The following is a 62028-nucleotide window of genomic DNA, read 5'->3' as shown; positions in this document are numbered from 1 at the left end:
TTTCTGTTATCTGGAAGGCCGTTCAATATATACTACATTCAAAAGATTTTGGTCCAATATAGATTTTTGGGTGTTAAATAAATCCTGAATTACAGTGACAAACATTGCCACATTCCTTATGTTCATGAAGCATCTCTCTAATATGAATTCTCCAATGTACACTAAGATATTGCTTACTCCTGCAGGTCTTTCCACATTTATTACATTCATAAGAATCTTTCTCCAGTATGAATTCTCTGATGTACTAAAAGCTGTGTCTTATTCCTGAAGGCCATCTTACATTCATTACATTTATAAAGCTTCTCTCCAGTATGAATGCTCTGATAAAAAGTAAGTTCTATCTTACTCCTAAATGCCTTCCTGCATTTACTACATTCATAAGATTTCTTTCCAGTATGAATGCTCTGATGTACGGTGAATATCTTCTTATTCATGAAGGCCTTTCCACATTCACTATATACATAAAGTTTAGTTCCAGTAGGAATTCTTTGATGTTGAGTAAGTTCTGAATTGTAGTAGCAAGCCTTCACACATTCTTTACATTCATAAAGAATCTTTCCAGAATGAATTCTCTGATGTATACTAAGTAAGATTTGACTTCCTATCGAAGGCTTTCCCACATTCATTACATTTGTACAGTTTCTCTCTCATATGATTTATTTTATGGGTAATAAGCTCTGACTTGTGAGAGAAAGCCTTTCCACATTCCTTGCATTCATAAAGATTCTATTATGAATTCTCTGATGTCCAGTAAGTTGTGCCTTATTTCTGAAGACCTTCCCATATTTACCACATTCATAAGGTTTCTCTTCAGTATAAATACTCTGATGGAGGATTCTGAATTGTAGATGAAAGCCTTGTCACACTCCTTACATTCATAAATAATCATTCCAGTACGAATATTCAGATGCAGAGTAATAGTATCTTACTATTGACAGAATACTTTCAAGAATAGTTTCAAGAATTTGGTGTCCTCCTGAAATAAAATATAAAAAACAAAATTTGAAAACCAATAGTAATATCAGCAAAAATCCTGAGCTTCCAGGTCAAAGGAAAAAAATAATATAGCAATCAGTCAGAATGAAAAAATTCAAAGTACCAAGCAACCCGTTGTTAGGATCCTGTAAGATTCTCTTTTACAACTCTTACAATGGGAAAAAAAAATCTAAGAGGATAATATTACAAATGGTAAAAGGAAAAGGCTTACAATGTTACCCTATAAAACAGTAATCCCACGTGGGAAACCTGAATCTTTAACAAAAGAGGACTTTGTAGAATTTGTGATAAAAAGGCCAGACCTAGGAAAAATACCTGAATTATAAAAATAAGTAAAAAGTATAAGTTAGAAAGCCAAATGCTTTTAAATTTTTAAAATTATTTTTATTATTATTAAAGTCAAATACAGAATAAAAGTGAGAGGCTATAATAAAATTATCAGATGAATTCAAAAGACCAGGAGTTGCAACTGTGCAATCAAAGCAAAAATAAACATTCATAATGTAAACAAAGCAAGCATGTTATATTGAAGGGAACCAATTATGACAAACCAATATCAATATTAAATATTTAGTTCCATATATCTTACCATATAAGTTCATAAAGGAAAAAAAGTCATAATTAAAGGTGATAGTAAGAAAAGAACAGAAATCATATGTTTATATCAGAAGTCAAAGAAAAAGTTTTGACAAAACTCAAAAGCCGCTGGTATTTAAAACACTGGAAAACATAGGAATAGATGGATCTTTTCTTTAAGCAAGGAGTATGTATCAAAACCCAAAACTATCTGTAATAGGGACAAACTAGAAGCCTTCCCAATAAAGGGTAGAGATGAAGCAAGGCTGATCATTGTGAACACTTTTATTCAATTGTATACTAAAATGATAATTATAGTAATATATATATAATAATAAATATAGTAATATATAGTAATAAATATAGTAATAAAATAAGAATATAGAAATAAAATAAGAAAAAAAAGAAACTCAATAGAGCAAAAATTGAGCAAAACTATCATACTTTGCAAGTGATATGATGGTATATTTAAGGGAACCCTAGATAACAACTAAAAAACAATTTCAAATAATGAAGAACTTTTCCAAAATCACAATATATAAAATAAACTCACATCAGTATTTTTACATATTATTAAGAAGAAAAGAAAAGAAAAGAAAAGAAACTCAGCAGCAAGAGATAGAGAAATTCCATTTAAAATACCCATAGGGGACAGCTAGATGGTGGAGTGGACAGAGCACAGCCCTGGAGTCAGGAGGACCTGAGTTCAAGTCTAATTTCAGTTACTTGACACTTAACTAGCTATGTGACCCTGGGCAAGTCATTTAACTCCAATTGCCTTGCAAATTAAAATAAAATAACCACAGGCAGTATAAAATACAAGAGAGTCTACTTGCTAGACCAACTCAAAAATTATTCTAACATAATTATAAAGCACTTTCTAAACAAAGAGATTTAAACAGTCAGAGAAATGTTAATTACTCCTGGATAAACTAGTTTAGTAAGATAAAAATGAATTTAAAAAAACTCACAAGAATATAGCAACTTATTTGTGGTGGCAAAGAATAAAGATTTCAGCAGATATGAAGGAATCATTTTAAGATCCTAGGATTTGGGGTAATTCCAGGAATGTAACCCTTTCTGAAATAGTGAGTGAAACTGGACGGAATTCAGAGGATTAGGAAAGCAAAAGGTTAACTATAGGACTTGAGTGAGCCACACTGGATTCTAGCTGATTAAGTTTCTATTCAATTTTTGGCCTATCTAGTCTAATTGTTGCTTTATGAGAAAACTTTAATTGTGGTAACTGAGAAACTGGACTTCTCCCTGCTATTTAGAATCTCTTAACCAAGAACCTATATTATGCTGACCAGAAAGCTGGTCCCATCCAATGACTGATGTAAAGAGTTGCTCACAATTAATTGTACATCTCAAGTAATTCATGTCTTATCTCAAGACTGAAAAATCAGTTATTGTTTCTATATGTGTAGCACGCTGTCGTCTCTAGAAGCTGCCGGATCACTCTCTGGGAAGAGATCTGCTGTGTCTTCTACTCAAATCTCTCAGACAGATTCTTCTTCCTGTAACGAACCATTGTCTCCAGGCAGTTGCTGTTAACTCTTGTCCTTAGAAGTGACTTCCCTTCCTGCAGAGAGCCCCGTCAAGCCTGATGCAATGCAGAGTCTTTCTTCTTGAATCCTGGCTCTGAATCTCCTCCAGCTCTTATCCTTCTCCAGGCCGATCTGCTCTCTGCGCCCAGTGCTGTCTCTTTTATCCTCCCAGAGAATGGGTGGGGGATAATGCAAGGGCTTCTGGGAAGAACCACCCCAGCCAATGAGCTTGCCCCCTCTATCAAGTCAACCTGAGTTCTCACCTTGTAATTGTCCAGAAAACCTGAATTCTCACCTTGTCACTATCCAGACAACCTCAGTTCTCACTTAGTAATCCTAACATCTCCCCCTTTCTTTTGATTTAGAACATAGGACAGTCATGACCTTGAAACATAAATCCATCAATATGGGAAGTATTACAGATAATTACATAAATTACATAAGCACATAGTAACATAGTAACATAGCACATGCTAGAAGTATATAACATAATCATAATCAAATAATCATAAATTGAAAATTTATAAATGTCCATAAGTCCATTGTCCATTAGTCTCATCTTGTGTGAGGAAGTCCAATGATTCCTGCTGGTTTTTAAAGTTCTTTAACAGTCTTCTTATTATCCATGCTCTTTCAGTGTCAGATGTTTCTTAGATCTTCTCCTTTATTTTGAGGTTTTTCTCTTTTTCTGTCTCTCTCTGATGGACAAGGAGAATATGACTCGTTGGCACCCAGCTGATTCCTTCTCCTGCTGAAGAAATACAAGCAAACCCTCTCCCCCAGGCAGTTAACCTATCTGGTCCCTTCCATTCACCACTTTCTGGATCTCTCCACATCACCTGGCGATTATCTAAGGACAGTGGAGATGCTCTCACTGGACACTGCCCTTCTGGTGGGTTATAAAACCTGTCTGCTGGAGCTGTTAGGATTACTAAATGAGAACTGAGGTTGTCTGGATAGTGACAAGGTGAGAATTCAGGTTTTCTGGACAATTACAAGGTGAGAACTCAGGTTGACTTGATAGAGGGGGCAAGCTCATTGGCTGGGGTGGTTCTTCCCAGAAGCCCTTGCATTATCCCACGCCCATACTCTGGGAGGATAAAAGAGACAGCACTGGGCGCAGAGAGCAGATCGGCCTGGAGAAGGATAAGAGCTGGAGGAGATTCAGAGCCAGGATTCAAGAAGAGAGACTCTGCATTACATCAGGCCTGACAGGGCTCTCTACAGGAAGAAGAATCTAAGGACAAGAGTTAACAGCAACTGCCTGGAGACAACGGTTCACTACAGGAAGAAGAATCTATCTGAGAGATTTGAGTAGACACAGCAGATCTCTTCCCAGAGAGCGATCTGGCAGCTTCTGGAGACGACAGCTCGCTACAGGAGCCAGTGCATCTTTGTCAAAAATTAGAAAATTAATGGTATAGAGAACTAAATTTAGAAGTTCCCTAGGGCTACCTGTGGCTCCCCCTTTCTTTTGTTTTTGGAGGAGTGTCTTAATATCTCTGTTTCTTCTCTCTACTATTGCCTGCCCTTGAGGATTAAAGGGTATGCCCGTGGTGTGTAAAATCTTATACTGTGCACAAAAGTGTGTAAAATGTTTAGATGTATATGCAGGTCCATTGTCTGTTTTTATTGCTTGTGGCACACCCATAATTGCAAAAGCTTGTATAAGGAATTCAGTGACCACTCGGGCTGTCTCTTTTGCTGCTGCCATTGCAAATGTGAATCCTGAAAAGGTGTCTACCACTACATGGATAAAAGATAGACGACCAAAAGATTTATAATGGGTCACATCCATTTGCCAGATTTCATTGGGTCTCAAACCACGAGGATTCTTCCCTGGAGGGAGTGTTTACAAAAACTTGGGGGAAGAGGGATACTTTTTCTCTCCCCTCAATGTTTGTAAACAATTTTTTCTGATTTCAGACCATTACAGCTTCTTCACTCTCTCCTCAATTTGGAAAATATTATTTTAATTAGAAATTAGATTATGTAACAGTATGTTTCCTTTTCATTGACTGGTGTTATTTGAGATTTTGTTTTTAAAAATCTATCTCCCCCTGTATTTGAAGTCCAGGAAGTCTCAGATTGTGAGGAAGATCTGAGGTCCACTTTATTAGAGGAAACCATTTAATAAGTGCCATTGGAGGGGGGCAGCTAGGGGGCAGCTAGGGGGCGCAATGGATAGAGCACCAGCCTTGAATTCAGGAGGACTGGAGTTCAAATTTGGTCTCAGACACTTAACCCTTCCTGGCTGTGTAACCCTGGGCAAGCCACTTAACCCCAGCCCCAGGGGAAAAAAAAAATTTAAAAAAAAAAAAGTGCCATTGGCTCAGAACTCTGTCTCAGGCTTTTTTATTGTACATGGGATAATTTTAATCGCCATATTGATGAGATCAAACTATTGTTTTCTTGGCAGTTTCCTCTTTCACTCACCACAGATGAACATGAGTTGGAGAATGACTGAATAAGATGAGGGCTATGACTGCCAGAATGGCATTGCATACTAAGAAATGGACAACATTGTGACCAGCAATGGCAATATGATAAGCTGTGAAACACTTGGTTACTTTGGTCAATAGAGTGATACATAGAAATGCCAAAGGATTCAAGTTGAAACATGGAGAGAAAACTGATGAACTCTGAAGGTAGATAAAAGGTTTGATTTTTTATACTTTCTTTTATTTTAATGCCTTAAAAAAATGTCTTTTGCAATGTAGGTAATATGGAAATGCTTTTCATGTGTTGATATACATAATGGGTTATTTTATTGCTTCCCTAGCCAATATGTATGAGGAAGAGGAAGGAGGGAGAGAAAGAATCTGGAATTCTAAGTTTAAAAAGCAATGTTAACTTTTGTAGTAAGGGCCTGGAATAAGATTATTTCTACAGTATCTCCTAGCTCTAAATATGTAGCTCTCTGATGGCCAAAATTCTATAATACATATAATAAATGATATAACATTGTTATGTAACGTATAAGACTATATGACCTATCCCGTGCTTTTGGCACTTGGAGGGTGTTTCTGGGGAGCAGCAGTGGTCACTCATCTGCCCGGGCCTGGTGGTCAGCCCGGGGACTCATCTCCTCGGGGGCCCGGCAGAGGCCACTAGAGGCCGAGGTCCTGGGGAGGGAAGGAGGCCCATGAGAAGCCCCATTTCTCACTGAGGGGGGCGGGCAGAAGGAGACGGTCACTGGAGGGGACACTGTCCTCGGGACCATCTCCTTCAGAGCTCAGATTGGAAGAGGGACGAGAAGAGCTCCTAGGGAGGCTGCTAGCAGACAGGACGTCCCAGGGAGGGAGCCCCAGGACCAGACCTCGGACCGGACACGGAGTCCCGAAGTCAAGCAGGGAGGCGTTCCCAGGATCGATTGGGATCCGCCCCCTCCGTGCTCCACCTACGTTGCCCCACCTCATCCCCGCCTACAGCTTTGCGCAGGCGCTGTCTCCGACACAACACTCAAGTATTGCTTCCTTCGCGCCCCTTTGTTTGCTTCGCAGCCAGTCCCTGGGGCTCCCGGGTCCCCAGTTGGGATTTTGGCTGTCTCTAGCCTCGCGTTCGGGTACCGCTCACCCAGTCACGGGCGCTGAAAGCGTAGTAGATGCGACACGGCAGTGACTTTAGAAAGAAGAGCTCATCCTCAAACCCGGGGGTTGAAAAGTGCATGTTGGAGGAAGGAGGCCTTCTGGGATTCGTAGTCTCCAGACTGCTGCATGTTCTGCGCATGCGTGCAGCTCGCACTCCTCCAGGGCCTGGAATGAGAATCTGAACCTCCCTGACTGCCCCTCCTCCCTTGGGGCACTTCTGAACTAGAAACCCCTTCCACCCGCACTGTGCCACCTTTCAGACTCCTAGGGCTAGCAATGTAAAAGGAAACAAAACGATAAAAATAAAGTTAAATGAACACCCGCATCCCACTAATCTGCATTTAGAGTTCATCACTCGGGAGGGGGGGGGGTAGCATTTTTCATCATGTGGCCTTTGAAATTGTCTCGAGTCACTGTCGTGATTGGGGTTTGGGCTCCTGGGGGCTCGAATTCAAATACATGCTTACTAGCTGTGGGACCCTAGACAAGTCACTGATTCCTATTTGCCTCAGATCTCTAAAATGAGAGGAGAAGGAAATGGCAAAACCGCGCTATTTGCAAAGAAAACCCCAAGGAGAGTCACCAAGAATCAGAAATGGTGCAACAATAGCATTTCCTGATCACAGTAGGGAAAAGATGGATTCTAATTTTATTCTAATCTAATTCATAGATTCCATAAAGGAATGTTAGCGAGTCTCAGTAATGTACTCATCCAGTAATATACATTTAGTCAGTCTAGTCAATTTGGATAGGGGTTCGCTTCCACAGTTATTACACTATAATAAATAAAATATATGCACATATGTAATAGCATCTTGCTAGTTCATGAATAGAGATTGACCAGCTAAAACTGGCTCTTTGGTTAGGATTAAACAACATATGTGCCAGCAAAAAGAATCGTTAGTAAAGTATTAGGGAGTCATGGTTGAAAGAATTAAAGAAAATGTTCTTGTACCTGTAAAAGACTTTATTAAACCCAAACTGAGGTACTAGGCCTTAAAGGAGTCTAGCAATTAGATGGGCAGGCTTCTCCTTAGATTAGGTAGGAGGAAATGGTACAAGCAATCACAATCAATGATCTAATTAGTCATAAAATGGTCACCTGCTCTGATTTGACAAGAGATTGGTCCAGAGATACAAAAAGATTTTGAGAGATTTACCATGTAATTGAATCATACCCACCACACTGGATTTGGTCACCATGACAAGGAAAAACATTGGGTAGAAGTCCTTAAGTAAATTTCCTTTAGTTAAGCAAGTGAATTTAGAATCTGCAGCTCATAGCTCTAGGGCCTTATACAAAGAACTTTGATATGATTCTATTAAATTTATTAATTCTGATTAGAATAGAGTAGGGATCCAAATGAATTATTTCTCACAGGAAAAAGGCATATATACAGAAATAATTATCATAGCTCTTTAGTGGTGGCAGAGAACTGGAAATTGAAAGGAAGTCAATCAACTGGGGAAAGGGAGTTTCTGTAAATGATTGTGTAAACTCATATTGTGCTATTAAAAATGACAAGCAGGGTGTTCTCAGAAAAACTCACTTGAACTCATGTAAATTGAAATAAGGAGACAGAGAAGAACATTGTATACAGTAACAGCAATTTTTCAGGATGATTTACTATGAATAGCTTAGCTTTTCTCTGCAGTGCAATGATCCAAAAGAAATCTGGAAAACTTAAGGTTAAAGGTGCTATCCATTGATGAGGTCCTGAATTGTAAGTGAGGCTGGCAGAAAGATATTGGAGCATTGATAAAATTGTTCCCTGGGGAAGGCTGGGAGAAGGCTTTGGTGGAAATCAGTTTATTTCTGTGGTCCCACCCTCTGTGGAGGGCATCCAGTTAGAAATCCAAGTTATGTCAAACTCCTGAGGCCCACCCTTTGTAGAAGGTGGTGGGCAACCTCACCTTGCTCAGAAATCCCAGTCATGTCCCTATAAATCTGCTTATGACCCATGCTATTTCTGCTGCATTCCTTTGGGTCTTACTCTGTCTCATAGTGTCTTTTCCATTACTCCTCCCCTCTATGTCACATAGTGTCTCTCCTAATCTCACTATGCTATTTAATGTCTCTCTTAACCCCAGTTCTCCTTATAACTAACTCTTTTAGGGTGCTAAATTCCTTTAGGATTTAGCCTGACAGCTAAAGACATGCCCAAACTTCATGGGGTGTTCCCTTTCTACTGGCTAATTGGTGTTCCCCTAGGGAATTTGTCTTTTTGTCATTATTAAAACCCCTTTCTTGCTAACTATATGCTCTCCCACTCTATTTCATATTTATCATTCCTGATGTCTATTGATGTCTATTTTCTCTGTAACCTCTCCTCCTAAATAAAACTACCTTTTGTCAAAGAGAATGAACACTGTGAATTAAACCCCAATATTTGGTGCCTACCATCATCTGGTACCTAAGTAGCAACATTTGGTGCTACCATCAGCACATCATCTCCAGAAAAAGAACAGGTGGAGCCTGAATGAACATTGAAGATAATTTTTCTTTACTTCCTTATTTTTCTTGGGAATTGTGTGTGTGTGTGTGTGTGTGTGTGTGTGTGTGTGTGTGTGTGTGTGTTTCACAACATGATATACATGGAAATGTGTTTTTCATCATTACATATGCATAACCCATTGCCAATTATTTGTCTTCTCAAAGAGGGGAGAGGAGGAGAGGATTTGAATCTCAAATCAGAAAAAAAAAATGTTAAAATTATTTTTACATCCAACTGGGAAAAATAAAATAATCATGTTTTTAATAAAAAATAAATTAAACCATGATTCACATAGGAAAGTAAGAAAGGTTCTTCCTTATGCCTTCAAATTTTAATTACAGATATATTCATTGTTCACTAACCTGTTATAAAATTCACTTGCCCAACCAGAAGAATACTGACTAGGAGAAGTTTATCCTGTTTACTTAATCATAATGAGCAAACTCAGTTCGGGTGAGATATCTTGATAGGGTATGTGTAAAGGGCTAGAACTGAGCAGATGCATTTAATGGAGACAACCTAGCACTTGAGGCTAATTAATTACCAATTGGACAATTCTGTATTAACATGCTTGGAGGATGACCCTATTCAGCTCTGTGCAGGCTGGATCTGTGGGTGTGGACAGAGAAGGGGTAGGGAGATCAGAGGGTGGAGATTCTTTGTCTATGGAGAGAGAGAGAAAGGAGGTGTGGAGATTTCTATTCTAATCCCCTGACGGGTACCCCAAAAGACCAAGAATAAAGACTTTTGCTTATCCTGACTTCGGCTGATTCTAAGATATCCAGGATACTAACGCAGTCACTACAGGTATGGAAAGCCCTTCGACTTATTTTTGTAACTCCAGACCACCTGTATTGTCAGACAAAAAGAAGGTCCCACCTAATGATCATTTAGCCAGCAGAGAAGACCCCTATTTTTCTCGTCCTGTGCCTCCCCCTGTGTATGCATCAGTTCTGGTCCTCCTGGAAGCTCAAGAGCAATTCATCTTTTCAGTTAAGAGGGAACCAGCTTGATGAGGTAACCAAATAATTGAGGTAAATACCTAATGATGAGGTATATGCCTCAAAAGGATTAAGATTGGGATTAATTGAGGTCTAGTGGCAGGATTGGGGTACAGGGAGTCAAACGGGGCTCCCCTGCAATCCCTTAGGATTCGGCACAAGGATACAAAATTAAATCAGGTCTAGTGGCAGCGAGAGTCCCCTGTAAATGAATTTACAGGCCCGAAAACCTAGATGGGTAAAACAAGGTTTATTGTAAGGTTAAAGTCTAATTAGTAAAAGGAATTAGATAGAGGAAGATATATGCTGAAAGCAGCGGGACAGGGAGTCTCTGATGCAAAGCATCTTTCTGGCATCTTTCAACTCTCTGACAAAAGATGATTCTACCTTTGCTGTTTTTATCTGCTTGAAGAAGCATATGGGCAGAGCTCAGGTTGATTCCTGGAAGGCCAGATTTTTGGCGGGCTTTTCAAATAATGAAGAAACTGTTTTGGGGAAACCTGAGCAGATAGTTGGGGATTGGGTACAGATACTGATCTTGTAAATCAAAGGTCAATCCCAAAGGAAGATCAGACAAGGAATCTTAAAGGGGGCTACACCTGCATCAAGCTGACTGCAGGGAAAACAAAAGACAAGGTTTTGCTTTGACCTGGGTTTTGTTTTTGGAAAGCTCTGCTAAGGAAAGAAAAGGACTTCTGGTTGGAATGCAGGGCATGATGACAGCTGACCAGAGAGAGAAGGCAGAGCCACTCTATTCCGATTTTGTCAAGGAGACTCCCCTGCCAAGGAAAAGGTACATCAGGAGATCCTGGGAAAATTCAGCTGTACTTGGAGAGGGGCAAGTCTTTTGACCCTAACAGACTAAAGGCAAAGAAGGGCTGACATTTACTTGGAGCTTACTGTATTCTAGGCACTGTGCCAAGTACTTCACAACAATCCTGGGAAGCAGGTGCTCTTATTATCCCTGTTTTACACAAGTGGAAACCAAAGTGAAGTGACCAGGGTCACACAGTTAGCACATGCCTCAAAGCTGAATTTGAACTTGGGTCTTCCAGACTCCACACCCAGAAGTATCCACTCCACCTTCTAGTGACCCACACTTTATCTCCTTACTGAAAGAACTGACAGGATTGCTGAGCCATTGACTGTGACATATGCAAGCTCATGGATAGAGCACTGATAATGGAGAAAGACTTTGTGAATATAATAAATGTGGTTGACCTTCAAACTGAGGATACAATTTTCTCAATGTCAAATAATCTATTCTGGAGAGAAGCCAGTGAGTTATGAAGTGCATGTGGAAAGGCACTTTGATGACCCTACTCTGATGTCCATCAAAGAATTCACACTCGGTAAAATCTTTATGAATGTAAGGGCTATGGGAGGACTATCAGTAGTCCTCAAACTTTTTAAATAGGGGGCTGGTTCACTGTCCCTCAGACTGTTGGAGGGCCGGACTATAGTAAAAACAAAAGCTCACACTCTGTCTCTGCCCCTCAGCCTATTTGCCATAACCAGCGGGCCACATAAATGTCCTCAGCGGGCCATAGTTTGAGAACCACTGGTCCAGATTATGATTCAGAGCCCTCTGAGAAGATATAAGAGTTTTTATTTCACCCCCATTCCATGTGATATCCCTCCCTTCTACAGAACTCTGAGGGAAGAAAGATTAATGTTATCTTCCCATGGGCTATATGCTATTGAAAGAATATGGTGATTGAGACAGAGGATACTGAGTGGATGGTAGTATTTAAAAAGTCTTGGAATTAATTTTGATTCCTGGGAAGATAGCATGCAAGAGTTATATGGAGGACCTCTTGGCCCTCAGATCAGCCTGAAATATAATAAATACTTGTTGGCTCTGCTTGAAGAATGTATCATAATCTGAGCTGTATTCCTGATGTTACTGGAACCGTTTTTGCTCATATACATGAGGGTAATCACTAAACCATAAAAATTTGGAATTAAATTAATTTTGTAAAACCCTAGCAAGCTCCTATGACAGATATTGTCTCTATATGATTTCTGCCCACAGATATCAATGTGAAGGAATTTAGTGAAGTGCCAATAAACAGCAGGAATAACTATTACTTTTAACATAACCATGGGTCTTGTTATCTAATTAGTGACATATTAAAAAATGGGATTCTCTTTGAGGTCAAAAAATATGAACAGGGAGTTTTCAGAAGAAGAAATTAAAACTATCAAGAATCATAGGAAAAAATCTTCTGTATCACTGCTTAGAGAAATAGGTAAAAAATATGAACAGGGAGTTTTCAGAAGAAGAAATTAAAACTATCAAGAATCATAGGAAAAAAATCTTCTGTATCACTGCTTAGAGAAATAGGTCAAAAATATTAATAGGGAGTTTTCAGAAGAAGAAATTAAAACTATCAAGAATTATAGGAAAAAAATCTTCTGTATCATTGCTTAGAGAAATACAAAAAGAATTCTAAGATACCACCTCCATGTATCAGCTTGGGCTACATGATAGTTAAGGAAAATGATTGATTCTGGAGGGGATTTCACATTCTATTGAACAATTTTAAACTATGCTCAAAGGTTTATAAAGCTGCATTCTCTTTTACCAAGTTATAATGCTATTTGGCCTGTATTCTAAAGAGATCAAAGAAAAAGAAAAAGAACTTATGTGTACAAAAATATTTCTAGCAGCTCTTTTTATGACACCATAGTATTGAAAATTATACAGTTATTGTATTTAATCAGAAGGACAATTTATAGATGTCAACCCTCAAGTTTATTTTTCTCCTATGAAAGAATTTACTGGCAGCCCACTTCCTTTGTAACTCCTTTTAGGAACTAAAAAAAGCCCATTAAATAAGCATCACAATGGCTGGTTCTTTACAAATTTAGCCCCTTGGTATGGAGTCTTCCCTCTTGTCAACAGCAAGTTTTGCTAGGGAATTTAGGCCTCAAATTGCTAATTTCCCTTTGGAACTTAACCTGCCTGTCAGTTCAACTCCATGCCCCATTATTTAGTATTCTCTTCCTCTGGAAAGTATCCTTTCTTTGTTTGTTCTCCTTTTGTCTCTAAAGAGATATTAGCTTAAGACACTATCCCCTCCAGAAGAGAAATTTGCACTTCTGGCACTTTCCTACCCCTACCAACCAGCACCATACTTTCCTCCCTGATCTCTACTCAACAGAGAAGTGGGAATTTCTAGCCTCTGATTAGGGAAGACCTAATATGGCATGACCCCTAGTTCTCCTTTCCTCCCTGGCTCTATCTACCATGCTCTCTTTTTCTTCTTCAGTAAATGGAAGCTCTGAGAAAGAGGAAAGAGTGCCTAAAATCTAAAAGTCAGCCTGCAAGATGAATGCCAGCTGCTTTGTTCTTAAAATACCATCTCAGTCTAAAGAGCAGGGGATATATCTTCCTAATATTCTATAACCCTAAAAATTGTTGCCTTCAGAAAATCATATACTTAGCACCAAAAGATATCATAGAAACCTTCTATTTGCCCCCCTAAAAACAATTTAGGTTTCTTTTTTATGTTCATTTAAAAAATTGAGTTTTAAATTCTTTTTAAGAGATTAGGAGTCCTTCCTTAGTAAAAACCAGAGTGCAGACCAAGAAAAGAGTGCTCACACTGTTTCTTGATTCACACCATCTTAGAAGCACTGAAACCTTACAGACCCCCAGAACTATGAAAACAGAAGCATGAAAAAGCCATGCTTGGAATAGTGCCTCTCCATCTGGAGATGGAGATCTCCAGAGGAGCAGAGTCCTATTTTACATAAAGTTCAAAGTCAAGAAATAGCCTGAAAAGGTAAGCAGAAACAAAGAGCTTGACCATAAACAGCTACTATGGTGGCAGGGAATAGCAAGACAAATTTGGAAGACAATAATATCAAAATAATTACAAGTAAAACCTCAAGTAAATATATTAATTAAAGCTTATCTTCTTCTAAAGTGGATCTGCTGTAACTCCCTTCCTTCCTTAGCCAAAACCTTCCATATAAGCTACCCTACTTATTATTCCACCTCCTTTCTAGGAGAGAGGTTTAGGTCAAGGGCTCTGGGCGACATTACTAGGATACTACATAAACTAAAAATTGTGTGAACAGATTGGTGTGTGCACCTTGGAGTTCTCTTTCCTTAATTATAACGGGGTAATGGTGCTGCATGCCAGGAGACAGAGCTGTTGATTCCAAAGGTCGATATTCAGGTAGTATGTGGGATGGAATTGATGGGAGTGGCTGGCATCCCAGTGAAGGGATGCCTTTGCAGCAGGATGTATGGATCTATAGCACGTGCCATGACCCCTTTTGCTGTTTTTCTTGGCAAAGATACTGGGTGTTTTGTCATTTTATTCTCCAGTTCATATGACAGATGAGATTAAGGCAACAGGATAAAATGACTTGTCCAGGATCACCCAGCTAATCTTTGTATAAGGCTAAATTAGAACTCAGAAGGAGAATTCTTCCTCACTCCAGGGCTGGTGTGCCATAAAGCTGCTTGTTAACAATACCTGGATAGATTGTACCAGTGGAATCAACATGTTCTTTTGTACTTATTGGATTCATTAAGTGGTTCCCGGAGTTGGAGCACAACACCTGCTACCTGGGAGTGAATTCACTAGTGGCAATGTTTTCCATAGCTGCTGTTTTCTCTGCTAATTGAAGGCCTGTTTGGTGTGGAACACAATGAGTCTCATCTGTCAGAGATCTGCTTCTCTGTTCAGTGTTTTGAATGGGTATCAAAAATATGGGGGAATATTAGTTCACTTAAGTGGAGTCTTATTTCAAATCTTAGCTGTCCCGTTTTAAAGAAATGGGCTACTTGTTTCACATTTTTTTAAATAGCCTTTTATTTTTCAAAATATATGTAAAGGTAACTTTCAACATTCACCTTTGCAAAACCCTATCTTCCAAATTTTTCTCCTTCCTTTCCTCCCACCCCTTCCTTAGACAGCAAGCAATCCAATATAGGTTAAACATGTGCAATCCTTCTGTATATATTTGAACATTTATCACGCTGCAAAAAAAAAAAAAAACTCAGATCAAAAAGGAAAAAAAATGAGAAAAAATAAAAAGCAAGCAAACAACAAAACAAAAAAAGATGAAAAGGCTATGTTGTTATTTGCATTCAATCCCCATAGTTCTCTCTCTGGATGCAGATGGCTTTCTCCATCACAAGTCTATTGGTATTGGGGATATAGATAGAGCACCAGCCTTGAATTCAGAAGGACCAGAGTTCAAATCCGGCCTCAGACACTTAATGCTTCCTGGCTGTGTGACCCTGGGCAAGTCACTTAACCCCAGCCTCAGAAAAACAAAACAAAACAAAACAAAACAAAAAACAGGTCTATTGGTATTGGCCTGAATCTCCTCACTGTTGAAGAGTCCCATCCATTAATCAGAATTGATCATCACATTACCTTGTTGTTGCTGTGTACAATGTTCTCTTGGTTCTACTCACCTAGCAAAATTTCATGTAAGTCTCTCCAGGCCTTTCTGAATTCACCCACCTGATCATTTCTTAGAGAACAATAATATTCCATAATATTCATATACGCTGTATATTTTTACACATGTGGGTCCTTTCTCTTTTTTTATGCTCTCTTTGGGATACAGACCCAGCAGAGATATCGCTAGATCAGTATTCAGGGTATGCAGTTTTATACCCTTTTGGCATAATTCCAAATTGTTCTTCAGAATGTGGGATCTGTTTATAACTCCACCAGGCTTGTTGCACAATTTCAGGTGTCAAAGGCCTTGCCCTCTCCAAGTACAGCTGAATGTGCTCGGATCCCGAGACCTTGTCAGTTACTTGAGGAGTAAACAAAGGCTCTGCCTTCTCTCCCCGGTCAGTTGTCAATCATGCCCTGTTCTGCTCATGTCGCTTTACAGGAGTTCAAGTGTCTTTCCAGGGTTTGCTGCTCGTCGTTTCTTACAGCACAGCAGGAGTCCATACAGTCATTTACAGCAGCTCACCTACAGCTGAGGGACCTCCCCATTGCCAGTTCTCAGCCACCACTAAGAAGCTCCCACAAATTTTCGGGATGTATGTCTTTTCCTGTGAGAAATCATTCACTCGGACCCGAATTCTATTGCAATCAGTGCTGTTCAGTTCGATAGAATCATGTAAGATCTCGGTGCATCAGGCCTCAGAGCGAGCGCCCCGGGCACCCCCGGACAACTGCGGGGTTTCTGCCTCAGAGAGTTTCCCTCCTCGTCCGCAGACGGAGCTCTTTGACTGCCGAAGTAAACAGGCAGCCGGGCACGAATTAGATTTGGAGGAGCCCGATAGTTGCTCCGGGTCTGAGAGCCCACGACTAGTGACTCCCCGGGGGTGCTGGGACTGGGGAGACCACACACGAGATAACGAGAAGAGGGGGCGGGGCTCCATGCCACGAAGGGGCGGGGCAGGACCGCCTTCCAGACGGAGGAGGGGCCGGGCTCCGAAGCCTCTAAACTACGATTCCCAGAAGGCATTGTCAGCCTTCAGTGTGTTTTTCAGAGGATGAGCCGTCCTCTATGTCACTTCCGCCTGCTCTCTTTCGACCTTTCCCGTGTTGTTTAGTGGTTGCTTCCTGTTCTCCTGATCGATCTGGGACGGGGTGAGCGGGATGCGAAAGCGGGGGCGGGCGCAGCCGAGGCCGGTGGCGGGGATGCGGCGGTGTCGGAGCACTGGGGGCTTTTGGGGAAGCACGCAGAGAGTAGGGGAGCGAACGTAGACCTGTCCCGGATTACCTCGGCCTTTGGGCCGCTCCTGGGCAGCGATAGCTGTCACGGAGGGGCGGAGCTTGGAGACTGACCGCATTCAAAACCCCGCCCCTAAGGGGCCCCGGCTGCTGCTGACCCTTCGGGCCTCAGTCCTTGTGGCCGTGTAGATTGTGTTTGGGAAGGAAGGCCTGGTGTAGGTCTGGTGCTTGGGCCTGATGTCACGTGGGCTTCCTCTCCTCTTCCCAGCATTCTCCTGGGTACCCCCTCCTTCAGGAAGCTTTCTGCTGCTGGGGATGCCTTGGTGCTTTTCCCGGTCTCCTGCTTTGTCCCTAAGGAGATGTTGGCCTGAAGCCAATGTCCCCTCCGGAGGAGAAGTGACCGTGTCCTGGTGGCCCTGCCTCCCGGAGCCCCCCTCAGTGACAAGTGAGCTTTCTCATGGGCTTCCTTTCCTCCCCAGCACCTCCGCCTCTCGTGGCTGCTGCTGTGCCCCCGAGGAGGAGGAGGAGGCGGAGGAGGAGGCGGCGATGGCCCCCGGAATGACCGCCAGGCCCAGCCAGGTGAGTGACCACTGCTGTTGTCCTGAAATAACCATCTCAGCCTAAAAACCCCGGATTACATTTTTCTCATATGCTTTTGTCTTAGAAATTGGTGGCCACCGAAGAATCATAAATTTAAAGCTACAAGATACAGTGGAGATTATCTGTGTATCTTTTTCTACAAAAAAGTCACATTTTAAAGATTTGAGGTAGAAATGTTTTCCCCTCCATCCATCCTCTCTTCCATCTATTGAGAAGGCAAGCATTGGGATGTCCGTTATGCATGTGAGGTCATACATATTAGCTGGGATGGAGAAGAAAAGTTTAAAAAAAAAAAAAAAAAAAAGGAAAGTGAAAAATATTATGTTTCAATCTATACTTAGAAGTTTATCAGTTCTCTCAATATTTTATTATGAGTCCTTTGGGATGTTCATGAATCATTATATCCATCGGAGTATCTGTGTTTTTCCACAGTTAATCATTTTTACAATATTGCTATTACTGTGTACAGTGTTCTGGTGCTGCTTACTTCTTTTTTCTTCAGCTCACACCCTTTATCTTATGATGAAATATTATTTCATCAGTCATATTTCACATCTTCAATTGGTGGGCATCCATTCAATTTCTATTATCTACTTTTCACAGTTAAAAAAAAAAAGACACCGGTATAAATATTTTTGTACATTTATTGTACATTTCCCTTTGATTTCTTTGAAATACAGACCCAATAGTGGTGTTGCTATATATAGAAGGGTATCCACAATTTTATAGTTCCAAACTGTTCTCCAAGAATGATTTGTTGGATCAGTTTACCCCTTCAATAATGCATCATTGTCCTTATTTTTCCACATCCATTCCATCATTTATCTTTTCTGCCATAATAGATTTAAATTAGTATCTCTGAGTTGTTTTAATTTAAATTTGTCTAATATTAGTGATTTAGACCATTTTAAATTTATTTTTTGCTGAGGTGATTGAGGTAAGTGACTTGCTCAGGGTCACATAGCCAGGAAGTGTTAAATGTCTGAGGTCAAATTTGAACTCGGGTCTTCCTGACTTCAGGGCTGGTGCTCTGTCCACTATACCAGCTAGCTGCTCCCTAGAGCATTTTTTCAAATGGCTAGATAGAGTTTTGATTGTTTTTCTCCTGAAAAGTGCCTTTAACCATTTTTCAATTTGGAAATGTCTCTTATTTTTTATAACAGCAAGTAGGAAAAAGATTAGACATACTATTGCTTGAGCTTAGCAGTAAGAAGAAGAAGCCATGGGTGCACATTATTAAAAAAAAAAAAACACAACAAAAACACACATTTAAAATTGATTCATTGAATTCAGTAGCATCTCCCCAATAAACTATACTTAACAGTATTCTAGATTTCTCTTGGCCACTCTGCATTTTTATGATTAAACAACTTAAATATTTTTAGTAGATCTTCCATCTTTTTGGAACTGAAATAGTGAAATTTGAAAGAGATAATTCAGATACATATCTCTACTTTATTACTTTAATTATGAAAGTAACTTGTTTCCTCATTGTCTTTTCCTTTTGTCAGAAAAAAAAAAAAACAAAACAAATTTTGCCATTTCAGTCCCAAAGAGATGGAAGATCTATTAGAAGCAAATAAAAATTTAAAAAACAAACCTATAAAATCCTTAGCAGAAAAAAGATTGCAGATAGATCTGTCTTAACTGCCAGGTTTAAAATTGTAGAAAATATTTTTTACCTAGCTGTGAATAATTGTTTCACCAAACATTGTCTCAGAATAATAAGTAGACCACCAATGTGGTTGTTCTCCTAAACTTCACAGTTGTTAAGTCCTAAAACTTAGTACTAATCCTCAATCCCCTTCCTATGGGGAATTGCCTAGGAAATTTCTACTTTGCTTCTTTCCTCCAAGTTTTAATTAGGAGCTAATATCCCCATCAGAATGATCAGGGCTGATGTTTGAAACTGAAGTACACAATCCACTATATGCTCACTGTGGAGCTATGGTTTTCTTGGGAGAACATTCTCCTATAAGGAAGGCCCCAAAGGTAATGCATTTAATATGATTTACATTTTCTCTTATGGGCAACAATTTCCTCAAGAATTTTGTGAAAAGTCATTTCAGTTTCTAGTTTCATACACATTTTTCTCATTCCATTTCCCTTTCATTCTCCATTCTTCTTTTTAAATTTTACCAGAAGCTTTTTTATTTAAAAAGCTGTTGCTCAGCCTGACCTTGATGAATGTTTTATTTTACTCTTTCATAATTATTTCTCACCAAATAATGACAGAGTGGTTTTCCCATCCCTTCTCTCCGGATGTTTGTATTTTCCATATTGCTAAATGGCAATGCTGCAGATTTATTTTTAAAAACTACACTTAATAATGCATAGAAAATTATCTCCAGTTCATAGAGAGGAAAAAAAAATTGACAGCAGCTCAGTTCATCTGATTTGAGTACTGCAATTTTGCATTTAAAATGTGCAGACTTTTATCTAATATGTACTCACATATAGGTTGTGAAAAGTTTTCAAATGTAACTGATTAATCAGTACTTGTTTAACCATTGTCTTAATTTTTTTAATTGAAATGTATATTTCTATTCATATTTTTTAAATCAGGGAACTTTTAGAACAAACGTTTATTTTACTTAAGGTATTTTTCAGGTGAAGCTTCATAGTAATATAAACTAACTAGTTTAATAAATATTGTCTAATTTGAAAATTATGCATATTATAATTGATTTTATTTAAAAGATTCAATAGTGAAAATTGTATACCTAAGATCATGTACTATTAAAACTATTAATCAGAAAAATAAAATAAAATTGACTCCTTAGATTCATTAACAACATTAAGCATTTATTAAGCACCTACAAAGTGTTAGGCACTGGGGTAAGTGTTGAGAACACAAAACCAAAAATAATCTGCTCCCAAGGAACTTACAGTCTAATGGGAGAGGAATTCTTAAGTGCCTGCTATGCTTTAGGTGTTGTACTGGCTTACAAATTAAAAAAAAAAAAAAAAAAAACAAAACCCACCTGCAAAGCATTTGTATTTGAACTATCTTTTAAAAAAGTCAAGGTCTCCCACTGTATACAGGGTCATGTCCAATCATCCTGATCTTTATCTTAAACTGAACCCAAATGGCCTTGGAGGAAAAAGTGAGGCTGCTGTCTTTTTACAGTCCCACGTAAATGCAATTCACTTGTAAGCTATGATATCTTTCTGAAGTCATGGTCTTTTCAAAAACGATGGACAAACAACAGTTATTTAAACTTCATAACAGAGCAATACCTGGTAAACATGAATACTTCTGGTGTTTCAGGAATTGGTGACCTTCAAGGATGTGGCTGTAGAATTTACCTGGGAAGAATGGGTATATTTGACCATGTCACAGAAAAACTTATACAGGGAGGTGATGCTGGAGAACTATAGGAACTTGGCCTCTTTGGGTAAGAATGGCTATTCCTTTGAAGTCCTGGTGTATGCTATGACAGCTTCAAATTCTAACAGTTATTCTTTGGCATACAAAAGGAAGATATTCCTAATTCTTTTATAGTGAAAGGATAGAGTACTTGTTTGCACAGCAAAGAGCTTTGCCTGGAAATTGACTTTTCAATTTTTTTGTTATCCTTGAGAATGTACCTTCCCCTCTTTGTTGCTTCAAATGTAAGGTTTTTTGTTTAATCCCAGTGTGGGTTTCTTTATACATAAAGTATTTTCATTGTCTAAGTAGGAAGTCGAGTCAAATGAATTTTTCCCTTAGTCGTACTCTCTAAACCATTCCCCTGTAATATAGAATATCTTTCAGTGGTTGTTTGTACTTTCCTTGAGGTCTTCCTGCCATGTGTACTTTTTTCCCCTAAAGGGATTGCAAACTAATTTTAAATCTTTATTAATAAAGTTTTACCGATTCACTTCCTCTTCCACCCCAACTAAAAACAAAACAAAACCTTCCTTTCTCTCTGGTTTGCCCATTGAACTCTCCATGGTTTGGGAAAAAATATATATATATCAGACAAAATAAGCTATTATTACCAGTGCTTTAGATGGTATGAGAAAAAGTATCATACTTTTCTATGAATAGTTGGGAGTAATATTTAATCTCTCTGTTCTGTGACAGGATTTGCAGTTTCCAAACCAGATATCATCTACCAATTAGAAAGAAAGGAAGCAGCTTGGATATCAGAGGCAGATATTTCAAGAAACAGCTGTCAAGGTGAATATATAAAAACCAAGCAAATAGGTTGCTGCAAAATATTGCTTTGTTGGTCATTTTAGATTAAAACTCTTATAAAATGTTGAATGAGTTGGTTCTTATTAAAACTTCTCAGACCTGTTGAGAGAAGCTGAGATTTTAAACTTTCTTTTTTAGTTCAAGAAATTACTTTTTTATGCACCTCTTTACCCTTATGTGTTTTCACTCTCAAAGAAAGTTGTTGCCTCAGTAGATGACAGGATTTTTCCTTCTGTTCATCAGTGAACATTTTATGTTAAGGAGACATTCTGTCTTACTCCCATCAATTTATCCTCCCTGTTAAAATCTTAATAGTATGCCTTTTTTTGCATATGAATCTGAATCCCCTTCTAATATTTTCTTTTGTGTGATTTTGATGCTATTATAAAGTATTTATAAATTTTAAGTATTTAATCTTAAGTTCCCTTTCTTCAGTCCATCATGTAATATGTCATTCTCTTTACACTTTGAAAATACGTTTATGTGATAGGCTTGTTTAGCTGGAACTCAATCATTAGATCTACATTTAAAAAAGAATTGCTATTTCACAAAAAGATATGAATATTTTTGAGAAAAACAAAATAACATTTCCTTTCCTTTAAATAACATTTTGAGGGTATGACTAGTAGTAGGACTACTGGGTCAAAGGGTATGAAAAGTTTAGCTTAACTGAAATTGCTGTGGTTTTTTTTGTTGTTGTTTTTTCTGAGGCTGGGGTTAAGTGACTTGTCCAGGGTCACATAGCTAGGACGTGTTAAGTGTCTGAGATCAGATTTGAACTTGGTTCCTCCTGAATTCAAGGCTGGTGTTCTATCCACTGTGCCACCTAGCTGCCCTGCTGTGTTATTTTTCAAAAAAAAAGTCAGGAGAAGCTAAAATAAGTACCTATTTTAGTATAACTGACAGAATTTGTTATCCTTTTAAAGTATCTTTGTTAATCTGATGGCTATTTTGTGATACCTCCAAATTGTTTTTGTTTTCTTTGATTACCAGAATTTGAATATTTCAGGTAATTAGTAATTTCTCTTATGAAAAATGGCCATGTTATTACTCTTAAAGTAGACAAGTTAAATTTTTAGAGAAAATTTATGGCAACAATTATCTGTTATGACCCCTTTTCCTCATATTTCTTTACTCTGTTTGCTTTGTGCTTCTTTCTTCCTTATTCTAAACTCACCAAATCTTCTTTTTCTTTTTGCTCAGTCTTTTCCTTTCCTGTTTACATCTAGAATTGTAAGGACATATTTACAAGCTCTCAAAATCATCTACTTTTTGTAGATACTCTTCCCTTTCCTTATTCCATTTAAATATCAGCTATTTATCACAGAGCAAGGGCTTTTAAATTCCTCCAGATTATGTCATCATAAGTTAATTTATTTTTTACCTTTGGATTATCATATTTTCACATAATATAAACTATAATCTTTAATTAAAACCCATTGAGGCTAGCCCTCCCAAGTGAAAAGAAAGGGAATAGCTATAAATTTGGACAATTAAGGACCTTGGGAAAAGAAAGAAAAGGCAAGGTTAATGATGTCTTTATTCTTTTTTTTCAGAGAGCAAAGTAATTACTGGAAAGAAACCTTCTGAAGGTAGTGAATATGGGAAGGCTATTAGGAGTAAACAATGTCTTGCTGTGCATAAGAGAATTCATACTGGAGACTTTTTTTATAAATGTAAAGAGTGTGGGAAGTCTTTTCAGTGGAACTCAGAACTTATCCGACATCAAAGAATTCATACTGGAGAGAAACCTTATGAATGTAGTGTATGTGGGAAGGCCTTCAATGTAAAGGCAAATCTTACTCGCCATCAAAGAATTCATACTGGAGAGAAACCTTTTGAATGTAGTGAATGTGGGAAGGCCTTTAGACAGAAAACACAACTTCATATCCATCAGAGAATTCATACTCAAGAGATTCCCAATGCATGTAAGGAATATGGCAATTCAGAACATTTTCAAAATCAAAAAATTCATACTGGAGAGAAACATAAATGTAATGAATGTGGGAAGGCCTTCAGGAATAAAACACGACTTACTGTTCATCAGAGAATTCACACTGAAAAGATTATTTATGGACGCAAGGAGTTTGGGAAGGCCTTCCACCGCAACTCAGATTTTATTCAGCCTCTGATAATTCATACCAGAGAGAAACCTTATAAATGTAGTGAATGTGGGAAAGCTTTCAAGAGGAAAACACAATTTACTGTGCATCAAAGAATTCATACTGGAGAGAAACCTTATAAATGTAGTGAATGTGGGAAGGCCTTCAGATTGAAAGCACATCATACTCGACATGAAAGAATCCATACTGGAGAGATACCTTATGAATGTAGTGAATGTAAGAAGGTATTTAGTAGTAAGATAAAACTTAATATGCATCAGAGATTTCATCCTTTAAAGATTCTTTACAAATGTAAGGAGTGTAGGAAGACTTTCTATCACAATTCAGATCTTATTAAACATCAGAGAATTCATACTGGAGAAAAACCTTATAAATGTAGTGAATGTGGAAAGGCCTTTGAGAAGAAGGCACATCTTACTGTGCATCAAAGAATTCATAATGGAGATATTGTTTATGAATGCAAGGAGTGTGGGAAGGCTTTCCTCTACAACTCAGCATTTATTGTACATCAAAGAATTCATACTGGAGAAAAACCTTATGCATGTAGTGAATGTGCAGAGGTGTTTAGAAGTAAGACACTCCTTAATGTGCACCAGAGAATTCATACTGGAAAGATTCTTTATGAATGTAAGGAGTGTGGGAAGGCTTTCCCCTACAAGTCAGAACTTATTCGACATCAAAGAATTCATACTGGAGAGAAGCCTTATAAATGTCGTTTATGTGGGAAAGTGTTTAGGAGGAAGCAACATCTTACTGTGCATCAGAGAATTCATACAGGAGAAAAACCTTATGAATGTAGTGAATGTCAGAAGGCCTTTAAGAGAAAGGCACATCTTACTGTACATCAGAAATCTCATGCTGGAGAGAATCTTTATCAATGTAAGGAGTGTGGGAAAGCTTTCCCCTACAACTCAGCTTTTATTTTACATCAAAGAATTCATACTGGAGAGAAACCTTATAAATGTGGTGACTGTGGGAATGCCTTCAGGAGGAAGACACTACTTATTGTTCATCAGAGAATTCATACTGGAAAGGTTCTTTATGAATGTAGGGAGTGTGAGAAGGCTTTCCCTTATAACTCAGAACTTATTCGACATCAAAGAATTCATACTGGAGAAAAGCCTTATAAATGTCATTCATGTGAGAAGGTCTTTAGAAGGAAGCAACATCTTGCTGTGCATCAGAGAATTCATATGGAAAACAAACTTTATAAATGTACTGAATGTCAGAAAGCTTTCAAGAAAAAGGCACATCTTACCATACATCAGAAATCTCATGCTGGACTTTATCAATACAAGGAGTATGAGAAAGCTTTACCCTACAACTCAGAACTTGTCCAACATCAAAGAATACATACTGGAGAGAAACCTTATAAATGTAGTATATGTAGAAAGGCCTTCAGACTGAGGATTCAATTTACTCAACATCAAAGAATTCATTCACAAGAGAATTCTTAAGAGTGTGGGAAAACCTTTAGACATAATTCACTATTTTATGCCTATCAGAGAGTTCATGGAGATACTCCTCATAAGGCATGTGAACTAGTCTTCTATCACAACTCATCTTGTAATTAATGAATTCATAATGGAGAGAAACTTTATAAATGTAGATAACATGGGAAAGTCTTTTGGAGGAAGGCATAACCCCCTATGTATCAGAAGAGAAAATTCATATGGAAAAGAAACGTTTTAAACATAGTGAATATTTGAAAGGCTTCAGGAATAAGACTACTATCGGGAATTCAAACTAGAGACATCCTTCATGAGTCTAATGAGTAATGGGAAGGTTTCTTCTATAATTCAACATTTATTCTATATAAAAAAATTCATACTGGATAGAAACCTTGTGAATGTGGGAAGTCCTTTGGGAAACAAATACAACTTACTATCCAACGGGATAGTATTCTTTACGAATGTGAGGCATGTTGTAGAGTTAATATAGGTTTGGATTTCACATTGAACAGGCATAGACTAAAAGGGGGGGGTAAAAGTTTATTGCTGATATAAACAAGAAATGGGAGTTAAAAAAACTTGTAATAAAAAACACACACAACAGGTGCCGTTATCACAGTAATAACAAAGACAGACAGACATATAACATACATCATCACCAGTTTGGGAAACACTAACTCCTGACTCTTCAGGCTGGGGGATCCCCAAGTCATTCAGTCAGGCAGCGTACACTCCAAAGAAGGAGAAATCCAGTCAAGGCCATCCTCTCTTTGGGTGAAGTTCCAATAGCTAGCTCCTTCTACAGGGTTTTTATACATCAAGAACAAAAAAGGCACTATGTCCAGTTTATTATTTGATATATGACCCTCTGAACTGAACAGCTCCCCAGATATGGAGGCTTCCACTAAGGGGAGTAGTTTATCCATTCCCTTAAGCCAACTGGTTTTATTCAAGGAACTGACTAGGTTTTTGGGGTGAAACATATACCAAAGCTGAAAAGAACATCTTAAATCAAGCACAAGGAAAAGTGGCCTGCTCTTCCTGTGCCTCCTGGTGAATTATCAAATAATTACAAGTACATTATCATGTTCTCAGTACAAGGTTACATAGAGGAACTTGGCTGACATTCATTGAGATTCTGATTTTGTACAGTCACTGAAAATATTTGAAGGACTTGGCCAAGATTTAAGATTTTTCTTACAAGTATGAGAGGGCCTTCCAGGACAACTCAGATCTTAATTTAACTTTTAAGAATTCATACTGGAGAGAAACCTTATGAATGTACTGTATAAAAGAAGTCCTGCTTGAATTTAAATCTTAACATCAGATAATTCGTATTGGATAGAGACCTAATAAATGTAATGAATGTGGGCATACCTTCAGACTTAGAATTCAACTTGCTCAAAATCAAAGAATTCATTCTGGAGACCAGTCTTTTGCATATAATGCATTTGGGAAGGCCTTTATGTCTCAGATTTCTCATGAAGATAAAAAAATGTGGGAAGATCTCTCAGTTGACTAAAATGTGATTCTGAGTCCTTCAATGCAATTCAGAAAATTCTTATCTTCCTTGGACAGAAATAATCCCTTTTCTCTCCAGAGCTCTAAAGACACAAAGATTTGTTATTTTCCCCATTAGCCTTCAAGAAGGGTGGGGTTTTGCTGACTTAAGTTAGTCCTGAGTGGAGGGTGGAATTGAGAGAACCTTAATATTATCTTTGATCCCTGGGCAAATGGCATGCCATAAGCTTATAGATAATGTCTGCTATCTGATGAACCCATATATGGTAAAACAGCTATTGATTGTGGGTGAGAAATGTATCTTTATGTTCCTGATATTGCTTATGCTACTTCTGTACATATTCATTAGTGTACCCAGTGTGAACCATAAAGATTTGGAATCACCTTAATTAAAAAAGAAGCATCACAAGGCCCAGATATTGATGAGATGTGATTTCTGGCCAGTGCTGTGAATATTAAAGTACAGCAATTCAAGGGAGTGAAGATAATTTCAACTCTCTTAAGGTAGCCAAATGCTTTGTCATCTAATATGTGCCACATGAAAAAATGAGAATCCCATAGTGGTCAAGGGATAAGAATGAGTAGTTTACTGAAGTCAAAGCTATCCTGAGTCATTTGGGGGAAAAAAAGCTATGAATCACTATTTTTTAGGGAAATGCAAATTAATACAACTCTGTGCTGCTGCCTCACATCTATCAGATTGGTCAACTTAACAAGGAAGATAACATTTTGGAGGGTGAGGTAAAATGCACACTGATGCACTATTCAGAATTGGTTCAGCCATTTTAGAGAAGTATATAACTATGCTCAAAGGGCTCTTAAAAGTGCATATCCTTTGACGCAGCAACATCACTTCTAAGTCTGTATCCCAGAGAGATCAAGGGAAAAGGGCATGTTTATACAAAAACAGCAGGTTGTTTTTTTTGGTTTGTTTTATTTTTTTTAATGGTGGCAAAGAATTGTAAATTTAATGGAATGTCTATTGATAGGCAAAAGGCCTAACAAGTTGTTGTACATGATTGTGATGGAATCCCGTTGTGCTATAGGGAATGAGGGTGATGGTTTCAGAAAAAATCTCAAGACCTGTGTAAATAGATACAGTAAAATAAGCAGAACTAGATCATGCAGTAATAGCAATATTTTAATGATCAACTGCAATTGACTTGGCTACTCTGTTCAAGAAAATGATTTAAGACAGTTCCAAAGGACATAATGATGAAAAATGCTGTCCACTCCAGAGAGAGAACTGACAGTGTAAATGGAAGATTTGTTTTGGAGTTTGGGGTTTTGTGTGTGTGTATGTGTGTGTGTGTGTGTTTGTTGTTGGTGATTTTGCTGATAAATATATTTTCCATCATTTCATACTTATAATTGATATCTTAACTCTCAGTGGATGGAGAGAGCATTTAAAAATCAAAATTTAAAAACAAAGGAGGAAAGTCCTCTATGAACAAAGTGAAATATATAGTGTATATAAAGTAATAGCAATGTTCTTGGATGACCAGCTGTAAATGACTTATTCTCAGTCGTACAATTATCCACAACTATTCTGAAGGACATACTCAATAGGTGTATAGAAATCTGTCTTATCCTGCAGCAAAAAAGGAGGGGAATGGGATATAGGGAGGGGGGTAGCTGTTAAAAGAGAGGGCATTTGGAGGGAGGGAGTGGTCAGTAGCAAAACATTTTTAAGGAGGGATAGAGTGAAAGGAAAGAGAATAGGGGGGGGGGATACAATTAGCAATAGTAATTAAAAAAAACTTTTCAAAGTAAGTTTATTTGGTGGAATATTATTCTCTGGAAAATAATAAGCAGGATGCTGGGGCAGGGTGGGGAGCGGGGGAAGGAAACAAACCCTGGAAGTCCTCCTTGAACAAAATGAAATATACTGTATACAAAGTAATTGCAATGTTCTTGGATGACCAGCTGTAAATGACTTACTCTCAGTAGTACAATCATGATTCCACAACTATGAAAGATTTATGATAGAAAATACATATCCAGAGAAGAAATTGATCAAGTCTGAATACAGATTGAAGCATTATCTATTTCTCTATTTTTAACTCAATTTTTCTTGAGGGTTTTTATTTTCATTAGGATGGGAGATCTGTTTTCTTTCACAATTTGGCTTTTGTAGAATGTTTTGCATAACTTCACATTTGGTTTCTTATTTGTAGGATAAGGGAGAGAATTGAATTCAAATATCTTAAAAACAAATGTAATAAAAATTGTCTTGAATGTAACTAGGGAAAAATATCAAATTAAAAAGAATTTAAAATAAAAACCTTTTTTAAATGGGACAAAAAAAAATTGGAGTCATCCACATTGACCAGATTGAATTTGGGTCTTTTTGCGGCAAACAGGAAAAATCTAAGATTTCACTCTCCCTCACTGAAGCCCAATAATCTGCCTACCATTCTTGCCAGATTGGTGTAAAATCCAATGGGGGTCAATTTACGTAGGTCCAAACTTGAATTCTGGAATAATAGGTTTTGTAACATGCACACATTAGTCAGAAGTTGGCTTTATGGCCACTCAAGTAATCCTCCTGAGTCTTTTCTGCTTCAGAATTGGGAATAATCTATAATTCAGTATTTAACTCATTGTTCCAATGTAACTATCCTATCTACTTCAACCACCAATGTTCCATTAGGGTCAGTCTAGAAGTACAGTTCTCTTCCAGCTTCAGTGATTTTACAGCATCTTTCCCAGAGGGCTGTGTGCTGGTGACATGGTTCCCAGACAAACCCAGTTACTTGCTAAATACAATGTCCTTGGAATAGCTTCCCCCACTTTGGAATAATGTTCCCCCTTCCTACACCCTCCCATGTATTGCTGGAGTTTCAGGGTATAGAAATGCTGAACCACTGAAATATATTGGGATTTCAGGACACCCATGCAGCTATCAATGATGGGGTTTTGGGGTGATTCTCCCCATATAGGGCCAACAAATGATGGTATTTACCACCAAATGTGGGGTTAAGGGAGTATTACACTCCCAAAAGTATATTGGGATTATGTCCACTGTATTTGTAGAATTTGTAGCCTTATGTCATCTCCAAGAGGTAAAGGTTTTAATGTGCTACTAATAGGCTAAATTCATATGGAGTTTTTAAGCAAAGAAAATGAGTTTTATCAATTAACAGGGGGAATGATGAGACCTAAGCAGAACACAGAATCGGGGAAGATGAGTGGTAAGTTCCTAGAGAAACCAACTAAATTCTCAAAAAGGGAGTTTAATAGGGAATTATGTTGTCAGTGATGGGCTAAATTCCTAAAAAGACTTTAGTGGGGAATTAAAAGTAGGTCTTTTATAGAGTAAATATAACCTTTAAAAGTGACACCATAACTTGGCTCTCCAGATAGGATATGTAAAGCTGTGGGGTCCTAATGATCTTGTCAATTCAAGGGACAGAAATCTACTTAAGAGCAAAATGCCCATTAAGTCCCCAGATTTTGGCTATTAGCCATCTTAGTAATAATGAAGTTTGCTTAAATCAGATGTTTGTTTTAGACCATAGTCTAGCCACAGGGCCTGTGGAAAATGTTCCTTCATTGAGTTTAGCAAGTCTAAACTTACTCATGTTAGTTTTTTCTTTTTTTAGGCAATTAGAACTTTCCCAGGATAACTCAGCTAGTAAGTGTTAAGTGTATGAGGCTGGATTTGAACTCAGATTCTCCTGACTTCAGGACAGGTGCTCTATCCACTATAACCATCTAGTTATACTCCATTTTAGTGATTTTAGAAATTGTTGATGTTAGTAATTTTAATAAGCTAATCTAGGTCAGAGTTTTTCATGTCACCTACACAGGGAAACAAATGCATGTCAATCAGTTAAGAGGTAAGTAAACTTGAATTTTCTAATTTCCACTTGTGTGATAATCATGCATAAAATAGAAATGTCAGAACTGTTCACAAAGGTGAACCTATTTATAATCTTTCCATTATAAATAAAAATCCACATTAAAAGTTGTGATACTAAAATGAAATTATGATATAAAATGCATGTTCTAAGTTGAGTACATTTTAAGTTACTCAGGACTTCTATCTCCTCAAGGAATTGCTATTATATGCAATAGATGTTGGCTTTTGTTTTTCAAAGTATTATTTTGGAAGAGCAAGAAAAGAATGATAACCCTTTTTCTAAGTTCTTCCTCTTTACCTCTGTAGATGTTTTGGATTGTTTGTGTAGCATGACTTTTGCAGTCTCAGTTAAAAAATGTCAAATTGTGTTTTCCCTCTTTAGGGATATTTCTTTGAATAGAGGAGGGGAAGCATTTGAAAAAGAAAATATAAAAATAAACATCAATAATTTAAAATACAATAATATTGTAAGAAAATCAAAGGAAGGGCAGCCATGTGGCCCAGTGGATAGAGCACCAGCCCTTAAGTTAGGAGAACCTGAGTTCAAACCAAACACTTAACACTTCCTAGCTGTGTGACCCTGGGCAAGTCACTTAACCCCAATTGCTTCCGAAAAAAAAAAAAGAAAAAGAAACACTGGGCCTAGAGTTTGCTAACCAATTCAGGTCCCTTTCTGGAAAATTTAGACATTTGCATTTCTCCTGCTATTTCTTTCCTATTGTCTTGATCTTGCAATTGTCACTGACAGTGACTCAACTATCCTTGCTGCCAATTCTGTCAATGGTAAGGGGAAAAAATAGGGGCAGAAAATAGGTGGTGGGGAGTAGAGTTCTGGGCAGACAATCTGCAAGAGCCGACTTCAAATCCAGTTGGAGGCACGTGCTGATTGGGTGGTCCTAGTCACATCACCGTAGTTTCCCCTTGTGGAAAACAAGAGAAGAGCTTGGAAAACCCAGTGAGACAATCCCTGTAAAAGACCTGGCCGGCACCTGGGACCTGTCTCTCACTGTCCTCCAGTCCATCCAGGCTCAAGACACTGGGGGCCTCCTCTGGCCCCTCAACTCAGGCTTTCCGGCTGAGAGAACAAGCAGATTCAAAATGCATTGGCTCGGCCTCCTCAAGCACTGGATGCCAGATAGAGGCCCGGCCCTGCTCCGACTCTCGGCTTCCCCACCAAAGTGGCTGACGTTGGCTTTCTCCGCTATCAGCGGGCGTACTCTGTGTCCAAGTGTGCCCGGGTCCTCCGGCCTTCCCCTCCATCTCCTCCGGAAAGGGGAGTGAGTCCCTCCCGCAGAAAATGCAGATTTTCTTCCTCCAAGACACTTCTTTCCTTGGGGAAGACCCTGGCAGCCACCAGCAGTTAAATCTTGGGGGGTTGCTGCTGATTGGCTGCTGGAGTAAATAAGCAGTTGCAGCTGCTTTAGATTTGGAGGCTCTTGACAGCACCCAGTTCTGTGATTCTCCTTAAGCCACGCCCTCATCTGTCTCATGCGGACCTCCAGAGCTCCGCCCTTCCCAGTCCGGACTCTGAGGAAATGCCCTCCAGTAGTGTGCTGGTACCTGGGCACATAACTATGGATGGCTTTAATTTCTTCATCTGAAAACCTTTGACCATTTGTAGCTTGGAAAATGATTCGTATTATTATAAATTTGATTCAATTCTTTATATATTTGAAAAATGAGGCCCTTATCAGAAAATTGTAAAAATTGTTTCCCAGATTCCTGCTTCCCTTCTAATTTTGGTTGTATTGGCTTTGTGCTAACCCTTTTTAATTTAATGTAATCAAAATTGTCTATTTTACACCTAACTATTCTTTTCTCTTGTTTATTAATAAATTGTTCATAAGTGATAGTGTTCCACATCCTTGTTATGATTTTTTAAAAAATATTTTTCTTCATAATGAAAGATATAGGTACAAATATAAGATTCTGTAGGCCTTGGCCCTCAGTTTCCCTCCATGTCCATGGGGTAATTACAGTACAGTGAACTATTATTTTTGCAGCTACTGAATAACCCTGGGAACCAATATAGTTAAAAGAACAGTCCTGGGTGGATTCTGGCCAAATCCACCAAGGACATCTTATCTATATCCTGGAACTAGCTACTCCAGGAGTAAAGCTTCACTCTTGACAGACTCTGTAGGACTGGCCTCCTTCTGGATTCACTCAAAAAAGTGAAGTCAGTATTGTTGGCATTTGGCCACTTTCGTTCCTTGGGCTATTTAAGTCACAATAGATCAGTGCCCAAACTGGAATCTCATCCATGGAGAGGATATTCTGCCTGAGACCTTTCCGGTCGGGATTTGCAGTGATTCCTAATTCTGAGGTCTGCAAAATTGATGTTTCCCCCAATCAGTGATAGATTCTTCTCTCCTCCTCTAATCTATCTCTTTGTATTGTACTAGTTATATTAATCATAGGATGCATTAAGTGCTTTTGTTATAAGAATTGCATTGTCAATTCTCGTTTTCCTTATTTCTAATTCATTGTTATTAAACATTTTCATACAACCTGGAATCTTAGGTCTTGTTGTGGGAGTAAGCCATTCTGTAGGAGCAAATCATAAATCTTAACCTAACACATAGCCATTTTGAGTTTACTTTGGTAAATGGTGTAAGATAAGATACTGGTCTATACCCAGTTTCTGCCCTTCTCCTTTCCAGTTTTCTCAACAACTTTTTATTAAAGAATGAATTCTTATTCCAAAATCTTAAGGCATTACACTTGTCAAATACAAGGTGTTTGTGTTTAGTTGCTTCTGTGAATTGTAAGTCTACTCTGTTCTATTGATCTATCTTTCTGTTTCTTAGCCAGTATCAATTTGGATAATTATAATTTAGGATATAGTTTATAGCTTAGTTTAGGATCTGCTACTGCTGACAATTTTTCCTTTACATTTTTCCCCCTTAGAGGCTTTGATATTCATGACTTTTTGTTTTTCCAAATGATTTTTCTTTTTTTTTTTTCCAATTCAATAAAACAGTTTTGGGGACAATTTAATTGGGATGGCATTGGATATATAAATTAGGTTAAATTGTCATTTAAATTATATTGGCCTGGCTTATCCATGAACAATTAAAGTTCCAATTATAAAAATCTGACTTTATTTATATTGTGCCAAGATATAGAGATTTTTTTTAAAAGGAAACTCATTTATAATTTGTTCAGTTTCTTTTTTAAAAAACATTTCTGACATTAGTGGTTTGATTTTTTTCTCTTTTTATGCTCAAATTAACCAGTTTCTTCATTAGTTTTTCTTTTTTTCTCACAAAACCAACACCTAGTTTTATTTATTTAATGGCTTTTTTATACTTAGTTTTATTAATTTCACCTTTAATTTTTAGAATATTGTACCCAATGTATTGACCCACTCTATTTTATTTATACTTTTATGTATATTTTTCTCTGATCACTGTTTTTACTGTATCCTCTGGGTTTTGAGATGTTTTCTTAGTGTTATTCTCTTTAATGAAATTATCTTCTATGATTTCTTTTTCAGTAAGATTAAATAGATTAAAAATTAATTGGAGATTAAACAATGTTTCTGTTAGTCCCTTATTAAATATAATTTTTATTGCTTTGTGATCTGAAAAGAATAATTTTAATGTTTTTGCTTTGTCTGCTTTTAGCTATAAAATTATTTTAAGTACTAATTTATGGTTCTTTCTAAAGGTTCCATTAATTACTGAGAAAAAGGTGTATTCTTTTCTCTTTCCAATAAGTTCAGTCTATATATCTATCATCATATCTAGCTTATCTTAAATTATTCACTTCTGGACTTCTTTGTTACTTGTTTTTTGGTTCAGTTGATCTTGCTCTGAGAGGGAAAATCTTGTACTATTATCACTACTATCTATCCAGGAAACTGGCACAAAGTTTTTGGAGAGCAGCAAAAATAAAGGATAAAGCACTTGTCCTAAGACAGGAGAGGATCTCCATGGGCAGAGGTTTTGCCTAAGTGAAACATAGATACCTCCAGAATGACTCCACTGGATCAACAGATTCATGGCCTTAGAGCAACATTGTATAGAAGCAGATAAGGCCTCAAGAAATTTTATCCCACAAACTTTTACCTCACAGCTGACCTTTTATCTCACACATTTTTATAAACTTTCACATAAGGAACAGCAGATGGCTGAGTCTAGGAAGATTTTGTTGCTTCTTCCCCACCAACCTCCAACCCCCACTGTTTCCAGAAGTTAGGCCTCCTAGTATAACTAGAAAAAATATCTAGCCATAGTACTGGGTGAGGAGAAATGAGAAGCACATGTCTAGTGAGTGCCGTACTGCATGGGACAGCATGACTGGGGGCCCTAAATTGTTTAGGGGAGGAGATGAATCCTTTGAGGTTGAGCCCTTTTACAGAATTCAGAAAATAACAGTAAGGTTGTCCTGAGGCAGAGAACAACATTACACACAATTTGGGATTAAAACTTGATTATAATAATAAACAACTAAAAATAAAAATGAGTTAGCAAAGGGGGAAAAAAAATCAATCCATACATAAGATACATTGGTTAAAAAAAAATCTGGGTTCTTCAGGAAAATAGGTTTCAAAATGCCTCTCCTACCCCAAAGAATGTTGTCAAATAGCCACAAGTCCCCAAAGAGTGTTTGGATGAATTTTAAAAAGGAATTCAAAAATCAAGCAAGAGAAATGGGAAAAAATAAAGGAATTGAAAAAAAATTATAGAAAGTTAACCAATTGGAAAAAGATATAAGATCTTAAGAAGGAAAGTAACTCCTTGTAAACTACAGTTGGACAAGTGAAATTAAGGCAGTTATAAGACACCAAGAAATATTTTTTTTAAAATAGAAGAGAATCTGAAATATTAGAAAAAACTGATTTGGAGACAAATTAGGAGAGAAATGAGAATTTTCAGACTACCTGAAAGTTATGATTAAAAAAAAAACCTGGATAGAGTATTACAAGAAATTAGAAAAATTGCCCTGAAGTTCTAGAACAAGATGGTAAAATAGAAATAGAAAGATATCTATCATTCACCATCTGAAAGAGTTCCTAGGAGGAAAACTTAGAGAAATGTCATAGCCAAGTTTTAAAATTCCTAAGCTAAGGAGAAAATATTGTAAGAAATAAGAAATAAATAATTTTGATGCTATGTAAATAATCAGAATTTTGTCCTTAGGAAACAGATCTAATAGCAGTATTGTTGGGTCAAAGGGTATAGACAATTTTATAACTCTGGGCATAATTCCAGATTGTTTTCCAAAATAGTTGGATTATTTCACAGTTTCCCAATTTTTCCACATCTCCAGTTTGTGACTTATTTTCTGTCATTTTACCTGATCTGAAAGGTTTGAGAAGAAAGTTGTTTTAGTTTGCATTTCTCTAATAACAGTTCAGAGCATTTTTATGACTATATATAGCTTTAATTTTTCATCAAAAAAACTGCCTATTCATATTCTTTGACCATTTATCAATTAGACAATGACTCATGCTTATAGAATTTGAGAGTTTTTTATATCTTTGAGATATGAGACCTTTATCTGAGAAAGTCTATACAATTTCCTCCAATTTTCTTTTCTTCTAATTTTGGCTAAATTTTTATTTTTATAAGCCTTTTTTAATTAGATGTCATCAAAATTATCCATTTTCTCCCTCATAGGGCTCTCTATCTCTCATTTATTAATAAATTATTTTTCTATCCACAAGTCTGCTTATTAATATGTTCCATGTTTTTCAAATGTTCTTGTAATCTCTCTCTCTCTAGATCATATATCCATTTTGACCTTATTTTGGTACATTGAAAGTATGTGGGTCCTTTGATCTTTATTTGTTTGTTTGTTTAATTTGGTGATGTTATCAGGATTAAGATCACCTGGAATGATGTAAATTTAGTATTTGACTTTATGTGGAGTGGCCACATTGTTTGAATGCCAAGTCTGTGCTTGCCAAAAAGAATATTTTATGGAGAACTCACACAGTGCAAGCACTCACAAAGTGATCACAAAAAGTGATACAAAAAGTGACACTTTCAAGGTCTCTCTTAAGAACTTTAGAATTGATTGTATGACAGGGGAGCCACTGGCACAGGTCTGCCCAGCATGATATGCCCTCATCAGAGAAGGTGCTGTGCTTTTTGAGCAAAGCAGAATTGAATTAGCTCATAAGAAATTCAAGATTTTTTTGTAGTTAGAGAATCTACCCCCAGATATTCAGAGAGACTATTTGTGGCTGACTTTTGACAGAGCATTCTGAGCCCCTATTGGTCTGATCAGCTACAGTCAGACACACTAACTTGCCTCTAACATTGTGATGTCATTTTGGTCCTCTTTGATAAATGGTGTAATATATTGTTCTTCTTTTTTAAAGGTGAAAATATTAAGTATTTTCAGTCCCACCTTCAGTCTCCCCAAGTCCTCTCTCTGGATGCATATGGCTCTTTCCATCTATTGGAACTGTCCGGAATCCCCTCATTACTGAAAAAAGCCACGTCCATCACAATTGATCATTACATAATCTTGTTGCTGTGTACAATGTTTTCTTAGTTCTACTCATTTCACTTATCATCAGCTCATGTTTCTCCAGGCCTTTCTGAAATCAGTCTTCTGATTGCTTTTTATAGAATAATAATATTCCATTAGATTCATAAACCATAACTTATTCAGCCATTCCCCAAGTGATGGGCAGCCACTCAGTTTCCAGTGCCTTGACATTACAAAAAGGATTGCTACAGACATTTTTCACATGTGGGCTCTTTTCCTTATTTAAAGATCTCTGGGATCCCAGTAGAGACATTGCTGGATCAAAGAGTATGCACAGTTTCATAGCTCTTTGGGCATAGTCTAAATAGTCTGCACTCCAGAATGGTTGAATCAGTTCACAACTCCACCACAATGTATTAGTGTTCCAGTTTTCTCACATCCCCTCCAATATTTATCATTATCTTTTCCTGTCATCTTAGCCAATTTGAGAGTGTGAAGTGGTACGACAGTGTTCTCTTAATTTACATTTCTCAATTTTTTTTCATTTTTTCACATGACTAGAAATGGCTTTAATTTCTTTGAAAAGTATCTGTTCATATCCTTTGATCAATTTATCAATTGGAGAATGGATTGTATTCTTATTAAAGTTAAGTCAATTCTCTATATATTTTAGAAATTAGGTCTTTATCAGAAATCTTGGATATGAAATTTTCTCTCCAGTTTTCTGCCTCCCTTCTAATCTGGAATGTTTTGTTTTATTTGTATATAACCTTTTAAATTTATATTTGTTATTATTAATTTATATTATATTTTATATTAAATAAAATAAATATATAAAATTTGATTATATTATCAACATCCATTTTGCATTTCATAATGCTCTTCAAATTTTTTTGACCATAAATTCCTTCCTTCCCCAGAGAGCTGAGAGGTAGACTATCCCTTGTTCTCCTAATTTGGTTATATTATCTCTTTATGACTAAATCATGAACCCATTTAGACCTTATCTTGATATATAGAGTGTTAGATTTTGGTCAGTGCCTAGTTTCCACTTTTCCCAGCAATTTTTACATTTAGTCTCCATAGTTCACTCTCTGGATGGAGATGGTATTTTCTATCCAAAGTTTATTGGGATTGCCTTAGATTACTGAATTGCTAAGAACCACCAAGTTCATCATAGTTGATCATCGCCCAGTCTTGCTGTTACTGTGTACAATGTTTTTCTGGTTCTGCTTGTTTTGCTCAGCATTAGTTCATGTAAATCTTTTCAGGCCTTCCTAAAATCAGCCTATTCATCATTTTTTATACAACAATAATATTCTATTACTTTCATCTACCATAACTTATTCAGACATTCCCCAATTAATAGGCTTCTACTCATTTTTCAATCCTTTGCTGTTGGGATTACTAGGTGAGAACTGAGGTTGTCTGGATGGTGACAAGGTGAGAATTCAGGTTTTCTGGACAATTACAAGGTGAGAACTCAGGTTGACTTGATAGAGGGGGCAAGCTCATTGGCTGGGGTGGTTCTTCCCAGAAGCCCTTGCATTATCCCACGCCCATTCTCTGGGAGGATAAAAAGAGACAGCACTGGGCGCAGAGAGCAGATCGGCCTGGAGAAGGATAAGAGCTGGAAGAGATTCAGAGCCAGGATTCAAGAAGAAAGACTCTGCATTGCATCAGGCTTGACGGGGCTCTCTGCAGGAAGGGAAGTCACTTCTAAGGACAAGAGTTAACAGCAACTGCCTGGAGACAACGGTTCACTACAGGAAGAAGAATCTGTCTGAAAGATTTGAGTAGACACAGCAGATCTCTTCCCAGAGAGCGATCCGGCAGCTTCTGGAGACGACAGCTCATTACAATTGGCGCCCAACGTGGGGCAAGGACTTTTGCTTATCTTGACAAGAGGAGCTAGACCAGACCTTCGCAATCTGGCGCCCGAACAGGGACAGACACGGTCCTGATTCCAGTGGAAAAGCTTCCGATCTAGATCTCAGTTTCTCTGACCCAGAACCGTGAGTAACGAGGAAACTTTGTTAAAGATTAAGTGAGCGTGCTAATAGATAAATAAGGAACTTAACTTGTTAAGGGCTAAACCAGGAATCTCTTATAGCTGAAATGGGGCAGATGTTAGCTATATTCAATCCCTGGACCTCAGCCGACTCAACCCCAGCCCCAGAAGCAACCTCAGCTCCATTCAGGAGTGGTACTATAGAGAGTATAATCAACATAATTGAGGAGCAGAGTTTACTTGTAACCTGGGTACAGATTGCTAAACTCTTGGCTGCATTAAGACGCACATCCCCTTGGTTCTTAGAGGAAGAAAAGATAGATGTAGATAAATGGAAGCTAGTGGGATATGAAATGAAAGAATTTCAAGCAAAAAATGGGCCTCGTTCAATTTCTGCAGAAGTATTTTATATCTACAACATAGTTCAATTAGCCTTAAACTATCAAGCAAGTTGTAGGAGAAGGAAAAGTTCTAAAAATGAACAGAGGAGGAAGTGTGAGGAAAAAAGGAAAGATCAAGATCTTTCCCTAGAGCAAGAGGATTTAAATGAGGAATTATGGTATGATTCTCTTGAAGAAGCTTCAACCCTGCCTAGAGAACAGATTATTGACAGGCCCACATCAACCCCACCTTCAGAGATGGAGGAAGAAAGAGAGGAAGAGGCAGAAACACAAACAGAATTGCCTGTGAAGAAGCCTAAGCCTATGACAAGATTAGAAAAAGCATTGGTTAAAGCTAAGAGAGAAGGACAGGATATAAGTGATTTTATACATGCATATCCTGTGATTGAAAATACTGACTCTGTAGGTAAAAAAAGGAGAAGATATGCACCTTTAGATTTGAATAAAATTAAGGATTTGAAAAAAGGTTGTACCCTTTATGGGGCTACATCAGCTTATGTCAAAATGTTACTAGATGGTTTGTCTTATGAAGTCCTAACCCCGAATGATTGGAAATCCATAGCAAGGACATGTCTGGAACCTGGAGAAAATTTATTATGGCTTGCGGAATTTCATGAATTATGTAAAATTCAAGTCAGATGCAATTTGGAAATAGGAGTTAACACACAATTCACTTTTGAGCACTTAGCTGGTGAAGGTCAATATGGAGAGAATTCGGAACAGATTAATTATACCATGACAATATATGAACAAATTGCTAAGGCTGCAATAAAAGCTTGGGGTGTCCTTCCTGGACAGAAAGATCGTGGAGAGGCTTTCACTAAAATACAGCAAGGTCCCAATGAACCTTTTGCAGATTTTGTGGGACGTTTGCAAACTGCTGTCAAAAGAACTATTGGAGAAAATTCAGCTACAGAAATAATGACCAGACATCTGGCTAAGGAAAATGCCAACGAGATTTGCAAAAGAATTATATGGGGATTAGACAAAGATGCTCCTTTAGAGGAGATCATAAGACGCTGTGCTACAGTGGGAACAAATGCTTTTTACACCCGGACAATGATGAATGTGGAAAGACAGGGTCCCTCCTGGCAAGGGCCTTCTAGAGAAACTCGGCAATGTTTTCAATGTGGAAAAATTGGGCATCTACGAGCTCAGTGTAGATATGGAGATACAGTGAGAAGACAGGGTGAGAGAAGACCTAAAACTCCATGTCCAAAATGTCACAAGGGCCTCCACTGGGCCTCCGAATGTAGATTGACACAGGGAAATGACAGGTGGGGCCCAGCTTCAGCCCCCCAAGTGGGGCATGATGGCAGCCGAGGTTACATCCAGAGAATTTTAAGACACGATCAATCAGCCAAAAGGCAATCAGATGGAAGAAAGGGATTGAAATTAGGAAAAATAGAGTTGTGTGCAGTAGAGACTACCGAGATACTCCCTGGAGAAGTGAAATCTGTTCCTGTTGAGCCTATGGATCCTTTGCCTCCAGGCACAGTAGGCTTGACCATTTCACCTTCTGAGAGTGCCTACAAAACAGTGTCCATCCATACACTGATGTGGGAGACTGGAGAACGTGTATCTAATATCCCAGTCACTAATACAGGCAGACAACGTGTGATTTATCAACCAGGAGAAGTAGTAGCATCAGGCTTATTGTTACGGACCCCTAATAAGCAACCTAGTGATAGTCGCCTAGATTTTGACTCCAATGAACAAAATCCAGGAATATATTGGACAGCAGCTGTGACAGCTGACCGACCTATGCTTACTATTTATATAAACGGAATACCATTTGAAGGATTGGTAGACACGGGTGCAGATCGTACAGTTATTAGAGGTGCCAATTGGCCCGGTCACTGGCCAAAGATTAAAGCAGACACCTATATGTCTGGGGTGGGAGGATCAATAGCAGCAGAAGTTAGTGCTAGGCCTTTGAGATGGGTATTTGAAGGAGAAACAGGAGCTTTTACTCCTTTTGTGGTTGAAAAAATCCCCATCAATCTGTGGGGAAGAGACATTTTACAGCAGATAGGATTACAAATAAGCACTTCGGCTTTTTAGGCAGGGCTGCTGTTGAAGGCCTACCTGCACTTTCACCAGTTCCTATTCAGTGGAAGACTGATTCACCAGTGTGGGTAGAACAGTGGCCCTTAAGAAGTGATAAAATTCAGGCCTTATTAGACATAGTGCAAGAACAACTTGACCAAGGACACTTGCGGCCTTCTCTAAGTCCTTGGAATTCCCCAGTATTTGTGGTGAAAAAGAAATCTGGAAAATGGAGGATGTTAACTGATCTAAGAAGAGTAAATGAACAGATGGAAACTATGGGAACTCTTCAGCCTGGACTTCCATCTCCTACTCAGTTGCCAAGAGAATGGCCTCTATGGGTTATAGACATTAAGGATTGTTTCTATTCTATTCCTCTAGATAAGGAGGATATGAAAAGATTTGCTTTTTCAGTGCCTAGTGTTAATTTGGCTGAGCCTTATAAAAGATATGAATGGACAGTTTTGCCACAGGGAATGAAAAACAGCCCTACTATGTGCCAAATGTATGTTGCAGCTGCTCTTGCTCCAGTAAGAAAAGCCTTTCCAAAAGTAATATTGTTACATTATATGGATGATATTTTGGGATGTGCACCTGAGGAACAAATGTTAGAGGCATGTCTACAAAGGACCATGGAAACATTAAAGTACTACAAACTGCATATAGCTACAGAAAAAATTCAAAGACATGCTCCTTTTCAATATTAGGATATGAAGTATATCCTAAGACACTCACAGTACAAAAGCTTTCTTTAAGAACAGAGAAGTTGAACACCTTAAATGACTTTCAAAAATTAATAGGAGATATCCAATGGATGCGTCCAGTGTTAGGCTTAACTACCAATCAACTACAACCACTATATGACATTTTAAGGGGAGACAGTGCTTTAAATTCACCATGCCAGCTTACAAAAGAAGCACAAAAGGCTTTGAGAGAAGTTGAACTGGCTTTATCCAATGTGGTTGAAAGAGTCACTCAAAAACCCTTGGAAATATCAGTTTTTGCTACAAAAGAGGCACCCACAGCAGTCCTTCATCAAGGAGACAGAGTGATTGAGTGGGTGAACCTCCCAGCACAACCAGAACAAAGCCTTACACCTTACCCAGTGCTTGTGGCTAGGATTTTATTAAAGGCTATTAAGAGAGTAATACAATTATCTGGGATAAGTCCTGAAAAAATATACACATTCTATACTAACGCACAGATTAATGTATGCTGTGAGACCATCCCAGAATGGCAAATTTTATTGGCCACCGCTCCAAATTTTGCACATGGATCTCCATTAAAGATTACCCGGCTACTACATAATTGGCAATGGATTTTTGAAGAAAAGGTTTCTAAGGTTCCTCTTAAAGGACCAACAATCTTTACAGATGCCTCCAAAGAAAATATTTGTGCCATATACTCTCATGATTTAACCATAAAGAGAGTAATCAGGACTCCTTTTGAATCCACTCAACAGAATGAATTATTTGCTATCATGCTAGCTCTCACTTATTACCCAGGAGACGTAAATATAATTACTGATTCAGCCTATTCAGTAGGTGTAGTACAAAGAATTGCCACAGCCCAAATAAAATTTGCAGCCTCCAATATTTATCAGCTCTTTAAGGAACTTCAAGAGCAAGTGAGAAAACATCCAGGCAAGATTTATATCTTGCATGTCCACTCACATAGTGGACTTCCAGGTCCCATTTTTGATGGAAATTCAAAGGCAGATAGCCTTCTAACCATGTTAGCCAGTAGTCCTTTATTTCAGGAAGCACAAGAATCTCATTCTAAATATCATCAGGCTGCTCGAGCTTTACGTTTACAATTTGGAATCACAAGAGAGGAAGCTAGGAGCATAGTAAAAAGCTGTACAGCTTGTCTTCCTTTCCATGCTCCTACACTCCCTCCAGGGAAGAATCCTCGTGGTTTGAGACCCAATGAAATCTGGCAAATGGATGTGACCCATTATAAATCTTTTGGTCGTCTATCTTTTATCCATGTAGTGGTAGACACCTTTTCAGGATTCACATTTGCAATGCCAGCAGCAAAAGAGACAGCCCGAGTGGTCACTGAATTCCTTATACAAGCTTTTGCAATTATGGGTGTGCCACAAGCAATAAAAACAGACAATGGACCTGCATATACGTCCAAACATTTTACACACTTTTGTGCACAGTATAAGATTTTACATACCACGGGCATACCCTTTAATCCTCAAGGGCAGGCAATAGTAGAGAGAAGAAACAGAGATATTAAGACACTCCTCCAAAAACAAAAGAAAGGGGGAGCCACAGGTAGCCCTAGGGAACTTCTAAATTTAGTTCTCTATACCATTAATTTTCTAATTTTTGACAAAGATGCGCTGGCTCCAGCAGACAGGTTTTATAACCCACCAGAAGGGCAGTGTCCAGTGAGAGCATCTCCACTGTCCTTAGATAATCGCCAGGTGATGTGGAGAGATCCATAAAGTGGTGAATGGAAGGGACCAGATAGGTTAACTGCCTGGGGGAGAGGGTTTGCTTGTATTTCTTCAGCAGGAGAAGGAATCAGATGGGTGCCAACGAGTCATATTCGCCTTGTCCATCAGAGAGAGACAGAAAAAGAGAAAGACCTCAAAATAAAGGAGAAGATTTAAGAAACATCTGACACTGAAAGAGCATGGATAATAAGAAGACTGTTAAAGAACTTAAAAACCAGCAGGAATCATTGGACTTCCTCACACAAGATGAGGATAATGGACAATGGACTTATGGACATTTATAAATTTTCAATTTATGATTATGATTATGTTATATACTTCTAGCATGTGTTATGTTACTATGTTACTATGTGCTTATGTAATTTATGTAATTATCTGTAATACTTCCCATATTGATGGATTTATGTTTCAAGGTCATGACTGTCCTATGTTCTAAATCAAAAGAAAGGGGGAGATGTTGGGATTACTAGGTGAGAACTGAGGTTGTCTGGATGGTGACAAGGTGAGAATTCAGGTTTTCTGGACAATTACAAGGTGAGAACTCAGGTTGACTTGATAGAGGGGGCAAGCTCATTGGCTGGGGTGGTTCTTCCCAGAAGCCCTTGCATTATCCCACGCCCATTCTCTGGGAGGATAAAAAGAGACAGCACTGGGCGCAGAGAGCAGATCGGCCTGGAGAAGGATAAGAGCTGGAGGAGATTCAGAGCCAGGATTCAAGAAGAAAGACTCTGCATTGCATCAGGCTTGACGGGGCTCTCTGCAGGAAGGGAAGTCACTTCTAAGGACAAGAGTTAACAGCAACTGCCTGGAGACAACGGTTCACTACAGGAAGAAGAATCTGTCTGAAAGATTTGAGTAGACACAGCAGATCTCTTCCCAGAGAGCGATCCGGCAGCTTCTGGAGACGACAGCTCATTACACTTTGCCACCATAAAAAGAGTTGCTACAAACATTTTTGTACATGTGGGTCCTTTCCCCTCTATTATGATTTCTTCTACAGACCTAGTAATGGCACTGCTGGATCAAAAGGTATGAACAGTTTTATAGCTCCTTAGGTATAGTTCCAAATTGCAGAGCAACACATTTTAAGAAGCACAACAATTGAATACTGAAAGATTGACTGTGTTAGTAATGAAGAGATTGGACTGACTGGTGGAAGAAACTGGGGATGTTTAGCTTGGAAGATTGAATGCTTAGGGCCACAGGATATTTATTTCTAACCATTTCATTTTCTTTGTTTTATTTTAGCAAGTAGAAAAGGAATTAGGCAGATTCCTAGGCAGCTTGAGCTCAGAGAGCACAAGGGGCCATGGCTGCCCACTGTAAAAGACCACACTTAAAATTGATCTCATTGAATCTATTAACAACAATAAGCCTTTATTAAACACCTGCCAAGTACTGTGGTTAAGTGCTGAGGAAAAAAAGGATGGCTAAAATAGTCTCTACCAGAGCAGCTAAGTGGGACATCATCCCTGAAGTCAGGAGGCCTGAGTTCAAATCCTGTCTCAGACACTTAACATTTCCTAGCTGTGTGATCCAGGGCAAGTCACTTAACCCCAACTACCTCAGGGAAAAAAAGTCCCTACCCTCAAGGATCTTATACAAGGTACAATTGTATGTATCAGGCACTATACTGGGTTACAAATACATTTTTTAAAATTCCTATTGGAAAGGATTTTGCATTCAAACATCAAAACAGAACTATACCTGAATAAATACAAATATTTTGGTATTTCAAAAATCAGTGACAATCAAGGATGTGGCTGTGGAATTCATTCTGGAGGAGTTGGTACATTTAACCCCTCTAAGAAAAAGTTGTACATGGATATGAGTCTGGAGAATTGGGAACTTGTAAGACAACTACTCCTTTGGCGTCTTAAAATATACAGGGGAGATTTTCAAGATTTTAGCAGTTATTTTTTTGTCATACAAAGGAAGATATCCCTCATCCAGAGTATTTGTGCTACCTGTTTCCAGGGTGAAAGGTCTTTGTTAAATATGAATGGAAACTAACTTTTTGATTTGTTATTGTTATAGACCCTCTGAGATTTTCTGTTTAATCCCAGTAGATATATTATCATACAGAATGTTCCCATTGTCTAAGTAGGAAATACATCAAATGAACTATTTTTCCTACTGTTGGTCTACTGTAACTCAGAGTTTATTCATTTATCAAAAAGTTCATACTAGAGAGAAACCTTATTAACTTATTAATTTAATGTATGGGGAAAAGCCTTTTGTCTGAGCTAAGAATTTATCTCAGAATCAGGGAGTTTCTACTAGAAAGAAATATTATGAATGCAATCAATGTGGGGAGGCCTTCAGTGTGGGAACATAACCTACTATACTTCAGAAAATTCACAATGAAGAAAAACCTTATGAATATAGTATATATTGATAGGAAGACATTTTATAGGAAGTCAGAATTTGCTCAATTTATTTTGCTGAAAAAGTTTATGAATGCAATCTATATAGGGAGGTCTTCTTCCTAAGGACATTACTTGCTTGACATAAGAATTCATATTGTAAAAAAATTTGAATGTAATGAATGTGGGAAGATCTTCAAACTGGAGACAGACCTTATTTTGTAGCAGAGAATTCATACAAAAGAAAAACCTCATGTAAATAGTGAAGAAAGGAAGACTTAAACTAAGGACATAATGTGGAGCCAACATTACAGAGTAAAGTTAGCATTTTTGCCTTACTTTCCTAACATAACTACTCTACAACTTAAAAAACCCATCAAACCAAATTCAAAGTGGGAAAATCAAAAATAAATTATAAACTGGGAAAACATTTTTACAGTCAAAGTTTCTGATAAAGACCTTATTTCCAAAATATAGAGAGAATTGACTCTATAAGAAATCAAACTATTCTCCAATTGCTAAATGGTCAAAGGATATGAACAGACAATTCTCAGACGAAGAAATTGAAACTATTTCTAGCCATATGAAAAGATGCTCCAAGTCTATCTTCAACATAAAGAAGATCCAACTCACGTCCAGTTGATCAATGATGGACAGAAACAACTACACCCAGAGAAGGAACACTGGGAATTGAATGTAAACTGTTTGCACTACTGTCTTTCTATTCAGGTTACTTATATGTTCGGAATCCAATTCTTAACGTGCAACAAGAAATTTGGTTTTACACACATATATTGTATCTAGGTTATACTGTAACACATTTAATATGTATGGGATTGCCTGTCATCTAGGGGAGGGAGGGGGAAATTTGGGAAAATGAATTCAAGGGATAATGTTGTTAAAAAAAATTACTCATGCATATGTACTGTCAAAAAAATTTATAATTATAAAATTAATAAAAAAAAGATGCTCCAAGTCATTATTAATCAGAGAAATGCAAATTAAGACAACTCTGAGATACCACTACACACCTGTCAGATTGGCTAGGATGACAGGAAAAGGCAATGTTGAATGTTGGAGGGGATGTGGGAAAACTGGGACACTGATATTGGTGGAATTGTGAATATATCCAGCAATTCTGGAGAGCGATTTGGAACTATGCTCAAAAAGTTATCAAACTGTGCATACCCTTTGATCCAGCAGTGTTTCTACTAGGCTTATACCCCAAAGAGATCTTAAAGAAAGGAAAGGGACCTGAATGTGCAAAAATGTTTGTGGCAGTCCTCAGGGACACTTTTAGATACTGTGACCAGCAGGCTTACAGCTAGCTTTTATGTCCTTTGTAGGACATGTAAGTCCTGAGAGTAGTTATCAACTCTGAGCGACTAACAATTAATGAGAGGGGGATTCACTCCAAAGTGAAACTAGCAAAGTGACATCCTGTCTGTCTTGGGACAAAAGACTATATCTCTATATCCAGACCATCCCCTTCCTGGGCAATCTGGACAAAAAAAAAATCTACCTTCAAAACAGATTGGTTTGGGTGAACACAATGGGCAGGAATTTAATCTAGGTGGGGTAAATTTTTTGAGCTACGACAGTAATGTCCTTCAAAGGCTGGGCTTGAAGTAAGATAGAAAAAGTATAATTTCCACAATATTAAATATTGATTATTAATATAAGAAAGAAAGAGCCATTACTCTCGTTTCACAGACAAGGAATAAGGAGCTCATATACTTGGACAAAGTCACTCTGGGTATCACCCTCAACCCCTAACTCCTGACTTTTTAATCAGCAGTCAAGTCCTGGCATTTCTACCACATTGCCATTTTTCTTATGCTCCTCCTTCTCTCTTCTGACAACGCTCCCCGCCCCCTTTCTAAGCCCCGGCTTTGGGAAAAGCCTTCTGACGGTAGTCTCTGCCAGAAGTCTGTCCCCAACGGGCCCTCCCCTGCTCAGCTGTATAACTGATCCTCTAAGTTCTGGTCACGTCATAAAGTCCTGTGGTTCTCTGTTCCAGAATCAAATGTCAAGTTCCACGAAGTTTTCTAAAGTCTTCCTAACCTGGCCCGCAGCTCCCAGGCTTTCTTTTTGCGCTACCTTAACGTACCATGCTCCATCTCCAGTAACTGGCCCCCATGCCCCTCCTCCCTCCTCGCATCTCCTGGTTTCCCGGGTTGTCTTCAGGTCCCAGCTACAAATCTCATCTCCATTCAGCAAGAGGTTCTCTCTACCCTCTCCCTCTTTAATCCTAGGACCGACCTGCTGATTGACTTTAATTTATCGGGTCTCTCTATAGGTCCATATAAAGGTAGTGGAAATTTAAGTTATTATACAAAATACATTAAATAGATGATAATATTATACATATATATACATAAAATTATATAAGTAAATGAAAGTAGGAAATTAAGTAATTAAGAGTTCGTCGACTGCTGCTGATTGTCGGCTGGATTAAACAAGCGGCTGGGGATGGATGTCATGAAGTGGCATATAAAAAGTTCAAGAGATATAGTTTCTGGGTAATCAATCATTTTATTAATCATACTAGTGTTGGAGCTCAAAGGAGACTCCCAAAAGCTGGGGTTCCAGACCAGTGTTGCAAGTTATTTTTTTTTTTTTAATTTGCAGGTTCAGACTCATTTCCAAGTCAAAGGGAAAAGTTTATTACAATTGCTATGCCAATTAGAGCAGCTAAGTTCCAAAAGAATTTAGCAAAGAACCAGAAGAAAGAAGATGAATTTATAAGAAAAAGTTAGACCAGGTGCTTCATGTCACATGTCACTGATATGCTAAGGCCCCTCCAGTTTTTAAGATCAGTGACTCCCCAAGGGCCTAAGGGCTGGGGAGACCACGCAAGAGATAACATGAGGAAGCGAGCAGGCAGAGCTCCAAGCCCAGGAGAGGCGGGGCCGGACGGCATTCCAGATAGAGGAGAGACCGATCCCCGCCAAATACACGGAAGACATGGAAGCCTTCAGACTACAATTCCCAGAAGGCTGTGCTCACTCCGAAGACATTATCCAAAGCGAGGGTTAAACTACCTTGTGGCGTCACTTCCACTCCATCCTCGTTATGCTTTGTTGTGACACTTTTTCTCTTCTCTCTTCTCACCCATTTGGGTCTGGGAAAGCGGGATTCGAACGCGGGGCTGGGCCAGCTGCGAGGGTGCAGCGGAGTTGGAGATAGCACACAGAGAACGGAGGCCACTGGCGGAGAAGAAAGCCGGATCTTGGATTACCCGGGTTTTGGTGCTGCGCATGGGCAGAATCTGGGGGGGTGGAGTCTGAGGCGGAGCTGTATTCAAAGTCCCGCCCCTAAGGGCTCTGGGTTGCTCCTGACAGACCCTCCAGGACTTCTGTGCAGACTGTCTTTGGGGAAGAAGGTCCTTGGGCCTGTTTGCATTCTCCTTGGCAGGGCTCTCTGGCGGGTCTCCTAATTTGTCCTTAGGGGTGTGTCAGCCTGAAGCCAGTGTCCCCTCCAGAGGAGTAGTGACCATTTCCTTGTGACCCTGCCCCCCCGCCCTGGGCTCCTACTCTTGTCAGAAATGGGGCTTCTCATGAGCCTCCTTTCCTCCCCAGGACCTCGGCTTCTCGTGGCCTCTGCGGTGTCCCCGAGGAGGAGGCCATGGCTCCCGGAGTGATCACTAGGGTTGGTCAGGTGAGTGACCACTGAGGTGAAACCCCAGACCCACTTCTTCCTGTGCTGGAACCCTAGAACTCGTAGCCATAAGAGATCATAGATTTAAAGCAAAAAGATACATGGAGATGATCTAGTTGTCCTCCCACAATGAAATGATCCCATGTTTACTTTCTCAGGTGCACAGGTAAGAATTGCCTGCCCACAGGTCAGGTGTCTCAAAGGAAGAGGCTTTGTTGTCGCTTACAGGACGGGAACAGGCTGGTCTGGGCTTCTCTAGGAAGCCACGTTTGCCCTCGCTCTTCTTACATCTTTTTCCATTTTTTTCTAACTTTCTTCCCCTTGTCTTTTTAGCTTATCTAAGAAGTGTGAAGTGGTTTCTCTCCGTTATAATGAGCACATCTCTATTAGTGATTTTAGAACATTTTTATTGGATTATTTATAGATTTGATTTCTTATTTTGAAAAATGCTTTTTCCTATTAGTTGACTGGATTTTTTTTTCCCACTTGTGGAATGCCTTTTATAAGTTTGTCTTAGTTGTTTATATATTTGAGAAATGAGGCCTTCTTTGGAGATCTTTGATGTAAAACTTTTTTTTCTGTTTTCCTGCTTGCCTTTATATTTTGCTTGCATTGGTTTTATTTTTGCAAAAACTCAAATTTCATGTAATCAAAATTATGAAGATTAATGTGAAGATTTGTGTCTCTTGTTTGATCTTAAATTCTTTCCTTATCAATAAATGATAGCTAAATTCTTCCTACTTCGCATGTTGGAAGAAAAAAATTGGAGCAAAAGGAAAAAAACCATGAGAAAGGGGAAAAAAAAAAACAAGTAAAAAAGGAAAATAGTACACTTCAACCTGCATTCAGTCTCCATAGTTTCCTCTCTGGATGTAAATGGCATTTTCCATCCAAAATTTATTGGAACTGCCTTGGCTCCCTGAATTTCGAGAAGAACTAACTCTGTCATAGTTGATCATTGTTTTTTCATTGTTTTTTAAAAGTTTTATAGAATTGAAATCCATCTGGTCCAGGGAATTTTTTCATAGGGGGTTAATTTATGGCTTGTTAATTTCCTTTTATAATATGGAGCTCTTCTGTTCATCTGTGAAATTTACATCATTATAAGAATTCATCCATTTCACTTCATTTGTCAGTTTTATTAACTTTTTTGTCAAAAAAAATAATAATGACTCCTAATAATATCTTTAATTTCATTGTTGATCCTGCTACCTTTTCATTTCTGTTACTAATTATTTTTTAAAAATCAAATTAACAACTAGATTGTCTTGTTATGGGTTTTTAATTAAAACATTTATTAACTTTATTAGTCAAGTGACTTTATTTTCAATTTCATTAATCTTTTTCAGAATTTTTGTTTTGATGTTTAGTTGAATACTTTTAATTTGTCCTTTTTGTAGTTTTTCTTAATTATGTTCCTAGTTTATTGATCTGCTCTTTCTCTGTTTTATTCACTTAAGTGTTTAGAGAAAGAATTTTTCTTTTGTAAATACTGCTTTGGCCATGTCCCACAAATTTTGGTATGTGTTCTTATTTTTTTCACTTTCCTTAATGAAATTATTGAATTTTTTTCTTTGTTCTTTGACCCTCACATTCTTTAAGATTAGGTTATTTAGTTTTAATTTAATTTTTAATTTATGCTTCAAAGTTCTTTCATTGAAAATGATATTTATTGTATTATCATCTAAAAAGAATGAACTTAATATTTTTGTCTTTCTGTATTTGTGAAGTTTTCATGCCCAATACATTTTGAATTTTTGTGAAAGTGTCATGCATAGTTGAGAAAAGGTATACTCCTTTCTGTTCCCATTTAGTAGTCTCCAGAAATCTATTATGGTTAACTTAAAAAAAAATATTCATCCCCTAACTTCTTTCTTATTTATTTTGTGATTAGATTTATCTAGTTCTAAGAGAAAAAAATTCAGGTATCTGTATAATGTAGCTTTATTTTTCCTCCTGTAACTTCTTGAACTTTTCCTTTAAGAATTTGAAAGCTATGCCTTTTGTTGTATACATTTTAAATATTGAAATTGTATCATTATCCATAGTATCAGTTATCTCTTTTAATCAGGTTTATTTTTGCTTTTATTTATCTATCATAATTGTATCTATCATGATTGTTACCCCTGCCCTTTTTATTTCAACTAAAGCATAATAGATTCTGTCCCAATCCCTCATTTTAACTCTGTCTATATCTTTCCCCCCTCCAGATCTTTTTCTTATAAGCAACATAGTGTGAGATTCTGGTTTTTAATCCATTCTATATTCTATCTCTTTCTCATCTATCTACTTTTTGTCTTTGAGACTATTCCAACATTATGGATTTATACCTGTGTTCTCTGCTTATGTAGATTTCTTTTAACTGCCATTAAGAAGATAAGTTCTTAGGATTTACAGATATCATCTTCCCATGGTAATGTAAATGGTTTAATATTAAATCTTTTTCTTTTTGATATTTATCTTTTTATGTTTTTATTTGCATCATGTTTTAATGTAAGATTTTTTATTCATCTCTGATGTTTTCATCAGAAATGCTTGAAAGTCCTCTTTGTCATTAATTTTTTTTTTTTTTTTTTGCTTTTAAGGATGATACTCAGTTTTGTTGTTTTAGGTGATTCTTAGTTATAATCCTAGCTCTTTGACCTTTCAGAATAAGAATATTAATTCAAAATTTTATGTTTTAACATGGAAGCTGCTGACTCTTGTGTAATCCATTGTATTTAAATTGTTTCTTTTGGGCTGGTAATAGTATTTTCTCTTTGATTTTCTCCTTGATATGGAAGTTCTGGAACTTGACTATAATATTCCTGGGAGTTTTCATTTTGAGATCTCTTTCAGGAAGTGATCAGTGAATTCTTTAAATTTCTATTTTTCCCTCTGGTTCTAGAATATCACGGGGAGTGTTGCATGATAATTTCTTGAAAGTGTCCAGGGTCTTTTGTTGATGGTAATTTTAAGGTAGTCCAGTAATTCTTAAGTTATCTCTTGTGGATCTATTTTCCAGATCAGTAGTTTTTCCAATGAGAAATTTCAAGCTTTCTTCTTTTTTTTTTTTTTCTTTTTAATTTTGTTGTATTGTTTCTTGAAGTCTCATGGAGTTATTAGTTTCCACTGGCCCAATTTTGATTTTTAAGGAATTGTTTTCTTCAGTGAGCTTTTGTACTACTTTTTCCATTTGACCAATTCTGTTTTCTAAGGAATTGTCTGTTGTGAACTTTTGTTTGTCTTTTTCCATGTTTTGTGTTTACCTTATCCAGCTGTGGACTCTTTCTTAATTCTATTGCATTATTCATTTCTTTTCCCAATTTTTCTTCTTTTACTTGTTTTTTTAAAATGTCCAGAACTTTAGACCCATTTATATTTTCCTTTCAGGTTTCACATGTTGCCATTTTGACACTGTTGTCTTCTGCTAAATTTTTGCCTCGATTCTCCTGTCCCCATAGAAATATACCTTTCTTTAGTGTTTTTTGCTCATTTTTTCCTTGCCTATTTTGTGACTGTTCTTTTATATAAGAGTGAGCTCTTCTCCTGTACTGTCCCAAGCTTCCTGTGCTAGGGCTGAGGGCATTGCTGTTGCCTTTAACTTGACCTCAGTGCCTGCTCTTCCATCCCAGACTTTTCCTGCTATTCTGATAAACTCCTTCCCTGTTCTTATATCAGTTCTGAGACTTTAAAAAATGTTTTTAGGGATTCAGGAGGGCTTTAGGGATTTCCTTCTTCACAATGCCACCTTGGCACTGAAATTCCCTTAAATAGTTTTTTAAATCCATTTGGAGAAGAATAAAATATTGAATGCATTTTTTTTTAAAGAGGTGACTATTTTAGTGGTGAAGTGATCATACTGATTGATTGCTTAAAGGATCTGAGAATGTTTAACCTCCAAGAGAAAAACTTAGTGCCACATGATATTTCATTTTCATTGTTTTATTTTAGAAACTAGAAAACATCATACACTGCATAACTCAGAGGGTAGAAGTAGGAGCCATGAGTATAGGTTGTAAAATTGAAGTCACTGGAATCACTAAAACCAGTAAGTATTAATTAAGCACCTACTATTTGCCAGGCACTTTGTTGAGTGCTAAGGATACAAAAGAATGCAAAAATTACTCCTGTCCTTTAGGACCTTACAATCTAATGAAAGAAGAATTTCTAAATGCCTATATATCAAGCGCTGTATTGTGTTTCATATAAATGAATCAGCTAATCTCTACTGTCAACTATTTTTCATTCACACTTCATAACAGTCAGAGCTATACCTGAGTAGCCCAAACATTTTTGGTATTTCAGGAATCAGTGACATTCAAGGATGTGGCTGTGGAATTCACTTTGGAGGAGTGGGTACACTTGAACCCATCTCAGAAAAAGTTGTACAGGGATGTGATGCTGGAGAATTATAAGAACTTGGTCTCTTTGGGTAAGAACATCTCTTTCGTTGAAGTCTTGATATTTGGTATGAAGACTTTCAAAATTTTAGTAGTTATTTTTTGGTATAGAAAAGAAAGATATTCCCAATCTTCTTGCAGCCAAGAGACAGAGTACTTTTGCTATCTATTTCCAGGGAGAAAGGTCTTTGCTTAGTATGAATGGAAACTGACTTTTTGATTTGTTATTATCCTAAACCCTCTGTGTTGCTTCAAATCCAAGATTTTCTATAGTAGATATGTCATCATATGAAAGTATTCCCATTGCCTAAGAAGGGAGTATGTCAAATGAACTATTTTTCCTAAGTCCTACTCTGTTCCCCTATGATATATAATAATATATTTGTACCATCCTTGAAATCTTCCTTGCATGCCCACTTTTTTTTCCCAAAAAAGAACTCAAGCTATTATAAAATTATTTTATTAAATTTTATGGATATTTTACTTGATATCAGTTCTCTTTACTTTCCCTCCACCTAAAAGAAAAAATTCTACTTCTCTCCTCAACCAGCCTATTGAGTATACTCCCTAGTTAAAAATACATACATAAAGAAATTTCAGGCAAAATCAGTTAATATAAGCAATGATGTTGATGATATAACATATATTCTACATCCTCATTTTCACACTATATACTGAGAATAGGATGGAGTCTTAAAATCATTTGTTTTAAGATAGAATAGCACCTTTTCTTTTTTTTTTTTTTTTTTTGAGGCTGGGGTTAAGTGACTTGCCCAGGGTCACACAGCTAGGAAGTGTCTGAGAGCAGATTTGAACTCAGGTGCTCCTGAATTCAAGGCTGGTGCTCTATCCACTGTGCCACCTAGCTGCCCCCCTTTTCTTTTTTAATGAGCAGGATTTGCTGTTTCTAAACCAGAAGTGACCTACAGAATGGAAAGAAAGGAAGCATCTTGGATGCCAGAGACATATATTCCAAGAAGCAACTGTTCAGGTGAGTACATAAAAATCAAGCAAATGAGTCATTGTAAACTAGAGCTCTGTTGATCCTTTTAAAGTTCTTAGAAAATGTTGAACAAAGTGGTCACTAAACACTAAAGCTTCCTGGTCCTGTTGAAAAGAGCTGAGTTTTTTAACAGCAATTACTTTTTTTTTCTTTTTTTCTTTATTATAACTTTTTATTGATAGAACATATGCTTGGCTAATTTTTTACAACATTATCGCTTGCACTCACTTCTGTTCTAACTTTTCCCTTCCCTCCCTCCACCCCCTCCCCTACATGGCAAGCAGTCTTATACATATTAATTATATTATAGTATATCCTAGATACAGTATATGTGTGCAGAATTGAGCAGTTCTCTTGTTGCACAGGGAGAATTGGATTTAGAAGGTAAAAAATAACTTGGGAAGAAAAACAAAAGTGCAAACAGTTTACACTCATTTCCCAGTGTTCCTTTTCTGGGTGTGGCTGATTCTGTCCATCTTGATCAATTGGAACTGAATTAGATCTTTTCTTTGTCGAAGATATCTACTTTCATCAGAATACATCCTCTTACAGTATCATTGTTGAAGTGTATAATGATCTCCTAGTTCTGCTCATTTCACTCAGCATCAGTTCATGTAACTCTCTCCAAGCCTCTCTGTATTCATCCTGCTGGTCATTTCTTACAGAACAATAATATTCCATAACATTCATATACTATAATTTACCCAACCATTCTCCATTTGATGGGCATCCATTCATCTTCCAGTTTCTAGCCACTACAAAAAGGGCTGCCACAAACATTTTGGCACATGCAGGTCCCTTTCCCTTCTTTAGTATTTCTTTGGGATATAAGCCCAGTAGTAGCACTGCTGGGTCAAAGGGTATGCATAGTTTGATAACTTTTTGGGCATAGTTCCAAATTGCTCTCCAGAATGGTTGGATTCTTCCACAACTCCACCAACAATGCATCAGTGTCCCAGTTTTCCCACATCTCCTCCAATATTCATCATTATTTGTTCCTGTCATCTTAGCCAATCTGAGAGGTGTGTAGTGGTATCTCAGAGTTGTCTTAATTTGCATTTCTCTGATCAGTAGTGATTTGGAACACTCTTTCATATGAGTGGAAATAGTTTCAATTTCATCATCTGAAAATTGTCTGTTCATATCCTTTGACCATTTATCAATTGGAGAATGGCTTGATTTCTTATAAATTAGAGTCAATTCTCTATACATTTTGGAAATGAGGCCTTTATCAGAACCTTTAACTATAAAATTGGTTTCCCAGTTTGTTGCTTCCCTTCTAATCTTGTTTGCATTTGTTTTGTTTGTACAAGAGCTTTTTAATTTGATGTAATCAAAATTTTCTATTTTGTGATGAATAATGATCTCTAGTTCTTCTTTGATCACAAATTCCTTCCTCCTCCACAAGTCTGAAGGGTAAACTATCCTATGTTCCTCTAATTTATTTATGATCTTGTTCTTTATGCCTAAATCATGGACCCATTTTGATCTTATCTTAGTAAATGGTATTAAGTGTGGATCCATGCCTAATTTCTGCCATACTAATTTCAAGTTTTCCCAACAGTTTTTGTCAAATAGTGAATTCTTATCCCAAAAGTTAGGATCTCTGGGTTTGTCAAACACTAGATTGCTATAGTTATTGACTATTTTATCTTGAGAACCTAATCTATTCCATTGATCAACTAATCTATTTCTTAGCCAATACCAAATGGTTATGGTAAGTGCTGCTTTATAATATAGTTTTAAATCAGGTACATTTGATTTTTTTTTCATTAATTCCCTTGAAATTCTCTATCTTTTGTTCTTCCATATGAATTTTGTTGTTATTTTTTCTAGGTCATTAAAATAGTTTCTTGGGAGTCTGAATGTTATGGCACTAAATAAATAGATTAGTTTAGGGAGTGTTGTCATCTTTATTATATTCGCTCGGCCTATCCAAGAGCACTTAATATTTTCCAATTATTTAAATCTGACTTTATTTGTGTAGACAGTGTTTTGTAGTTTTGCTCATATAATTCCTGACTTTCCTTTGGTAAATAGATTCCCAAATATATTATGCTATCGATAGTTATTTTGAATGGAATTTCTCTTTGCATTTCTTGCTGTTGGAAGCAATTAGTTTTTTAAGAACAGTTACTCTTTACTTACATGTAACTCTACTCTCAAATAAACTTATCTAAATACAGAATGAATATTTCTCTTTGGTTTTTTGAAGATTATCTTACCTTATGCAGGCATTCTCCAGCTTCATTTCCATCCATTCATTTTTTCTTTTAAAATAAGCATATTAATTAAAATATTAATATGTTTTTTTCTTGTGAATCTTCTTGTATTTTCTTCTGTATTTTTAAATGATTATATTGTTTTGTTGCTCCTTTTAAAGCATTTAATCACATGCTAAATTCTTCAGACTGTCAATTTATATATCATCCTAGCTTATCTTTAAAAAGGCACAATGATCCATTCATACGGCACAATTTATTTAATCATAATTCTATCATTGAACCTGTAGGTTTTAAGTATTGTATTGTTTCACAAACAGTTACTATGAATATTTTTGGGTCTTTTGCTTTCAGTAAAATTTTGGGGATAACTTCACACAGATTGGCTAAGATAACTAAGATAAGTTATAGGATAAGAATATAATAGAATATTATTGTTCTACAAGAAATGATGAGCAAATTGATTTCAGAAAAGCCTGGAAAGATTTACATAAATTGATACAGAGTGAAGTGAGCAGAACCAAGAAAACATTGTACACAGTAACAATAAGGTTAATATGATGATTTGGCTCCTTTCAATAATGATGTGATTTAAGGCAGTTCCAATAGATTTATGATGGAAAGCGTCAAGCACATCCAGAGGGAGAACTATGGGGACTGAATTGTCTGTTGTGAGATCAAAACAGAGTATTTTCACTTTTTTGTTGTTGTTTGCTAGTTTGTTTTTCTTTCTTGTGTTTGTTCCTTTTTGATCTGATTTTTCTTGTGCAACATGATAAATGTGGAAATATTGCACATGAAGAATTGCACGTGTTTAACCTAAATTAGATTGCATGCTATCTTGGGGAGGTAGGAAGGTAATAATGAGGGAGAAACATTTGGATACAAGGTTTTACTAAAGTGAATGTTGAAAATTGTCTGCATATATTTGGAAAAATAATAGCTTTTTTTTTTTTCAAAATATATTCAAAGGTAGTTTTCATTTAACTCTTGCAAAAGCTTGTGTTACAAATTTTTCTCCCTACCTTAGCCCCACCTCCTCCCCTAGATGGCAGGTAATCCAATAAATATTAAAATGTGAAAATCTTCTATACATATTTCTACATTTATCTGGCACAGGAAAAATCAGATTAAAAAGGAAAAAAACCAAGAAAGAAAAATACCAACAAAAAAGGTAAAAACACTATGTTATGATCCACATTCAGTCCTCTTTCTGGATGTAGATGACTCTCTCCTTCACAAGTTTTTGGAATTAGCCTGAATCACCTTTTGATCCCACGTCCATTAGAGTTGATCATCACATAATCTATCTTGGTTGTCTTTGTTCTGCTCACTTCAATTAGTATCAGTTCAGGTCTTTCTGAAATCATCCTGCTGATCATTTCTTATAGAACAATAATATTCCATAATATTCATATACCATATTTTATTCAGCCATCCCCCAATTGATGGGCATCCACTTAGTTTCCAGTTCCTTGCCACAACAAAAAGGGCTGCTACAAACACTTTTGCACATGTAGGTAATTTTCTCTTTTTTATGATCTCTTTGGAATACAGACCCAATAGAGACACTTGGATAAAAGGGTATGCAGTTTGATAGCCCTTTGGAAATAGCTCCAAATTGGTCTCCAGAATGGTTGGATTTGTTCACAATTCTACCAACAATGTGTGTCCCAGTTTTGCCACATCCTCTCCAATATTTATCATTATCTTTTCCTTTCATCTTAGCCAATATAAAAGCTGTGTAGTGGTACCTCAGAGTAATACTATTTTTTTTTAAGATTCTAAAAATACAGACCTAGTAGTGGGAACATTAGAGCAATGAATGTGAACAGTTTTGTAGCATTAACTTGTTATATTTTTCAGAGAAATGGTAGTAACAGCTGAGCAAGAACCTTTTTCCAGCATAACTGCCAAAAATTATTATTTTAAAATATCTTGGCTAATCTGATGGCTATTTGTTGATTTTTCCAAATTGTTTCATTTTGTTCTATTCATCCCTTCAAGTAATTTCATCTTGAGTCAATTAATTTTTGTATGTGTACATATATAAATTGTTTTCACAAAAGATAAACTATGTTCCATATTGAAAGAACATTGAAACTGACCTTCTCAGGTTGGAATGGTAGAGAGTAACTCTAAAACTTTTGAATCACAAATCTTGGGGAAAGGGGAAAAAGGCAGGATTAATCAAACCTTTGTTCTTCTTTTCAGAGGGAAAGAAATTTACTGGAGAAAAACCTTTTGAATGTAAAGAATGTGGGAAAGCCTTCTATTTCAACTCAGAACATAATCAACATCAGAGAATTCATACTGGAGAGAAACCTTACAAATGTAATGAATGTGGGAAAGCCTTCCACCTTACTGTGCAACTTAATGCACATAAAAGAATTCATACTGGAGAGAAACATTATGAATGTAATGAATGTGGAAAGAGCTTAAGTAGCAATACATCACTTAAGGCACATAAGAAAATTCATACTGGAGAGATGCCTTATGAATGTAAGGAGTGTGGAAAGGACTTCAGACAGAGGATACAGCTTACTCAGCACCAGACAATTCATACTTGAGAGAAGCCTTATAAATGTGATGAATGTGGGAAGATCTTAAGTAGCAGTACATCTCTTAAGGCACATAAGAAAATTCATACTGGAGAGATGCCTTATGAATGTAAGGAATGTGGGAAGGCCTTCTATTTCAACTCAGAATGCAATCGACATCAGAGAATTCATACTGGAGAGAAACCTTATGAATGTAATGAATGTGGGAAAGCCTTCCTTCGGAATTCAGATTTCATGCGGCATCAGAGTATTCACACTGGAGAGAAACCTTATGAATGTAATGAATGTTGGAAGGCCTTCTGTCATGTTGCTGAACTTACTCAACATAAGAGGATTCATACTGGAGAAAAACCTTACAAATGTAAGGAATGTGACAGGCCTTTCAGACTCAAGACCCAGCTTACTCAGCACCAGAGAATTCATACTGGAGAGAAGCCTTATAAATGTGATGAATGTGGAAGGCCTTTAGACTGGGAAAACAATTTATTCAACATCAGAGAATACACACTGGAGAGAAGCCTTATGAATGTGATCATTGTAGAGAAGCCTTCAGACTAAGGCCACAGCTTACTCAGCATCAGAAATTTCATCATGGAGAAAAACCATTTGTATGTAATGAATGTGGGAAAGGCTTCTTTGGAAAATCAGATTTTATTCGACATCAGAGTATTCATACTGGGGAGAAATGTTATGAATGTAATGAATGTGGGAAGGCCTTCAGATTGAGGATACAGCTTATTCAGCACCAAAGAATTCATACTGGAGAGAAACCTTATAAATGTGATAAATGTGAGAAGGCCTTCAGAGTAAAAAAACAATTTAATCACCATCAGAGAATACATACGGGCAAAAAACCTTATGAATGTGAAAATTGTGGGGAGACCTTCAGACTGAAGCCACAGCTTACTCAGCATCAGGTAATTCATACTGGAGAAAAACCATTTGTGTGTAATGAATGTGGGAAAAGCTTCTTTTGGAATTCAGATTTCATGCAACATCAGAGTATACATACTGGAGAGAAGCCTTATAAATGTGACAAATGTGGAAAGACCTTCAGACTGAAGAAGCAATTTAGTCACCATAAAAGAATACATACTGGAGAGAAACCTTATGAATGTAATTATTGTGGGGAAACCTTTAGATTGAAACCACAGCTTAATCATCATCAGAGAATTCATATTGCAAACAAGTCGTTTGTATGTAATAAAGGTGGGAAAGACTTCTTTTGGAATTCAGATTTCATACAACATCAGAATATTCATATTGGAAATAAATTGTTTGGATGTAACAAATGTGGGAAAGATTTCAGACTGAAGAAACAATTTACTCAGCATCCGAAAATTCATACTGGAGAAAAACCTTATAAATATAATGAATGTGGGAAGGCTTTTAGACTGAGGAGACAGCTTACTCAGCACCAAAATATTCATCCTGTAGAAAAACTTGAATTTATGTGTACTGAAAGACCACCTGCATGATTTCAAAATTTACTCTATCACTAAGTAAAACTTTAATGAGAGAAAAGAAAAGAATGTAACTAATCTGGGAAGGTTTTCAAGAAAAGATCCAGCTTATTGTACATCAGAGAATTTCTGCTGGAGGGAGGGAGTCTTTATGAATGTAAGTTGTATAGGAATCACTTCAACAACTCAAAACTTATACAGTGACAGTGTTTACTGGGAAGAAAAGTTATGAATGTAATGTATGTGAGAAAGTCTTCCACCTGAACTCCAAACTTACTTGACATCTGGAAATTCATACTGCTGAGAAACATGAATATGAGAATGTTTTTAGTGGTTCTGTAGAACATACTTGACCTCAGAGAATTCTTACTAGG

The 62028-nt window shown here is 37.4% G+C and overlaps 2 protein-coding genes across 5 annotated transcripts in view; both read left to right on the top strand.

Moving 5' to 3' along the window:
* The first annotated feature begins 16695 nt into the window (after nucleotides 1-16695).
* On the top strand, nucleotides 16696-34155 carry LOC141554115 (uncharacterized). 3 transcript variants are annotated; one of them, XM_074285691.1, is made up of 5 exons: nucleotides 16696-16792; nucleotides 17356-17455; nucleotides 20748-20874; nucleotides 21546-21641; nucleotides 23216-34155. In XM_074285691.1, the coding sequence occupies exons 1-5, from the start codon at nucleotides 16710-16712 to the stop codon at nucleotides 25237-25239; spliced, it is 2430 nt and encodes an 809-aa protein (XP_074141792.1). In that variant the 5' UTR covers nucleotides 16696-16709; the 3' UTR covers nucleotides 25240-34155. The 3 variants fall into 3 exon arrangements, with proteins under 3 accessions (XP_074141792.1, XP_074141791.1, XP_074141790.1); XM_074285690.1 differs by having other exon boundaries at nucleotides 16754-16792; nucleotides 17145-17455; XM_074285689.1 differs by lacking the exon at nucleotides 16696-16792 and having other exon boundaries at nucleotides 16856-17455.
* An 18487-nt stretch (nucleotides 34156-52642) lies between these two features.
* LOC141554116 (uncharacterized) overlaps nucleotides 52643-62028 on the top strand; it is an 18390-nt gene continuing 9004 nt past the window's right edge. For both annotated transcript variants that reach the window (XM_074285692.1, XM_074285693.1), the window contains exons 1-3: nucleotides 52643-54437; nucleotides 55301-55396; nucleotides 59845-62028. The exon at nucleotides 59845-62028 is cut by the window's right edge and continues 540 nt beyond it. In XM_074285692.1, the coding sequence (XP_074141793.1) occupies nucleotides 60644-61669 (1026 nt within the window). In that variant the 5' untranslated portion in view covers nucleotides 52643-54437; nucleotides 55301-55396; nucleotides 59845-60643 and the 3' untranslated portion in view covers nucleotides 61670-62028. The remainder of the gene's footprint in view (nucleotides 54438-55300; nucleotides 55397-59844) is intronic.

The sequence above is a fragment of the Sminthopsis crassicaudata genome, chromosome 2 (genome assembly GCF_048593235.1).
Source record: "Sminthopsis crassicaudata isolate SCR6 chromosome 2, ASM4859323v1, whole genome shotgun sequence".
NCBI lineage: Eukaryota > Metazoa > Chordata > Mammalia > Dasyuromorphia > Dasyuridae > Sminthopsis > Sminthopsis crassicaudata.
The sequence above is the reverse complement of the archived record's forward strand: the minus strand, read 5'-3'. Positions and strand labels throughout refer to the sequence as shown.

Bases quoted from the DNA above. Each gene is read 5' to 3' on its own strand.
- LOC141554115 (XM_074285689.1), top strand. From the start codon at position 17,114: ATGTCACGTGGGCTTCCTCTCCTCTTCCCAGCATTCTCCTGGGTACCC. The intron at 17,456-20,747 runs GTGAGTGACCAC...CTGGTGTTTCAG, and splicing joins TGACCGCCAGGCCCAGCCAG to GAATTGGTGACCTTCAAGGA. The intron at 21,642-23,215 runs GTGAATATATAA...CTTTTTTTTCAG, and splicing joins TTCAAGAAACAGCTGTCAAG to AGAGCAAAGTAATTACTGGA.